The sequence below is a fragment of the Cupressus sempervirens genome, chromosome 3, assembly GCF_028749045.1.
Source record: "Cupressus sempervirens isolate cs-2001-9-10 chromosome 3, ASM2874904v1, whole genome shotgun sequence".
Lineage (NCBI taxonomy): Eukaryota > Viridiplantae > Streptophyta > Pinopsida > Cupressales > Cupressaceae > Cupressus > Cupressus sempervirens.
In genome coordinates this window covers 106,921,933-106,994,021 of record NC_143120.1, presented here as the reverse complement: position 1 = coordinate 106,994,021, position 72,089 = coordinate 106,921,933, and the positions used below count along the sequence as shown (strand labels likewise).

The 72,089-nt window shown below is 33.2% G+C and overlaps 2 protein-coding genes and 2 long non-coding RNA genes across 5 annotated transcripts; 2 read left to right on the top strand and 2 right to left on the bottom strand.

Annotated features, from left to right (window-relative positions):
* The first annotated feature begins 14,555 nt into the window (after window positions 1-14,555).
* On the top strand, window positions 14,556-17,483 carry LOC149565007 (arabinosyltransferase RRA3-like). Its single transcript, XM_089818537.1, has 2 exons — window positions 14,556-15,114; window positions 16,084-17,483. Exons 1-2 carry the CDS (start codon window positions 14,926-14,928, stop codon window positions 17,197-17,199), a joined length of 1,305 nt encoding a protein of 434 aa, XP_089674663.1. The 5' UTR covers window positions 14,556-14,925; the 3' UTR covers window positions 17,200-17,483.
* A 5,515-nt stretch (window positions 17,484-22,998) lies between these two features.
* On the bottom strand, window positions 22,999-36,682 carry LOC149565006 (uncharacterized). Its single transcript, XR_016361470.1, has 2 exons — window positions 36,513-36,682; window positions 22,999-23,512 (listed from the first exon to the last, which is right to left on the bottom strand). It is a non-coding gene; the product is annotated as an uncharacterized LOC149565006 (long non-coding RNA).
* A 123-nt stretch (window positions 36,683-36,805) lies between these two features.
* Window positions 36,806-38,280, top strand: LOC149565005 (inorganic pyrophosphatase 1-like). Of its 2 annotated transcripts, none has more exons than XM_089818536.1 (2): window positions 36,806-37,163; window positions 37,307-38,280. In XM_089818536.1, the coding sequence occupies exon 2, from the start codon at window positions 37,834-37,836 to the stop codon at window positions 38,038-38,040; it is 207 nt and encodes a 68-aa protein (XP_089674662.1). In that variant the 5' UTR covers window positions 36,806-37,163; window positions 37,307-37,833; the 3' UTR covers window positions 38,041-38,280. The 2 variants fall into 2 exon arrangements, with proteins under 2 accessions (XP_089674662.1, XP_089674661.1); XM_089818535.1 differs by having other exon boundaries at window positions 37,256-38,280.
* Window positions 38,281-38,299: 19 nt separating this feature from the next.
* LOC149565004 (uncharacterized) lies at window positions 38,300-39,520 on the bottom strand. Its single transcript, XR_016361988.1, has 2 exons — window positions 39,313-39,520; window positions 38,300-39,219 (listed from the first exon to the last, which is right to left on the bottom strand). It is a non-coding gene; the product is annotated as an uncharacterized LOC149565004 (long non-coding RNA).
* Window positions 39,521-72,089: the final 32,569 nt, after the last annotated feature.

Below are 72,089 nucleotides of genomic sequence, written 5' to 3'. Positions count from 1 at the left end.
AAGGTTATGGTTATGGTTATTGTTAGAGTTATGGTTAAGGTTCATATTAGAGTTATGTTTATGATTAAGTTTAGGGTTAGAGTTATGGTCATGGTTAAGTTTAGGGTTAGAGTTAGGGTTAGGGTTGGGGTTAGGAATAGTGCTAGGGTTAGGGTTTGAGTCAGGATTAAAGTTAGGATTAGGGTTAGGATTAGAGTCCAATTATGGTAGATTTAGATCTAGGGTTAAAGTTAGGGGTAGAGTTATGTTTATGGTTAAAGTTAGGGTTAGAGTTATGCTCATGGTTAAGGTTAGGGTTTGGGTTAGGGTTAGGGTTAGGGTTATTGTAGGGCTAGGGTTAGGGCTTCAATTAGGGTTAATATTAGAGTTAGGATTAGGGTTAGGGTTTGAGTCAGGATTAAAGTTAGGGTTAGGGTTAGGGTTAGGTTTAGAGTCCAATTATGGTAGAGTTAGATTTAGGGTTAGAGTTAGGGGTAGAGTTATATTTATGGCTAAGGTTAGGGTTAGAGGTATGCTCATGGTTAAGGTTAGGGTTAGAGTTATGGCTATGATATGGGTTAGGGTTATAAAAGGGCTAGGGTTAGGGTTTGAGTCAGGGTTAAGGTTAGAGTTACAGTTAGGATTAGGGTTTGTGTTAGCATTAAAGTTAGGGTTAAGGAGATTTAGGGTTAGAGTTAGGGGTAGAGTTATGTTTATGGTTAAGGTTAGTGTTAAGGTAAGGGTTAGGGTTGGAGTTAGAGTTAAGGTCGGGCTTAAGTTTAGAATTAGGGTTAGGGTTAGTGTTAGTGTTAAGGTTAGGGTTAGGGTTAGGGTTAGCATTAGGATTAAAATTAGGGTGAGAGATAGGGTTTGAATTAGAGTCAGGGTTAGATTTAGGGTTATTGTTAGGGTTAGGGTTATAATTAGAGCTAGAGTTAGGGTTAGGGTTAGAGTTAGGGTTAGGGTTAGAGTTATAATTAGGGTTAGAGTTAGGTTTAGGATTAGGGTTAGGTTTAGAATTAGAGTTAAAGTTAGGCTTAGGATTAGGGTTAGAATTAGTGTTACAAATATAGTTAGGATTAGAGTTAGAGTTAGGGTTAGGGTAAGGGTAAGAATTAGAGCGAGTATTAGAATTAGGGTTACAAATATAGTTAGGGTTCAGGTTAGAATAAGAGTTAGGGTTTGAGTTAAAGTTAGAGTTAGAGTTAAAGTTAGAGTTAGAATTAGATTTAGAATAAGGGTTAGAGTTAGAGTTAGGGTTATTTAGGGTTAGAATTAAGAATAGGGTTAGAATTAGAGTTAGAGTTAGGGTTAGGGTTAGGGTTAGTGTTAAGGTTACAGTTAGGGTTAGGGTTAGCATTAGGTTTAGGGTTATAATTAGAGTTAGAGTTAAAATTAGAGGTAATGTTAGTGTTAGTGTTAGTGTTAGTGTTAGTATAAGAGTTAGAGTTAGAGTTAAGGTTAGAATTGGGGATAGGGTTAGAATTGGGGTTAAGGTTAGGGTTAGAGTTAGAGTTAGGGCTCAAGTTAGAGTTAGAGTTCAAGTTAGAGATAGAGTTGGGGTTAGGATTAGATTTAGGCTTAGGGTTAATGTTAAGGTTAGGGTTACAATTAGAGTTAGAGTTAGAGTTAGAGTTAGAGCTAGAGTTAGAGTTAGAGTTAGAGTTAGAGTTAGGGTTAGAATTAGGGGTAATGTTAGAATTAGAGATAAAGTTAGAACTAGAGTTAGAGTTAGGGTTAGAGTTAGAGTTAGATTTAGGGTTAGAATTAGGGTTAGCATTAGAGTTAGAGTTAGGATTAGAATTAGGGTTAGGGTTATGAGGATTAGCAAACTTCTTGTTATTATTGAGATTCACCAATATTTTCTACTCAAAAATTATGATTCCAAAATAATCACCAATCTAAATAATATTTAAAATTAAAAAATTGAGAGATTTGTCAATCAAAATAGTTTGGTTTTTCAAAATAATGAAAGATTGGATGAGCCAATAATTTATATCTTTTCCTAGAGGGAGGTTTCTTAAAGTTTACCTTGAATTAGTGTTAGTGTTAGTGTTAGTGTTAGTGTTAGTGTTAGGGTTAGAGTTAGGGTTAGAATTGGAGCTAGAATTGAGGCTAGGATTAAGGTTAGAATTAGAGTTAGAGTTAGGGATCAAGTTAGAGTTATAGTTAAAGTTGGATATAGAGTTGGGGTTAGGGTTAGATTTAGGGTTAGGGTTGGAGTTAGGTTTAGATTTAGGGTTAGAGTTAGGATTAGATTTAGGGTTAGAGTTAGGGTTAGAGTTAGGGTTTGTGATAGGAGAAGAATTAGGGTTAGGGTTAAAGTTAGAGTTACATATAGTGTTAGGGTTATGATTAGCATTATATATAGTGTTAGGGTTAGGGTTAAAGTTAGGGGTGGGGCTAGGGTAAGGGCTAGGGTTAGTGTTAGGGTTAGGGTTACAAATAGAGTTAGAGTTATAGTTATAGTTAGGGGTAGAGTTAGAGTTAGAGTCAGGATTAGAATTAGGGTCAGGGTTAGGGTTAAGGATAGAGAGAGTTGGAATTAGAATTAGGGTTAGAGTTAGAATATGGGTTAAAATTAGGGTTAGGGTTAGTGTTAGAATTAGCTTTAGGGTTAGGATTAGAGTTATAGTAAGGCTTAAGGTTGGGGCTAGAGTAAGAGGTGGGGTTAGGGCTAGGGTTAGGGTTAGAATAAAAATTAGGATTAGGGTTATAATTAGAGTTAGAGTTCAAGTTCGAGTTAGAATTAGAGTTAGAATTAGGGTTTGTGTTATTATTGTGGTTAAGGTTATTTTTGGGTTACTAATCATATTATAGTTGAAGTTAGTATTATTATTACACTTTACCTTAGTGTTAGGGTAATTGTAAGGTTAAATTTTTATGTGGGTTAGTTCTATTATAGTGCCCATGATTAGTGTTATTGTGATACAAGTTATTAACCTTTTTAATAATGTAAACCTCTCTCTCTCTAACTTCACCCAGTAATATCTCCCCCTATCTAAATACACCCTCTAATTTCTCTCTCTAGTCTCTAGATACGCCCCCTAATACCTTTCTGTAATATCTAGATACACCCCCTTATCTCTCTCACCCTGCTCTCTAGATACACCTCTCTCTCTCTCTCTCTCTCTCTCTCTCTCTCTCTCTCTCTATATATATATATATATATATATATATATATATATTCTCACTTATACAAAATATAATATTATTTCTAGTTACCAATACATATAGGGTTAGGGTTAGGTTAAGGTGTATAATTTACTGAATACTTATTATAGTCACATATAGAGTAAGAGTTAGAGTTATGATCCAAGGTTTACAATTTCATTTATATGACACTCAATGTTATGCTTAGGGTTAATGAGTGGTTAAAAGTTACACTAAAATAAGGGACATGGTTAAGGAAAATATGAGATTTAGGTGTAGTGTTGGAGTATTTGGAGTACAACTATGTTCAAATTTGGGATATATGTTATAGTGGAGATATTTTAATTCATGAAAGGAAAATTATAAGTCCCAACACAACTATTTAGATGATGTAAAAAATGCGAAAGAATATAAAAGAATCAATTTTATGGAAATTATTTCTCCCTGATGATGTGAGAACATTATATATTGTTGAATTTTTAATAATGCTAATGCAATTTTTATTGCAATGATTAAGAATTGTAATCAATAAATATGCCTAACATTAAGGACATCTATTTAGACTTATGATTTTCTTTCTTATTTAACATATTTAGTAGCCACATCCATTGAAGAAATGTTTTGTGCAACAATAAATTTATTTTTCTTGTTCTCTTCTTCATGAAAGTTACATAGAACAATGAGGAACAAAACTACCAATACAACTAATTAGAACTAAAATTCTAAAACTGGAGACAAGAATGAACTATATACAAAAAAAAATTAAAAAAATCTCTGTAATGGTGTAAACACATGTCACATTCTTCAATGATTAGGATTCTTTTGCAACCTTTATTTGAACAATGATTGTGAAAGACTTCTTTCATCATTGAGGGAAACCCATCCATTTTTTGTAGATGTATCACGTAGGAATTTTTATGCATCTTTCATATGCATTCCTTCCATTTTCTCAACATAGTCGATTGGAAATATTGTGTTCACCACAACTTTAATTATAGTTGTGCACATATCTTTAATTATTTGTAGGCATTTGTCAAACTCAGTCTAAAAGAAATCATTTGAGGTCATTGAAGTAGTCAAACTAGTATCAAATAATGTTTGATTCTCTGTTCGAGGCATCCATAACTCAAATAGTAACCTGCAAACTTATAAACAAACATCAACATATAGAAATAATCAGAATAAAAAAGGATTAATAATTAACATAAATTCTTTCAAATGAATAGTGTTCAAAATAACATAAATCAAAATCAAAACTATTTCAAATGAAATAGTTAGATTGTAATGTTTGAAATATAGTGGCATTGCCTTCCACTTTTCAAACATTACAAACATAAATATTAATAAAAATATATATATATATACTATGAACAATATTTAAATAAAACACATACATAATCTAATTAAATAATGAAAAAATATAAACTAAATATATGATTCATTTATTTTAAATTAATCATTAACTTAAATAAAATACAATTTCTATTGATAAGGTGACCTTGCCATCCACATTAATGATAAAATTTAATTATGAAATATGAAAAATATAAATATTTGGAAACATGCAAATATAAAACTATTATGAAACATACAAATCTAAAACATGCAAACCAAAAGCATTTTGAAATATGCAAATCTAAAACTAATATGAAACATGCAAATGTAAAATGAAATTGAAACGTGCACATTAAAAATGTACAAATGAAATGTATTATCAAATATCTAAATCAAATAGATTTTGAATCAATTTAAATTCTAAATCTAAATCAAACATGCAAGGTTAAACTATATGAAATTTATTAAAATTGAAATCTAAATCAAAGGGGAATATTATAACTAATTTTGAAACTAAATCTACATTTAAATCTAAATCTAAATGCAAAACTAAAAAATAAAATAAAAATCTCACATGCAAAAAATTACTCCAAAACTTTAATCTACTCCTCTTCAAAAACTCTAATCTAATCCAATAATCTTCACCTCTTCCTCCTTGTAAAAACACAAAATGAAAATGAAATGTGGAGCATTTGTTTTATAACCTATGAGAGACTCCTCATATCCCCTAATAAATGTCTTTTAACATTCCGTGAATTTGTTTCAAATTTCCCCACTCCCCACAAAAAAAAACATGAATGTGCATGCAAAAATATATTTAACAAAAAGAAAATATTTTTTATTTAAAATTTTAATGAAATTATTTTAGTCCTACTTTTTTGGGTTCTATTGTTTTAGCTTTATTTTTTCGAGTCCTATTTTTTGGCCCCTTTTTTGGGCTCTATTATTTCGACATCCATTTGTCTTCATATTATTTTGGCCAGCTATTGTTTCGAGAATATTTTTCTATTTTATAATTTAATAATTGATAAAATACATACTAAATATATGATTCGTCTACTTTAAATAAATCATTAGCTTTAATAAAATACAAATTGTATTGATATGGTGGCATTATCATTCACATTAGTGATAAAATTATACTTTGAAACATGCCAATGCAAAACTATTATGAAACATTCAAATCTAAAACATGCAAACCAAAACTATTTTAAATATGCAAATCTAAAACTCGTATGAAACATGCAAATCTAAAACTAATTTAAAACATGCACTTTTAAAATATGCAAATGAAAAGTACTATAAAATATATAAATCAAATAGATTTCGAATGCAAATCTAAATCTAAATCCAACATACAAGACTAAACTATTAAATGCAAGCCTAAACAAATTTGAATAGAATTCTAAATCCAAATGAAATTTAAATTGAAATCTAAATCAAAGTAGAATATTATAACTAATTTTGAACCTATATCTACATCTAAATCTAAATGAAAATCTAAATAAAAATTAGAAATCTCACCTGCAAAAAAATTACTCCAAAACTTCAATCTACTCTTGTTCAAAAACTCCAATCTAGTCCTCCAATAATCTCCACCTCTTCCTTGCTGCAAAAACATAAAATGAAAATGAAATGAGGAGTCTTTGTTTTATAACTTGTGAGAGGCTCCTCATATCCCCCAATGGATGTCTCTTCACACTCCACGAATTTGTTTCAAATTCCCTCACTCCCCACAAAAAATAAGCATGAATGTGCATGCAAAATTATATTTAACAAAAAAAAAATCATATTGAAATTATTTTGGCCCTATTTTTTAGGGGCATATTTTTGGGCCCTATTTTTTCAGGCCTATTCTTTTAGCCTCCATTTGGCTTCCTATTATTTTGGTCAGCTATTATTTCGGGAATATTATTTGTACTTTATGATTTAAAAGTTTGTAACGGCTCCCAGTTCATTTTTATTGACAAAGAATTTTTTTGGCATATTCTCATGTTGGACATTTGTGTTGCCATTGTATAGAATGCTTCTCGGCGTAATGATGTCCACTTTATCATCTGCTAATTGTGCACTTGCCAATAAAATCTCTATGAAGCTCACCAATCAAAATAGTGTCTATGTTGACAAATAAGCTTCATGATACTTGACAATTTTCTAAGTCCTTCAACCAAAATTGCATCTTCATACTTTGGTCACTTATAACAATGTATACATAACTTACCTTTAGATATTCCTTGTGAAAGGATGTGACATTGTTAGGAGTCAAATATAGTTCATTTAGTACAATAGTCCATGTCAAAGGATAGATCCATATAAGGAGATCTTGAACCCTTGTTATAAGGTTCTAACCCTGTTAAAGGGTGATGAGAACAAGTAAACCCACTCTTTAAATGCTTCAATAAATGTAAAATACAATACTTTTTGGATAACATATCCAATAAATATGTAGTGATTGATTTGCAACTTACCTACCAAAATAGTTCCTTTGAGGTTTACTAAACCGACCAATAGCATATGTGTTATGCTCTAACTATCCAACATAAAAGCTTGCATCATATGTATCTAAATATACCATTCATACAATGCATCTGCACCTAGCCAAGGAAAACATATTTCCTTATACTCTTTACAATAATTGATTGGATCAACCTATTAGAGTTTCCCAATTTAATGTATAATTAATTGCATAGGACTGCACTAAGGAATGCATGCCTTCATAAGCATCATTAAAATCATAACATTGAGTTCCCACATGTTACTATGATAATATTATATTTCCAATGATAAATCACATGTTTTCTTAACACACTTGACTACTAGTAAAATATACCACATATTAAAAACCAATGACCTTTCCAAAATAACCCTAATGCTTCTCACTTGCAAACATATGCATACAACCAAGTCTTTTACCACCTTCCATGCTTGCTAGCTTTAATTCTTGTTCACCAAAAATATAAAACCAAAATACTCACAACTATCTCTGTCATTGTTTCATCTACATTGTCCTACTACTAGTCTTTACAAAACAATCTATAACTTAACCAAATTATCGCATAAATCATAGACAATATAGATATATGTAAGCCTATATGTCTAATTTTTTCAACTCTTGTCCTTGTTGATCTAATAAATAACATGTGATATACAAAATATGATCATGCCATAAAAATAAGAACATATGTTGCTATCAATGACCAAAAAATCATTAATACAACATCTTTGCAACTCATCCAAGTGCCAACAATAGCCCCAATACCTAAAGAGTATAATATGTCATATTATTGGAAAAGGTTCTCCTACTTATGGAAAGATCTATACTTACTTTAAAGAGAATACCTTACCTCTTGAGTTATCTTGAAAGCAAAAAAATCCAGCTTTCTCTACCAAGCCTCCCATTATACCCTAATTTCTAACACCATGTATCAACAAGGTCTTAATGGTACTCTTTCATAATATCTCAAACATAATAAAGCTCCAACTAACTTGAGAGACATACATGAAGGTATTTGTAGAATGCACTCAAGTGGTCCTTCCTTGGCCAAGAAGCTCATGCGATTGGACTACTATTAGCATAAGATGGAGACATATTCCTTGCAACTTTCTAGAAAGTGTAATAAGTGGAGAATCCATGGGAATCCTATTCATGCACCAACATAGGATCTTTATCCTTTGACTACTTCATGGATCTTCTCACATTGGGGACTCGACCTAATTGGCACTATTCATCATCAATCTTCCAATGGCCACAAATACATCACTACAACCAAGCACTCCACTAAATGGATTGAGGTTGTTCCATTGATCACCACCATTGGAAAAAGAGTATCTATGTTCATCTTAAACTATAGTATTTGCATATATGGAATCCTTATATCTTTCATCACAAATCATGGTAAATAATTTTGAAATCAAGACATAGATGAATTATGTGAGAAATTTCACTTAAACCATCACTATTCCACCATATACTACCCCTAGGGAAACAATCAAGTAGACACATCTAATAAAACTATAGTCAAGATTGTTAAAAAGACCATCAATAATGCTTATTAGAATTGGTATGCACAACTCAACCCTACCTTATGCGAATAATATAGAACCTCCATTAGAACAACTATTGGAGTCGTGCCCTATTCCTTAGTATATGGTTCCAAATCTATCCTACCCCTTGAGACCAACTTACCCTATCTCAAAGTATCTTTACAAGGTCTCACTCTAGATGAAGTGTATAGAGTATCAATGCTATAAGAACTGAAATTCTAGATGAGAGAAGACAAAAATCTTTTGATTATTTGAAATCTTATCAATAGAGCATGTCCCAAAACTACAACAATAAAGTCAAACCACAAGTTTTTCAAGTGGGAGACCTAGTCCTTAGAGAAAGTCCAAGGAATCAACAAGATCATGAGAAGAAAGGAAAATTTGAATTGGATTGGTTAAGTCCTTTTGTGATCACTACTACATAGGTTATGGGGTTATCTACTATTAAGGGGGAAATGAAAATCAAGTATATAAACCCTAAGTTCATCACATAACCACACTTACACAACTTAAAGAGAGAGTCAAGGAAAATGATCCTTCCAATCCCAATTCTAAAAGACTAGGTTTAGAAAGATTAGTACTAGCCAAGTGAGAAAGGAGCACCAATGTAACCTAGATCTAAGTGAGCTAGACAAGGGGAAAAGATACAAGAATCCTTGGAAACCCTTAGTTATAATTAGAGCTAAGAAAAGATATATAAATATGATAAGTAGATATGTTAAAATGGCAAAGTAGATAGAAGACACACCTTCTAGATATGATTTTATGCTTTTTTGTGCTTCTCAAAACTAATAACTTAAGTCAAATCTAGGCGTAAACCACTAAAATCTGCAAAACCCATTAATCATTTGACGATCTGACAAGAGTGAATTTCGTCTACAAGGGTGACCTCTCAACTTTGTTTGCAAGGGTGAACTCTATGACCTTGCAAGAATGTATTCAATGATGATTATGATTTCATTGTTTCAAAGAAAGCCAAAAAGGGTATCTGAATTTGTAACATGTTTGCCAATCCAAGATCCAGAACTAGAAATTAAAAAAAGGGTATTTGTTGTTGATGAGGGGTTTGCCTTGGTCAAACCTTAGTTTGGGAATTAATCTTGAATTGGAATAGTTGAATTACCAAAACATAAAGTAAATATACAAATTCACCTTACAATAGTAGGATCTCTTGAATCAAATTCATTAAGCTCTCTTTACCAATGGATTTGAATCAAGAATGTGGATGAATGAATGTAAAAGATGCAACAAAGGACCTTGAATGGATTGAAGAAGATCTTGAAGATAAACTCCTTCAATTGCTTGAATGCTTGAATCCTTGATCTTCAATGAGAGAACTACTTTAAGTATGCTTGAAGACTTCAATGCTTGAGTATGTATGACCTTATATACAAAATGAAGGAAATGGATGGGTTTATAAAGGGCTCAAAATTGACTAACTCCCACAAGCCGACCCACCTAGAAGTTAACACCCCAAAATAATTTAGACACGAGACCCAAGAAATGGACCCAAAATAGGGCAACAAGGGGGCACTGTATCCCTGATTGGATAAGTATGAATTGCATCCTTGTCAACTAGAGCCCAGAACCTTTGTGATTCCCTTTAGGTACCAAAATAGGTCTCGAAACTTAGAAATCAGGTGCAAAATTTAGGATATAGCCGTTTTGGTGTGAATTAGAGACTTTGAGTGATTGGATGAAAAAAAGGATTACTTAGGTGGTTAGATCCTACCTTGATCTTTACAACATAAAATGGGATCTTTAAAGAGAATTAATTAGGTCTTACCCCAATTCCACTTATGAGAAGGGAGAAGAAAAAGGGAAGAAAGAGGAAGAGATGCAATGAGATGATGATCTTGCATTAAATAGGTCATACACCATCATTAAAGTAAAGTGCTTCAAATTTAAGACAGTACATCTACATTAAATGGCAAGTTTTTGGATGAACCCATTAGTAATATTCATCTTTAAAAAAATTATGCTTAAATCCTAATGCAAGGAAAAAAATACAAAAAAGAAAAGAAAAGTAAAGACAAAAAATGTAATAAAATCAAGTAGTGAAAAATTGGCAACATGCATTGTTTGTGACAAGTTAGTTCTTATATCTATTATAATTATTTTCCGTATCCCATTTTATTTTGTATATACCTATAATCATAGTTACCGGGAGACTCGTCTCCCCCCTAAAAGTTGCGTCTCGGAGATCGAGACGCGTCTCGAAGACTTTTCGTGTCTCCAGAGACCTCAAAAAAGGTTGGAGACTTCACAACGAAGTCTCTTGAAGTCTCCCCGTCTCCTAATCCAAAAAGTGAAGTCTCCCCGAAGTCTCCTAGTAAAATATAAATGTAAAATATAATATTAAATAATTTTATATATTTTAGCCCTCATTTTAATGTTTTTAATACAAAAATTAAGAACACCGAAAATTTAAATGATTAAATCATTTAAAATATTTTTGGAGAGTGATGATTTTTTGGAGAGCATGATAGCTGAAGACCTTGAGATGGATGATCACAACCTTGTCGAGTAGATGATAGTACCATCGACATACTAATACTAGATATATTTCTGTTTTTTGTTTATTGTACAAAGTGTTCATTTTTGTTTGCATATCAGCAATTCAGCATCAAACTATACTTTTTTGAATTTAGAATTTGAATATGCAATGATAATCTCAGCGATTATCAATCTGATATGATGGTGATCATATGCAATATTCGAAAAACAATTGTCTATGAGATACAATATTGTGATCATGTGAGTTTTGAAATCTTTGACTCTATGAGTCTATTTTAATTTTTAATGTGACATTACTATTATTATTTACTTTAGTCTTACAATATTACTATTTTCAAATTTTGTATTTACTTTTAGTATTAGACTCTTTAAACTATTAAAAAAAATTGTCGTCTCCAAGTACCCCTGTCTCCTATTTGAAAAATTGCCATACTGGTACTAGTACTAGTACCGGAGACCTCGAAGTCTCCCCGTCTCCCAGTGACCTTGCCTATAATAAAATGCCTATCACCTATCCTCTCATTGTATATATCCATTATAAAATTTCCAACCTATCCATCCCACACACACACAGACACATATATACCCTTTATAAATACCATCATAGCTTGTGTTGCACCTATTCATCATTCATCTTTCTTCATCCATAATAAATCAATATGTTACCTAACTATGGACATGTCCTCGACCTAGTTCTAGAAGTGGATCCTTGACAATTACGTCTTAGAGAATAATTGAGTTATGTTTTCAAATATTCAAATGACAAACACAATCAAACCAATTTTCAAGTGAAATATAGTCATTTGATCACGATATGTGACAAATCAACCAATAAAAAAAAGGAGAAAAATTGATTGTCTAAATCTTAACAACCAAAACACAATAACTGAACAAACAATACCAAGACCTTTTTGGCAAGAAATGTATATCCATGGCAAGAAAATTTGATTGATTATTACATGTTCTACATTCATATCTTGCCTTCATTGCTACTATGCTCCCTATTCTATTTCAGGATGTCTTTGACACGAGTTTATCAATCCCATATGTAATGATAGCCAAAATGGGGCATGCTATTTTCTTTTGATTTCTATTTGTGAGGTGTGATCTTGTGAAGTTCGAGGAATAGCGAAGTAGGGTGTCTATGCACAAGTGGCTTTATACATCTAATAAGCATCAAATTGTAAAAATAAAAATTGCCACATAAATGCTTGGATTATGTGTGCCACACATACCTTGACTCCAAATATGTGTTCTTAGATGGAGGGCAGAAGATTCCCTGTCCATTGATCATGCAAGCAATACTCAAGTGATCTCATTTTAATTATACCTAGATGCTCGTCAAGTTTGATACATTAAAATCCATGTACATTAAAATCCATGTCTCTCCTTTCCTCATCAAACTCCTTGTCATTATACAAGGAGCATGCCTCCTATTCTTCCTCTTACATTCCAACTAATCCCTCATTTCTCTCAACCTTCCTAACCAAGTTAATCTTAGCCCTTAATTCTCGCTCTTTCAATCTCCCCCGCAGGATCTCACCACATGGGCTTGAGGCCTCCAAAACTCTATAAAAGGAGCATCGAATCATTTATTCAAGCTAATTGGTATTTTGGAGAAAATTAGCATCCTTTTGCGAATCAACACCTTTGTAAGCACTTGAGAGCATTTTAGCATTATCATTAGAATCATCTAATATTGTTGTAAAGCATTTTAGTATCATTTTCATCCATTAATTTTTGCATGGTTCCATTCCATCTTGCATTTTGAGCATTTTAGGAGGTCATTCTAATTTGCATTTATATATCCACTATCTCCACACTTTGAAGACATCTTGGAAGAGGCATATTTTCAAGTTTGAGAGCTCAAAACATGAATTTTAAAGTTAGGAGAGTCATGGAGAAAGGTTGCGTAAGTAAATGTAAAACCTCTTTGATTATATTTACTCTTTCATTCTTCATTATTTGTGCATTTTTAATATAGAATTTGGGCTCATTATTAGGTCAGAATTTCATTTCTTTAGTAAGATATTTAATCTGCATAGAAAGTCAAATTGTGATAATGCTACCAGGATTCAACTATGCAATTTTTAAGTGAAACTCGTTGATCCATGTTTCATTAGTAGTGGTTCACAAGAAACCATACCTAATGAGAATAAACGTAACACTTAGCACTCATTACATCTAGGTGATGCTCACATAGGTGAAACATTAAGCCTTATCAAGAGGTCACCCATCTCAGTATTACAACTCAAGCACGCTTACCCATGGAGTTTCCTCCAAGGTGAAACCCACTCACCTTGCTACTCTATTTGCAAAACCTTCAACAAGTGTTGTGCCTTATAAACCATTCATTATAGAGCTCCTTTAGTTCATCAATTAACAAGTAGGAGGTATGTACCATAGCAAGTCCAATTGTCAAATTGTTATTATGATTCAACTCTGTATTTTATGACGCAAGCTCATTGAACAATGTTTCATGAGCAATGGTTCACAAAAACCCATCTCTCATGAGAATGAACGGAACACTGAACACTCATTACATCTAGGTGATGCTCATAGAGATGAAGCATTGGAATCTAGGTGACCTCCCAGGGAAGCCTAAAGTCTAATACTACACCACTACGAGCATCACCAAGATGAAATGAGTGCTAAGTGTTCCATTTACAATCATGAGATATGGGTTCTCATGAACCACTACTAATTAAACATGGGTTAAAAATACAAAGTTGAATCATAATAGCAATACCACAGTATGTAAAATTGATTTTGGTTTTGGCTTCTCTCCACCCAATACTTCACCTCTATAAGCATCACCTAGGTACAATTAGTGCTAAGTGTTCTATTCATTCTCATGAGAGATGTCTTCTTATGAAATATCGATTAATGAATTTGACTTGAAAACTACTAATTGAATCTTGATATCAATACCACAATATGCAATATTATTTTTGGCTCTCTCCCTCTGTGCCTCCCTCCGTCCCTCTTTGTTACACTCAAGACCATCTAAATGCCTACAACATTAATTTACCATTAAACCAATTACTCTTTCACACATTTTTTTAATAATTTTTTTAATTGACATAAATAACTACCCTACTTCACCAATAAACTTGACAAATTGATAAAATAGTTTAAAATATGTATCACCCTTAGAGAAGTATATTATCTCCTTTCAGCGCATCAACCAATCCCTCCCTCGAGTCAACACGCCACTAATTGTATTCTACTCACCAAACCTTGTAATAATAATCTCTATTTTTTTTTTCATGGTTGACTTTATTTGGGCCAGTTTCCTTAATATTTGTTAGTCTCTATATTGTATTTGATTTACATATTAGTTTTTCGGATCCCATTTGAACATGCTTAAGCGGCACTCTAGCTGAATACATTTTCCTTGTAACGTAAAATAAAATAAAATAACCTACGGAAAAAACCACGCCAACATCATGTCGTTCACTTTGAACAAGTCCAGTGAAGCCATCATGTCGCTTATTAGGAGTTATTCAGGTGCCTTATTTCTCTTTGTTTACAACCAAAGCATCAAATTTTCTCCAGTTTAGCTTTTCACAATCTAATGTAGATTTGATCCACTCCCTTCCTCCCCACGCCTTTCTTCTTAAAGAATGCCACCAATCCATTTACTGACCCATTTTCAATTCAAAACCCTGCTCAGTGTTCGCCATATACCTGCAATCAGTTCACACCTGCTCAGCAAGTTCCGTATCTAAATCTCTTACCCATCATCTGCAGATCTGACGATTGCAATGGCTTTTTTCACCGAGAACCTCGAAGCCTTCATTTTAATGACACCCATTTGAGGACTAACAGTTGTTTGGCGCTCTTAATAGGATTCGAGGTTTTTTGGGTATCCAATTAGATCAAATAAAAGAAAAAATGAGTGGAAAAAGAGATGGCCCCCTGTTCAGAGGGACTGGACCAGCTTTTCGGGGATCTAGATTAGCAGTTGCAGTTGGAGCAGGAATCTTCTTGGGGCTTTTCTGGGCTTTTCTTTACCCCCATGGCTTTCTGCGGTCTTCAGCGCCAGATTATGTTTCAAATGCCATCTCCCATGTGTCGTCGCAGGTATCCTTCATTGATCATGAAAGCTACGATTTTATTTTTCCCTTTCACATGGTGTTTTTTTAATGTTATAAGAAAAAAATCGGTTTTTCCTTATATATAAACAGTACAAGAATCTATTGTTTATATATTCTCAGTTCGAAATTAATCTGATTGAATTGCCTGAGTACCTCTTTCATTTAAATTAATTGTATTGTCCATAGATGTGAATGAATTAACTTTCTCTAAATAGATAGTCTCTACCTTATTTTACTTCAAAACTTTAAATATTCGAGAATCGCCTTTGTTTTCTGAAAAAAAACGATTTTTTGTTGGATAAATGTAGAGAGAACCAAGATTCTGCAATTCTCAGATGCACTGTTTTTGGCTTTTTCAAATTTAAAAGAAATCTGCTTGAATTCAAGCCCCCTTTTTTCAAAGTATCCTATAAATCTGGGAAAACGCAAATATTTACAATCTCCAAACACGTAGTTTTACCAGAGTATTTCGTATATTTATTCCAACTGTTTTCGTTGAAAAACATGATTTAGTCATTTGTGGAATATAGGTCAAGAAAATCGTGTTTCTAACTTTCTGCTATCCCCATTTGCATAGCTTTATCTAGAAACAAATCCCAAATGCATAGCTTTAAGCTACATAAATAGTTTGTTTAAAAACAAATCTGAAAGGCCACGTGTTTTGAGTCGACAAAATCCGTTCTCTTGACGTGGTTGTAATAGAAATAAAGAAAATAAAGTGTGAATGCCCAATTTTAACCTCTTATCAAATCTTTGTTTTGTAAGATCGATATATTACAAAATCATTTTTGGGATTTTTTTCCCCTAATTTTTTTAATATGAAGTGAAACCGTTTGGCATATTAACTTGTGTGAATGATGCAAAATCATTTCTTAGACTGGTGAGGTGGTTATGACAAAACAATCAAAATTTGTTTTCATGATGAAAAAATTATTAATTCTTGGCTGGTTTTTAGGTGCATTCTTCACTTGAATCTGCAGAACAATTGAAGCATCTAAATACAGAGTTGCATACACTTAGGGAAATGAATGCCAAGCTAAGAAAACAAGTAAGAGAGCTGAGCTTGAAGGTTCAGCAAGCAGAACAAGTCAAAGACAATGCCCAAAAACAGTTTTTAACTTTGGGGCTCCAAGTGAAGGCAGGCCCCATGGGAACTGTAAAAAGCTTAAGAACAAATCCTGCAGTGCTCCCAGATGAATCGGTGAATCCTAAACTTGCTAAGCTACTTCAGAAAATTGCAGTAAATCAGGAGCTCATTGTAGCTCTTGCCAATTCAAATGTAAAGGACATGTTGCGAGTATGGTTTGAGGGCATTAAGCGAGCTGGCATTACAAATTATCTTGTAGTTGCATTGGATGACCCCATTGTAGAGTATTGCCAATCAAATGATGTACCAGTGTATCGAAGAGATGCAAATGAAAGGATATTAAAGAACTTGCAGCAAACAGGAGACAACCATGCCGTTTCAGCACTGAAATTTGCAATGTTAAGGGAGTTTTTGCAGCTAGGATATAGTGTTTTGTTATCTGATGTAGATATTGTCTATCTGCAGAATCCATTTGATTTTCTTCACAGGGACTGTGATGTGGAATCCATGACTGATGGGCACACAAATATGACAGCTTATGGGTACAATGATGTCTTTGATGATCCTCCGATGGGCTGGGCTCGATATGCTCACACAATGAGGATCTGGGTTTATAATTCTGGTTTTTTCTACATTAGGCCTACCATTCCTTCAATTGAGCTTCTGGATCGAGTTGCTGATCGACTTTCAAAGGAGAAAGCTTGGGATCAGGCAGTATTCAATGAGGAGCTTTTTTTCCCATCCCATCCAGGTTATGAAGGGCTTCATGCATCAAGACGTACAATGGATTATTATCAATTTATGAATAGCAAAGTTCTGTTTACAAGGTTCAGGAAGGATCCAAACATGGCCAGCTTTAAACCAGTTGTTGTCCACATCAATTATCATCCAGATAAGCTTCCTAGAATGCAGGCTGTTGTTGAGTACTATGTGCATGGAAAGAAAAATGCTCTTGATCCTTTTCCTGATGGTTCTGATTGGTGATCACTGAGGGAGGCATAGTTGTTGGAGAGACTGAGGAGTTTATAATGCTTGTCATTGTCAGTTTCATTCTGTTTTGGCAATCTTGAGAGTCTACTTCAAAGTGTGAAGTCCATAGTATTTGAGGCTGCAAGGGAACAATTATTTGCTACATAAGCTTTCTGGCAACTTGATGCGTCACAGATGTTCATTTTCTGGCGCTCTAGGATTGCTCACACAGTTTGACTTTTCTGATAGTATTTAACCTTTCTGCCAAGAAATGAAAAAGATTTGTTCTTTTGTCTCAATTTTTTTCAACTGCAGATGATTACTCATTCTTGACTCTTCTACTCTTCTGTAACAAGTCCAAGATTATTTTAGACTTTGGAGAGTCAAGAATTCATGCATAATTCTACATTACAATTTCACAAAAAACAATCTTGTGACATGCAGCTTCCATTCTCAAGTTTTTAGACTGATACCGTTGGCAGCTTTTCTGTTTCCTCCTCTTTTGTTCATAAATAATCGTGATTGCAGTCTGGTGCATAATTTTCTGTTTTATGATATTCTTGGTAGACTTCCGTTCCAGGCTTCCTTCTGATTGCATTTTTATAGTGTTAAGAGGAGATATTTTATACATGAAAATGATATAAAATATCCTTTTTGTTCTAATGAAGATGAGAGAGCTCTTGCTGGAAGGAAAGAAAATGTCTGTCTTCAAACACTTATCATGGACCCTGACATAAAACTCTTTTACCATGCACAAAAGAGTGATTCATACTTTGAGTGCTTGTACGTAAAAATTTATAGTGATCTTTTAACTGTTTCAATTCTCTATGATCTTATGCAGCACACAATAACTTTAACATCTTTTCACATGTTTGAGCATAGACAATATTTTAATTCTTAGGATTTTTTGTTAGGCTTTATGCTTTTCTTCTCAATTTTTAAAAATGTACCAAGCTGTGAGATATTATTTCTTCTAAATTGTATATTATCTTAAAACTTGCCTAGATCAATTTCACACAACAAACATAAAGATAGAATCTTGAAGGAAATCATTATTCTCAGAAAAAAATAATTCAGACCCCAAATCTTAATTACATACCAACTTCCATCACATAGATATTCAGAATTTATTCATGCACATACCTGGAATCGATGTCAAGCTTTGGTTGCCATATTACCAGTTTTTCATAGCAGACTATTGTTACAAACTTCAGGTCTGGTTGCTTTTCCTATTCCAGGCTGTAACTATGATTTTCCTGACTCAAACTTGGCTGTTGCTGTTTACTGCCAATGATGACTTCTTCCTTCTCAAGATGAAAGGCAGAGGTGTGAGCTGTGCATAGGTAGTTCTGTCCTGGGTTTGCGTTCAGTACGGAAGATTTCAGGGGTTTCGTTCCAATGGAATTGCAAGGAGGAACTTAAGGTGTGGCTCCATAATGAATAATTAAAACAATACTGACTGGGATTTTAGCTTTTTGGCCTCTTATATACAATACCACCAGATCCCTTCTTTTATTAAATATATAACCTGCGAGAGATGAAAATAGGCTAGTATTTTTATTTAATTACTATCAGGCAACACCTATGAAAGAGGGGACATTATAATTTGTGTCCATATCACACTAGTATATATGTTGACTGTTTAGGATTGAGTAGCTATTTTATTCTGCACTATTTTATCATCTATCTGTAAGGAAACTGCCATGCATTCTTCTCTTACGAAGAACCTTCAAAGGCTATGTTTAGTGTTTTTGTGCATGAATTGTTCATGGATGGGAGCAAGTAATTCCCATTTGATCTTTTGTGGTTGTGTAAAGATGCTTTGAGTGTCTGGTCCATGTCTTATATCTAAAATGATAATGCACCTTTGATGATTTAGACTGGAGATGCTTGTAGGCTTTTTTATGGGCCTTTTTATATTTGTAGTTTTTTTGAGAAGATGCTTTAAATTATCTATTTGGTCTTGGAACTTTATTGTAGCTTGTAGCTTTGGTGCACGTAAATATATATTTATGACTAACATATTAATATTATGAATAAAAAAGGATCCAGTATGAACCCCTGGGTGGAAGCAATCCTAATTTTTATCACATTCCCAAGATTACAGGCACATTTTGAATTTAGCTTACGTTCATGCAGTATTGTCTGTACATGAGCAGATTCTGTATCAACTAGCATACATATCAATATTATCATGGTTGGGTTTGAGCCTTACCACCATATCAAGGCATCTGGTAAGTTCTCAATTACATTCACTTCCATGGCATAGTTCTATGTATGGATGGCTTTATGATTAAATACTTTTGCCCGCATATTGAATATCTCAACTATATTCAAATTTTGGTGTTCTCAAATAGGAATGATCATTTAAGGTTTTGAAAATCATATTGTTGAAAAATACACGAAGAACAGTGTCATCCTTGACTGTATTAAAACTTTAAATATTGAGTACGGTCTGTTCCATTTGCTGTTTATGATTTTGTTTGGTATGTGACTTCATTTTTATTTTGTACTGTGGATCAGAAAATCCATTACATGCAAATTTAGGGGTAACTGATTTGGTGGGAATATAAATATAAAATCTCATGAATAAGATAAAAGACAAATTACACAAGAACATTGAGATACCATTGGATGTTCATAAATTATAAAAAATTAAAATAATAAAAACAATGAAAATGTGAACATCAGAATACTGGATGTAGTTTGAGGCAAAGTCCCTTGAGCTATACGCTTAATATGAAAACCATCTAACCTATCATGGTGACTGGTTCCAAGACATCATAAAGACTGGTTAACTCATGGGGTTCAACAACAATATAACATTGGTAACCTTATGGTTAAACAAAACTAGTTTTACAACAATTAGTGCAGAGCCCATATACTCTATAATTTTATATATTTATTCTATAGAAAAACAATCTGCAAACTCTTTTTCAATAAAAAAGACAGGTAGGTCGACAAGGAGGACCAATTAATCATAAATCATATGGAGGAACACTTACCCTTTCAAATCAAGCAACTTTTTTTTGAGCATGTCAATGGTGACGGCCATTGCATCTTAGAATATAAAATTCAGTCCTGATAAAAAATAAATGCCTTGAATTCAATATTTTAGGAGGCGTTCAGCTTCACTAAGAGAAATAGAATATGACTAATTTTGTATTCTTAAAAAATGGACATGGCTACACTTTTAAGAAGCTTCTAAGCTTGAGTGTTCATGACATACATGTTCAACTTGAGCTAACTCTGTGGTATTGCACGTGTCTATCCAAAATGAATCATTCAAAGTTGAATTGATTATGTAAAACTCCAAATGATAAAAGGTAGCGTTTCAATTAGTGAAGAATAAGCTTTTTAATTTAGGGATATGCACTGTTGTATAATATACCATGAATAATTACTAATCAATAACTCAGCATGGATGATGCATAACTCTAAAGTGACCATGAATTCTTTAATTACACTATTCTTATGAAGATAAACTTTAGTCTCCAACCAGATGTCTTTTACCATACATATCAAATGTTAAGGAAGTTTTGTTACATGTTATTCAACACCATGCTTGTAGGAAGAGGAAGATTCTTAGTGCTTCTTTGGTCATCAAGAAGGAAAATGGTTATTAGCTTAGGGTTGGAACCTTGTCAAAATTTAACATTTATTGCAGATGGAATAGGAAATAGATTTGAGCTCATCAAGGAAATGATTTTTATTGGCATTTCTTAGAGGGAATGTCTTCTGATTCAAAAACTCTAAAAGTTAAGGTACAAGATAATTGGAAGTTATTGTAGATATTCTCATGGTACCAAATAAATACTTCATGGGCAAATTTTTAACCTAAAAAGAAAATGATATAATTTACCAAGGAGGTGGTGGTTGTAGAAAATATTTGTGCTCATGAGTAATTGGTCTTCCTAGCACAATTTTAGTATGGGTCCAAATCACCTCTACTTCCCAATGAACATTAGCAAGAATCTTCTTTTAAAACAATTTGGAAAAGAAAATAGGTGATTGCACTTATGCCTCTTACTCGAGATAGGTATACTCTCATTCAATTCTTATTAATGCAAGGATGCATGTCAACATTGATTAAGACAAATAAATACTTGACCCTATTCTCTTAGACATGTGAAGAATTGAATATGAGAACCCTGTAAGAATATGGGAATATTCCTTTTATGTAATGTTATGATTAAGGCTAGAAACTTGAATATATATGGTTGAGAGAATCCTATAGCATTTTCATGATCATAGGCAATTTGGCTAAGTTGTGTCCTATTCATTGCAAAGAAGCTATCCATAATTCTTCAAGACCTTTCCTATTCCCTTAGACATGAATTTAATGGGAGAACCTATAATATTATGAAAAATATCCCCTTTAATCTCATGCTATGATCAAGACTAGAAAATCAAATATATGATTGAAAGAATCCTATTACCTTTCAAAAAATAAAGCTATATTGATAAGTCATGTTGTATTCATCAGACCAAAAAACGTATCCATAATTCCCCAAGACCTTTTAAGAAATTTAACAACAAAAAATTGTCTCGTCATCTAGAGATGAACAATTGTCCTATCTCAATTCACCTAATAAAAAAATTGCCCCATCACAAAAGTAAAACCTCAAAAGATGAGGGAATATTGAAAAGATTGTATTTGCATACAATTAGTCTTAACATATATAGAAAGTAAACTCAAAATCACACTCTTTGTTCATCACAACTTATCCAATGACAACAAAGTGGAAGCCATTGAAATTGAATGAAAAAAATGGATCTTTAGAATTAATTGAGAACTAGATTGTGACTAAATGAATAAATGATTCAAACTCTTATGTAATTTCCTTGCATCAAACCCTAATCAAATCCTTTTCTCATTTATAATTGTTGCTTGAAATATAGTGCCTAGAAGAACTTCCCTAGCTAAAGTCTTGATTCTCTAACACAAACACTATGCCAGAAGAAAAGGCCAACACCAAAAAATTTCATTTTTTAATGCAAATGCTTCTATAGATTCATATTAAGGAAAAAAACAATGAAGAGTAAATAAAGGGTTTACAATAAAAGGTGACTAGTTGGCATTTAGACTCCAAATAATACCAAAAATCAAAACAATTCAAAATGAACCAACATGAAAACTAGACATATACAATCACATCAAGGGTTGACAAAGAATGGTTCTCACTCTCACATCGAGATCATACCTTATGGGATCTTTAACCACCCATTCATCTTGATTGACAATGCAATCCTACATTGCTAGGGGGTGACATAAAAGTGGGGGAATCATAAGTGATAACATATTGCTAATCTCCAGGTTCCAAACAACGAATGAGATCATCACGAGGTTGCCCTTCTAGCTAAGAGCTAAAAGCTTTGCCATGAGAAGTAGAGCATCCCAATGCAAAATCAACAATGATAACTATTTTTGTCTATCCCTACAAATAGCAAAAGGATGCATAGTGTCGATAGCTCCATCAAGAGGAACTCAACTCATGGTGCACAAGGTCCTCCCTTAGTGGTTGAATAGATTATGTAAGTGCTAAAACTTAAGAGCCAATTTGTTAACCCATGGTAAGATTTGGAAATGAGCAAAAGAAATCATTTTCACATTTGCAAGTATTAAGAAACTATAACTGATATCTTCATTAAAATGAATAATTTTGTATCTCTATTTGAAAATTAAAAAAATGATAGTAGATTTGAAGAAATTCCAGAGCCTCACAATGTAAGTGGGCCATGATGCAATATTCCTAAAATTAGTCAATAAGGCACATAAAGTTTTGAATCCAATGTGAGGTTGACAAGGCATGAGGATAAGAGAAACAAATGGTTAGTCTTATTATATATATACGACATCTAGCTTAGATTTTGCCTAGATGAACTAACCTTTAGCTTTAAGGTTTAACTTAATAGTAAAAATACCATAAGGAGGAAGCAATTTTATGCTTAAGCTTGTCCTACTGAATTCACTAAAGCTTAGAAATCCATATGCAAGAGGAAGATTGGAGGATCTAGTCCAAATTGAGCTTACTACAATTCATCGAGATTGTATCATTATTCCATTGTTAATCTTTCCAGCAAGCATGTGGGGATTGACTAATTACATGCATAAATAGTTACCAGTATTCGTAGATCAGATTTTAAAAAATCAGTTATCCGGGTTCCATATTGACTTGAATTGCTGCCCATTTGATCATGTGAATGCTTGTTTGCCGATAATAACTCTAATACTAGCTGCAAACAGACAGGGTTCTTTGGGAGCATTTTTTCTCAGAAATATGAAGTCCAAGCCTTTTGATAACAACCCCAGCTAGCAGTTATTTACCTGATTAATACCAATCAAAATTTATCTCATTACTGATGCAACCAAAGTTTAGTCAAGTGCTGGACAAACAGAGAAAAAATAGCCCACACAGTCTATAAAGTTATAAACCTTTCCATGGATTCTTAAAATCTTTGTAGGGGAGAAATTACCATGCTCTTATCAAATATACTATTGCCTACAAAGGCCTCAGTCCTCTAGGCAGATGCAGATTAAGATAAACCGTCTAGTACCAACTTTTCTGGCCTAGAAACATATGAAAATTGCAATTTTGTGAAAGTTGCTTCCTATATCAAATCTATGTGATCTGTAATATTGGAGATGATCTTTTCAATTTTTACATCTGTGCCATTTTAATTTTTTTGATTGAGAATCACTTGCATGAAATGCAATCTCAATCAGGAGGATTGCATCTCACAAGTTGAATTCAATAAGCCATTCCTGCAGTCACCAGTAGGACTTGAGATAATAATTGCATAGAAACATCGACTGTCTCTTCATCTCTCCATTTTATGCAATGATTATCTCAAGTCCTTTAAAGTAGAGGAATGTAAACAGACCTATGAAGCCAGCAGGTAGCCAGACACCAAACATAAGGAAAAACCCTTGAAGGTTATAGGCTGCCTAACTGTGGCTTATGTTCACTTACTCTTTTAGCTCTGTCCTAAGCTTTTTTTGATGTTTATCTACCGTTAGTGTGCTGTGTCTGCATTGGCTTAATAAGGGTCAGCACCCTAGTGTATAATATAAAAAATATAAGGAAGAACATGTAAATGCATAGTTTAGTAATTGTATAAATCAGTAAAATCCATGAAATATGGAAAGCTTACATAAACAAATTATGGAAAAACAAATGTTAAAAAAGTAACTGTAAATGTCAATAAATCTAGTAAAATAGTGTCTAAACAAAATAAAAACTAAAATATGTATTGTACAAAAAGCTAAAATATTTATCATTAATTTATTTACCTCATAATAGTCATTCAAGTCAATGTATCTGATCACTTAATGTATCTAGTTAGTTACTTTAATCTATTTCAGCTATCATTTAACAATTGTTTGCCTTAGAAACATCCTCTTTGTCTTTGTATTTCCTAGCCTTAGTCTCCTTTGTAATTAGAAGATGAGTTATTCGAAGATAAAAATCTGCAGTACTCTAATAGTTTCGTCAAAACCATATGTTAATATACTAATAATTTTATCAAAAAATAATTATAAGTAAAGCAAGCATATCTCATCCTGCTGTATGAAAACAGTAACTTGTAAAAACAAAGTGTCTATAAGTTCCCTGTAGATGTAAAAATCGAAACTAGATTAAAAATATTAAGTAAAAAGAATGGAGAGATCAATATGCACTACACAATACATATACTTGAAATTAAAATAATGAAGCAGGAGCACCCAACAGTTAACTTGCAATCCACATCAACCATGCAAATGGGAAATTATAATAACATTTCTATTTCTTGTAATTTTGAGTTTGTTCTGTTTTAGGTTTTGCATTTCATCAAACAGTTCAAAGTCAGAATTGAATGATTCTCTAGCTATACGTTCAATATTGGAACAAATAATTCCAATTTCCCATGATTCCTGGAAGCATTAACTACGATTTCTGGGGATTCAAAGAGTCTCTTTAGTCTCCCACGAACATCTTCCATGCATATCTGAGGAGATGAGAGAAAAAAGGCATTTGACTTGGTAGGAAAAGGGAACTTTTAGAAAAGTTAAATATGTCCTATAAATCCACTCCGTCAGAGGAAAAAATAGAGTAGTGTAGAGGGAAGAGAAGACTGCATGGTAATATATTGGAAGACTGCGTACAGATCCAGAAGGGAAATTTAAATGTTTCAGGTGTGGCTGCCATGAGCTAGGAAACAAGAAGACTAACACCTGGGATAGGGAAAGCTTATCCCATATCTGCATTATTTTTCATCCAAGTAAAAAGCTTGAAATGCTGTATTCTTTTTTTATTGCAATGAGCAGAAAAGACTACGTAAATTGCTGCTCATGTTCTCTGTTTGTGCGTGCATGAAGAGTAGAGCACCTATGTGTTAATTAAAATTTTCTACAGTTTAATTTGTCTGTGCTTGTGAAGAGGCGTAAAAGTGTGATTCGCTGTAAGTTATTGCATTACTGTTGGGTGACCCCTATCTTGTTGGGTGTTTGAATTGTGGGCGGTGTCTGTTTACATTATGGCTTTTTGGGTTAGATTCCTGTTCAGTTTATCATCCATCCTGAACTGCACTTGATGACATTGGAGCCGGTTCCTACTTAGTGGACCAGTATTAAAAAGCTCTTGTAGAGAGATGTGTTGCAAACTCTTAAGGAGAAACTCTCCAAGTGTAAAGAGACATTTTGAAGATCTTTTTATGTCTTTGGAAACCGTGAACAGAGATGTAGTTGAGCAACAATGCAATTTAGGTGGAACACTATTAAAAGGGATGCAAAGGCAGGAGCACCTAGGCGTCACTTGGCACAGATGATAACAGAGATCCGAACAAGACTGACTGTGATGGAGACAAGAAGGGCACTTCAAGTTTAGGATGAATGCATTAATGAAGGAGAGGGAGCCTGAAGAACCCAAGGACCTGAAAGAAGTAGTGAATCTTAGACCAGAATTCTCAGATCCATGGCAAAGATTGGGAGAAAACTTAAGCTGGACACACCATGCTGTCGGAGAATCTTGAATGCTAAGACTCGTGGATGGGATTATAGTTATGGAGAAATATTTTGATTATGAGTCAGCAAAGAATTCCAAGAAAGTGAAGTCTTCTAGTACAAGGTTACTGAATCATGCATTTGTATGACAGGATTATGTACAAACTGAGATAAAGAAGAGAAAACCAAAAACAAGTCTTGGGATACAACAACGATCAAATTTAAGACTAAATTATTACCTTTAGACTATCACATGTGATTATTCAGAGAGTTACAAAATTTAAAACAAAAGGATGCAAATGTAAAAGAGCACATTGAAGAGTTATATAAAATCACCATAAGGGCTAGACACATGGAAGATGACTGAGAAAAGGTAGCAAGGTGTCTGAAAAGACTATTATAATTTTCAAGTTAAAGTTTGCTAAATTTTACGAAGGAGATGTTGCTATGGAGACAACATGTGAATTCTAGAGATCGAGGAAGAGGACAAAAATTTGGCGATAAAGGGCAAAATTTTGGTGAAAGAGGGAAACAAACCCATGATGAAGAAGCACATCGTTTGTACATAGAGAAGTTCAATATAAGAGGAAGGGAAGGTCATGCAACTTATAGAAGATGATCCTATTGAAGATGAAAAGGACTTGTTACAAGTGTAGTTTGTGTGTTGATCATAGGTCATTTGAGTGCACAAAAGAAGCTTGGAACAATGGCTGAAAGATTGAAGGAACTATCCATATAACTGAAAGGGATGAAGAAAGTGATGGGTCACCTATAAATACTTAGGATGAGAACACGGAGAAATTTCTTTTGGTGAAATGAATGCTCTTGAAATAAAAAAATAGATAAATTAACCACTAAAATGGAAGAGAACTTTTTCGGGGTAATTTATAAACCTAGAGCTAATATGAAAAACTTATTGTCTACAGAAATGGTAGAGAAGTTGATGCAAGAGCATCTTGGGTCAATGGGCAATCTTGCGTCAACCAAAAATATTGCTTTGTTTTTTGTACCAGTTTGTTGTTCGTGGAGTAGATGTTGCTAGTTGTGGTTTCAAGTTGTGCACAGTAGGCATCTTAATGTGGACCCATTTTTATCCTTACCCTAAGTGCGCAGAATCTAATGTCCTTTGTGTGTGGATTTTGTGCCTCTTTCTCCGCTTGGTTCATCCAGCGTAGCATGGAGTTTCTTTCAGCGTAGCTGTAAAAACCCTTAGCCGGCTATATCCTTAACAAACATCAATTTACTTCGCTAATCAAGAGTTTGACATTTCATCAAACATTTGACATACAAACTATTAACACTCTATAAAAAATGTTGTAAATCTTAGTCACCATATCAAAAGATGCATAACCACTCACGAATTTTAGTTCACTTTAGCCCTTCACACTTTTCCATAATAAATACCAAACAACAGTATGCAGTTCTGAAAAAATGATCAGCTTGCGATTGAAACTATTTCACACCAGCTATTGTAATTCTGAAAAGTGATAGAAACTTTATTGAATGAAAGATTTATACAATTTGATAAAGGAAATTCACAAGTAAGCGTGTTTGGTAACCTGGGGCTTGGATGCATAAACCCAATTTGATCGCAGCCTCCACTAAAATCCAACACAGGCCTTCCAATAGCTCACACAGCCCTTCCCAAATGCAAACAAAGGCATCCCAAATACAAATGCAAACCCTTCTTAACTGATCACAAGGTGTCTACAATGGCCGCTAGCTTCTTCAATGAAATCACAGATATTTTTATAGCCACCACGCTGCTTGTAATGACTCGTGCAGCTCTTCAAACTTGTCTGCAAACCAATTGTCGATCAGTGGTAATGTCCAGGTCCTTGTACACAATGTAATTCAGTCTTCAATTATCCTCTTCTGCAATGCAGACAATCTTCAACAAACCAATCTCCGAGCACAGTAGAAACAGTAGGAGATTCTTGCAACTCGTTATACTACAGCAATGAATTGCACCCAAATCCGACTTGGACAATTCTCACAAAATATTTACCAAACCCTCAACTAGATGAGATAATAAAGGCAAGATTATTCTCCTTAGCCACAGATTTACAGTAGAAAATGTTGGCCAATTGTATACTTCAGCACAATTGCCAAGAACTTCTCAAAATCAAACCCTTATACCTCAGCAAGGGATTTGAAAATCAGAACCTTACAAAAGCCACAAAGGCAACAAAAGAAAATAAATATTCAAGCATGCTTTTCACAACGAAATGAGCTTGTATTTATAACCTCCAGATTCCCTTTTGTTGCCAAAATGTAACTTCACTCAAGAAGCTTCAGCACACAACATTAATTAGAAGCTTCCATTAGATTCTCTCACTTGACTTGGCTTAACTAATTAATAAATGACACTTTTCAATGATAACTCAACTCTCAAGTGAAATTATAAAGTTAAATTATAACTTTATAATAAGCCATTTAATAATTAATAATAATTTGGCCACTAAAGAATATAATAACTGCCAAAATACTCATCATTTAAATATGTCATCTGAAATATGAGTCATACCTATTATTTCTCCATGTGACCAAATGCACTTTTCAAAAATAAAAAGGGTCCATCTCGGTCAACACCAACTTACCACAAATAAAAAGTACACAAAATTAAGCCCAAACGAAGTCCGATCTGAGACAAACGAAGACCAACTTGTAGCTTACTGAGATGTGGAGAAGATAAAACCCTCCCAAGCCAAGCCACTACCACAGAAGACCCTATATCCACAATAATTAGCCTACGAGAATCACAATAATAGGCTAATCCCTAAAACTCTGATGCCGACAAAATTTGGGATGTTACAGTTTCCTATGATGATGTGGCATCTTGTGCAGTTGAGGAACACCTCTTGAATCATGTGAGGACCTATCCTTTAGAGTGTAGATTTTGTTTTGGTCATTTGCCAGTTCTTTGGTTTCTCCTCCAAGGCAAGACCTATTTTGTAACTAATTGCCTAACAAGGCAACTTGTGGTCTTGCTAGCTATATAAAGACTTGGATTAGATCTAGGAAAGTAAGTTGGTATATAGAGGAAGGAGAAGAAAGTCTCAAGCTAGGGAGCTTTGAACTCTGATGTTGTAATTCTTTGTACTTGCCGCAACCAGGAAGGCCTTACAGCATGGCATATATATTTTATCATGCGCATTGTCTAATCAAAGTATCTATTCATAAATAAAGTTGATTCTTTGCTGCTAGATCTGTGTTTTCTTCAATGTGTACTCTTGGTGAGGTGTTAGGAAACTGGAATTGGTTCCTTCCTTCCTCCTACCTACCTTGCGTTAGAATTTCTGGTTAAAATAGCTAATGCACCCAACTCCTTATAAAAAATTTGTGCTTGCTCAAAGGATATCAAGTTTTGGTATATGAACAATGTGTGATAAAATTTCAAATTGGCACATATAGAGATGATGTTTGTGATGTTATATCAATGGATGTGTTTCATGTGTTGTTTGGTAGGCCATGATAGTTTGATTGGAAAGCCATAAATAATTGTGGGCAAACACAAATACAATTGTAAAGGATTGGTAGAGATTAATGTTGAGTCCATTCCAAGATGACACAAGTGGTGGACAACTATCCAAGGGTGACATTAGTAAATGGAAGAACATTCTTGATAAAGACAAGTATGCCATGCCTTCATTTCCACATTTGTGCAAGCAGAGACAAGCTAAAAGGGGAATGAACTACCTGTTGAAAATTTGAGTTTGTTGAAAATTTATGCATTTTGTGGACATGGTGTAGATTCTTAAATTTGATGCATTGTCAATTACTTGATTACCCAACCATTTACCTTATGCTTGACTGAATAAATGGAAATCCTTATTTATCCAATTTTCATCCCCTTATCAGCTAAGTAATATTTACTTATTTAATTGATAAAATCACTATTGATCCACTCTTCATCACTATTCACCTAAACCCTATTTCTAGCCTCAATTGTTTTATCAACCTTCTATAGTCCAACTTAGATAAATAAATTTAAATATTTACTTACCTAAGCTCCCCATCCCCATTCCAAAATTAAATAGATATATCTATTTATTTGATTCCCCTTTTTCCCTTTAGTAAGTGAAAATTAATTAGCTCACTAACTCCGCACTTGAACAGTCAAGATTCTAACTAAACCTCCTCAAATCCTCCAGAGTCCCAATATATATAAAGAAATGTTTGTTAATAGACAAGACATGGTCCCTTTGTACATTTGACATGACCTTGGTATCATGTCTCATCGCTGAAAGGACTTGCCCATCCCTTACGTACCCCATTCATATTATCCCTCTACTTACTCCAAGGGGAAACTCCACCACTGTTTTCATCTCTATCCATCTACTCTCCTCCTCCACTCATAATGTGAGGATACTTTGTCCCTTTCGAGAACATTGCTGATTTTTGCCCTGAAACAATAATTCCATTGTAAAATGATAATTGAATTTTATTTATAACTTTAACTTTATTTGTAATGATAAAATTTTATTATAATGTTCAACTATTAATTCTATCGATAATTCTGATAATAGAACTTAATCTTTATTTTTTTCTATAATTCTCCTTGAGGCTATGGTGGTTTCTTTGATTAATAATTTGTGACAATCTAGAAAACAAATCATTCCTTGAAATCCTTTTGAAGTGCTTTCAAATCTGCCGAATCAGAGGTTTTTGTAACTCACAAGTGGCAAGATTAAGGGTTTTTGTTCGTCTAGGCTTACCACAGTTTCAGTCTTCATCCAAACTTGATAAGGAGATCTTAGTCTCCTTTATGAACTTGGGAGGGGTATTATCCCATTTGCAAGCCACTTCCTCAAATTCAAGACTGATAGTTTGATTGAATGATGGATCCATTGCTGATTGCTTGATCTTTCCTGATGATTGATTGATTTCTCGATTCCTTGATTCCTAGATGATTGACAATTAAATCATGATTTATTGTCAATGAACTGGTTTTCACTTTATATTCATTTCTTGGAGTCACCACCCTTATCACTGCCTACTGAGAGTAATAATTTATTTCCAAATTGATTCATTGTCTCTTATTCACCACGAAATGATCTCCCTCTTATACATTATTATTGGAGGAGTCACAACTTTTTATTTTTTGAAGAAATAGCAACCCTTCTCCTTCAAATGCTGTCCTTTGGAAAGAATAATTTAAGTTTGATTAATTATTTTGCTTCCTTTCTGAATTTTGCTAGTGCTGCATTTTACTATTTAACCGCATGAGCGCAACTATAACTTAAATCACCCAGATAATATGTTGTAGATGGGCTGAGATCTGGCATTTTGTGCAGGGCCATGGCATTCTTGTCCTCTCGTCCTCCCAAGGGTCTCAACTGGTTTGAACACTTGATCCAACTTTAGTCATCCATTCTTATACCCAAAAATCTATAAACAAACTGCCATCCTAAATCATTTTAATAACATTCTCATATGCCAAGTTATGCTACAGATAAAGGCCCTTGCATACCACCAAATCCATCATTCTCGAATCTCAAGTGAAACCATCATAGACTTGGTGGAACAAGAGTTGGTCTGGGTGAGATCTTTTTATGGTCTATTATAATTTACTAACCTTTATGTCTATTTTGAATGTTGCATTGTATTGTGAGTGATTGCGTTGATGTAGTTCATTTGCATGCTCCAAGTTTATGTACAGGTTGTATCCAATGATTTGCCTATGGAATGCCACTGGTTAAATAGCATTAGTCACCACATCAGCTTAATGATAGGAGAAAGTTTTCCATACAAATCAGCTTATAGCTACTGACCTCAAGGGAATGATGAGATAACAAGACAAGTAGAAGAGTTGTTACAATAAAGTGCAATGTGTAAAAGATTGAGCCCATGTGCAGTCCCCACTGTGTTATCACCCAGGAAAGAGAGGAGATGGAGAACACACATAGATTTGAGGGCAATAAATATAATCAAAATAAGGTATAGGTTCCCATTATCAAGGACTGACAACCTAATGGATTATGTACGAGAGCCAAATGCTTCATAAAAATAGATAGGGAGAGCAGGTACCCCCAAATAGGGAAAAGAGAAGGTGACAAGTGCAAAACTGCATTTGAATTTGATAATGGGTTGTATGAATGGCGGGGTTGCTCCATTTAGCTTGTCTAATGCCCCAATTAGATTTATGAGGCTCATGAACGAGGTGCTGAAGCCATTCATGGTATGTTTGGGAGCAGGTATTAGGATGATATTTTAGTTTTTTCTGAGTCTATGGAAGAGAACTTGAGGCATTTGAGACTTGTTTTCAGTAGGTCAAAAGAAGAGAAGTTGTTTGTAAACCCGAAAAAGAGTAGCTTTATCAAAGATGAAGTCATTTATTTGGTCTTTGTGATTTCATCAGATGGGTTAAAAATGGACCTAGAGAAAACAAAAGCAATAGTGGAATGGCCTTCCCCAAATACTATGTTTGCAGTGAAGATATTTATTAAAAACTGCTGTCACCACAGAGACAATAAAAGGGAATAAAAGGAAGCTCTAGCGGACAGCTGTAGTAGAAGAGAGATTTTAGTGTTTGAAGAGGAAAGTGATAGAATGGCCTGTGGTTGCTTTACTTAATTTTGAAAATGTATTCAAAGTTCATTATGATGCAAGTAGGACAGCCATATATCCTATACTTAGCCAAGAGCATAAGCCCATTGTTTATTTCACTAAAAAGTTAAATGGATAAAAATCTCTGTTCCACGGGGACGCGTCCCCTATGGTTTTGGGGTCGTACCCATACCGGGGATGAAATAGGGATGCAGGGACGGATTTTGGCTGTCCCCTGAGTTCTCCCCCTTTTGGCAAATTCAAAAACATCCTTGAAATGGCCAATTTTTTTGGTAGGAAACTTGGGGACGCCCAGCAGTACCGGGGACGGTTTTGCCGTCCCCTATCCGTCCCCGGAACTGCTGGCCATCCCCTTTTTTCCAAATTATCTGGTAAAGGCAAAACGCTCCCAAAAAAAATTTTTTTTTCTAAGCTTTACTGTCTACATGACCCCTAGTTGTCTTAAAGACATAATAAAAATATGCAACCCATATTTGGTCCATTAAAACACTAACTCTTCTAATCATTTTTACATTTGACATACTTGTTAAGAGGAAGAAAAAAAATAAGAGCAGTAGCAACAGTGGGAAAGATTGCGTCTAGTATTTACGAACTATTTTAGTTGGACTTCTCTTTATTTCATTCTGATTTCAGCATGATACTTGGAGCCTTTAGGCATTTTGATTTTTGCTCTATATAGATGTGATATTGTTATAATGGAAGTACTTAGTATTTGCCATTTGATAATATTCCATGTATTGATCTTCTAAAATGTCTATGGTGAATGGTTTATCAATGTTATGATATGCATATTTGTTATGTCTCTATATATAAAAAAATCCCCTACATTGTTAATAGTCGTATGCTAAGATCACGTTCCCTAAATTTTGACTTCAACCCATACCCGTACCGGAAACACGTTCCCGTCCCCTAAAATGTCCCCGTCCTGGTAACTCCATGGAGCATAGATAAAAATGAATGCATTTTGTCAACGATCAAGAACTCTATGCAATAGTACATGCCCCAAAGAAGCAGGGACATTATTTGTTATCCAAAGAATTTGTTTTGTTCATTGATCATCATGTGTTGTCGTATATAAACAGCCAATGTAAAATGAATCAGAAAGCACACTAAATGGGTAGAATTTCTTCAAGTTACACTTTTGTCTTAAAACATATGAGTGGGAAGATAACAAAGTGGCACATGCCCAAAGTAGAAGAGCTCTTGTATTAAATGAGCTCCAAGAGAAAGTTATTGGTTTTGAATCAATGAGAGAACTGTATAAAGAGGAATCAGATTTTAAGAAAGCATGGGTAGCTTGTAAGAGCCCAACAAGTATTGATAGAACTCCATGGCTTGACTATATCATCCAAGATGGTATGTTGTTGAAGGAGAAGAGATTGTATATACCTCAAGGTTCTCTGAGAAGGAAGTTTTTGAAAGAGATGCATAAAAATGGTTGAGCTGGTCATTTTGGGCATGGAAAGACTTCTACACAGCTGAATGAAACATATGATTGACCATGAACAAGCACATATTTGAAGAAGTTTGTGGAAAGACTCAGTATGGAAAGGGTAATACTCATAAGTCATAACAGTAGAATCTATCAACCTCAACCAATTGCAAATGAACCCTGGGATTCTGAACATGGATTTTTGCTTGATTTACCAAGAACTCAATTAGGTAATGACTCTATTTTTGTTGTTCTATATAGATTATAAGAAATGAATCGCTTTATAGAAGTAATAAGATTCGTGATGCCACAAATATTGCAAATATATATTTTTCAGGGAGTTATATGACTACATTTGTCATTAGCGCTGTGTTAGAGGTAGCATGTTTGTGGGACACAGTTGAACACTGGAAAAAATTAGACACCAGACTATTATAGTTCAACCTCTCGTGTTCAAATAGATGGGCAAACACAGCTCCTGAACCGAAGTCTTGGAAAATTGCTGGGATGTATAGTTAGTGACAAACCTAAACAATGCGATTTAGCCTTAGCACAAGCTGAATTTGCTTATAATGACTTTTTAATAGAAGTACAGGTACAAGCTCATTTCAAATTGTGTACAGCAGAAACCGTGGAGAAATTTGTGAGTTAAAAGCACAACTATAATGGCTGGAAGTGTTGAAGGTAAAAGTATGGCCAAGCTATATGTGTTTATACATATGGAGGCAAAGGGAAGGTTAGATGAAAATGGGCACAAATCTAAACAGAATGCTGATAAAAAGTATAAGGAGTATTTTTTGACGCTGCAAACTTGGTGTTAGCACATTAACAGAAGGAGAGATACCCAAAAGGCGTGCACAAAAAACTTAAAGAAAGAACATTGGGCTCTTACAAGCTACCCATGGGTATAGTTCTTAGCTAATGTTTCACCTATCTTAATGCTTCAGATCTATACCCATTTGTTGAGTGTGAAACAAGTATAGAGAACTTGACTAAAAAGACTCTCCATCATTGACTAAATATTCAAACTGCCTGCAAAAGCAAACAAAGAAATGGAAGCCATTTTGAACATCAAAGCTTGGATGAGAGCAAGAAATAAAGAGTATCTGATCAAAAGGAAGGGACACTTTAGAGGATGCAACTTGGATATCTGAATCTGACGTTATGAAAAATGGAAAATGGAGAGGGAGCTTATGCTTTGTTTGCTCAGGAAGCATATTGCAGGAGCATCCAACAGTCGAGTGCACTCTACATCATCCAAAAAAATTTAAAACAACCACGAAATTTTTATTTCTATTCATTTTGTGTTTGTTGTTCCATTTTAGGTTTAGCAAGAAAAAACAATTCATAGAAGGTTTTGTTGCAATTTTAGGGGATTCAAAGAGTCTGTTTAATTTTCCACACGCATCTGCTAGGCATATACAAGAAAGTGAGACCAAAACCATTTTAACCATTTAATTTGGGAGAAAAGGAAACGTTTGAAAAGATAAATTGCCTACATTCTTCTACCGTCAGGGAAAAAAAGGAATAGTGTAGAATGAGGACTGCATAGTAATAAAGTGCAAAAGTGGAGAAAGGTGGAAGAATATGTGCATGTTCAAAAGGGAAATTTAAATGCTTCAGGTGTTGCTGCCACAATATGGGAACCCAGAAGATTTCCTCTCGGGATAGGTTAACTCTATCCCATACGCAGCATTACTCTTCATACGACTAGAAAGCTTGAAATGTTGTATATTTTGTTATTTTAACGAGAAGAAAAGACTACATTAATTGCTGCTCCAACCGTCATGTCCTGAGACTCTGTGCGCATGAAGAGTGGAGAACCTATTTGCTACTTCAAATGTTCTGCAGTTAAATTTGTTGGGTTACCTTTGCCCTGCCGGGGTTTTGAATCGTGGGGTACGAGTTTTTTTTATCACGGTTGGCTGAGTTGGATACTTGTTCAATTGAGCATCCATCTAAGACTGCACTAAAATATGATCTTGTATAAATTTGAGATAAAGAGAACTAATTTGTCAACATTATGGTGAACATGATATTTGCAATTTTATCTCTGATGTGGATTCCGTGAACCAATAAAATAGTTGGCATATGTTCCGCAATCCACGTATTTGCAAGAATGTTTCTGGGAGCAAATATGTGTATGCTCTATATAGCGTATCGGATTATATTCATGCTTTCTCTTTCTGATGATTTCTGAATGCATTCTGAAATGTCCATAAAAAATACACAACCGATTCCGGAAGCATTCTTACAAAGCCAATGAAAGCTTCCATTTAATGACTGTAATTAAATTGAAGGGCTGAATTCAAAATTACGAGAGGTTTAGGGGAAAACATATACCTGGTAAAGCCATGACCATAACATCAGCGTCATTCCGATGGGTGCCATAGACATTTCAATAAAAATAATAGTTAGGATTGATGGCACTTTAATTGTCTCAAGAGTTGGCCTTCAAATTATTATTATTAGTCCCTGCCTTTTAAAGGCAGGGAACTAATGTTTTCGTTTTACCCTCCCTATTAATTTATGTGACTAAACTATGATATTTCCCAAAGTTTCATAAAGGTTGATATGAAGTTTGATTTAAAGTTTAATTGTTAAATACTTTTTTCATTTTATGATTGGTTAGTGACAATTTCCTGGGGGTTTACTCTGAATTTTGTGAGCCAAAAATCAAAGAAATTGTAAGGCGGCGTGTGCGGAAGTTTCTAGGTTCGAGCATCTCGAAAAAGGCATGTGGCCTAAAGCACTTACCGCCTCAATGCCATTACCAATCTCCATAGTGGACTGAGTTGCTTTAAGTGCGCCATTGTTTTGAATCCCTGGAGAATGATCAGGCACCGTTTAGAATCGCAATTCAAGGAGGAGCTGAACTCGATGAAAACAGAGGAAAACCTTCCGTTCACGGATGAGGAATCGCTGTCTCATTTGGAGCCGAAATTCTTTTTATGCGCTCAACGTGTAAGATCGTCAGCCTAGCCAACCGCATTGGTAAGAAACCCTAATTGCAGACATTTGATTTGTACAACATATGATGGTTCATTTTGTTTTTTGGGGGTTTTGATTGTGTGCGGTTTTTGAAGTAATGTTTGGGAAGAAAAGCGGCAAAATCATAATGATGAGGTATTTTACAGCTGCATAGCTATCGCTGTGTTCAAAAGGAAGACGATCGTGTTCAGGCTGCCATGGCTTTGAACTTTAAAGGTAAATCAAAAAAATATAAATATTTTTAATCTAGAACGCCAAAATTCGAAGCCTCCGCCTCAAGTTGTCGGTGCTAGAAGATTGAGGTCAAAATCCTGAGTTTTCTTGGCCTTGGCATCGACAACAATAGACGAGGAAGAATCGCAATCGCTATGAATAGTCCTCGGCTCTGTCTCACTGCTCCGTGTCATTGTATCCTTCCTCAAGATCACTCACCGGACAAATCTTCTAATTCTTCTCTGGCTGAGACGCGATGCAACTTTCCAGGAATCTTCGCCTCAGAATAGCACTCAAAAGGGTTATTATTCGCCACGCCTTCATTAAAGCTCTGTTGCGGCCGTAGACCGAGGTGAAAAGGCTTTACATCCTGGCCAAAATCAGGGCCGGAAATATTCAAATCAAAGGCTCTATTTTCCACAATAGGAACAGCTCTGCCAACGTAAATTGGCTTCCAACCATGACCCACAGTAACTCCGCCAAAACTGGCGCTATTGCTGCTAGCTCTAGCGTCATAGTCCAAATACTTGCCGTTGTAGAAGATAAAATGAAGGGCGAGCTACATGAACAGGGGAAGAGCATAAGTGACATTGAAGCAAGTTTGAAGACCATTCCTCTATATCCAGAGACCATCAGGGTCATCAAATTTGCCTTCTCTGTGGGGTGAGTTTTTAGATTGGATGGTTTAATGGAAGAGTCGTAACAAACTTTTCCCCTTTTCGCTGAGCTTGTTTTTTTAGGGGTTTTTTAAAAAGTTGCTTAGGACTTTCTTCTAGGTCAAGGACCTCTGCTAAGTTGTAACATAGACAATCATACATTTCATAGAAACCTGAGGATGGTGTCAACACAAAAACATCAATATAAATAAATCCTACCGAAAAAGGCACAGAAATTGGTAATTTGCAGACATTAAGAGTGACATCATATATTTAAAAGTGGTTCCATGTAATTTTCTAAATTCTTGATGGAGATTCATGCTCTTGACTGTTTCCTTTAAAAAGTCATATTCAGACAACCTACGGCGTAACAAAAATATTTTTTTACAACTGACAAGTTTCTAAGAATATTTAATCAGCAACTTTGACCATATTAAAACTTGTACAATCAACATGGTTTAACGAAATTTTGAATCTAGAAGAAGAGAGGTTGAACGATCTTTCCCTACCTTCTCCCAAAATCTCCTCCCTATTTCCCTTAGAGAGAGCACAAAATGGTTTTGTTTTCATTACAATTTGACAATCATTACATCCCCTACATGTAGATTCCTCACTTTGAACAACATTTTGAAATCACTCAGATAGTGGCCTATAAATTCTTATTTTATTTTACCCCATTAAGTAGTATGACAACTGTCAATCCTCATAACTATCAATGTTCTTTTTTCGCTGGACTTGTTCTAACAAAGGCCATGATAGATGCCCAACTATGCAGTAAAATCTAAACCTTTGAAAAGCCTGGATGGCATTCATTGGAACATCATATTTTCCCAATGCTAACCTTAAGGTCTCCCACCATTTTAGCTTCATTCTCTTTTCCTCCTCCCTCTTTTCATTCTTTCTACTGTGTTTTTTCACAGCCTCATCTTTCAAATCATTAATTTCTTTCTTTAACTCATCCAACATTTTCTCTAGTTTACCAATTTGTTTAATCACAACAAACTGTGGGTTCGTCTTTCGCCAGAAAGTGAGGCCAAGAGGGCTAGAAGACAGGCAAGTTTCATGCCAAAACACATCCATCGAATGAATCCATCAAATGAATCCCAAAAGGCAGGGACTGCTGCTCGCACAGAGCTCTTGTTTCAGATGCATTCAACAGTTCCGAATGATTTTTCAATTGAAAAGCATACCTGCATTGGTACTTTAATTGTCTCAACAGTTGGCCTTCAAATTATTTCAGATGCATTCAACAGTTCGAATGATTTTTCAATTGAAAAGCATACCTGCATTTTAAACGGACTAGCCGGAGCTGAATACGTTAGATTCGTAAAGCATATACTGCAAATCAATTTTTGAAGTCGATCACTCCAATGTAGGTATTATTTATTAATCAATATCTTGTTAATAGAGAAAGATATACATTGATGTGGTTATTGTCCTCAATCTCTAACGTTCATTGAGGAAAAAGGAAGAATATAGACAAATTTTAGGGCCGGCTCAAAGACTCGAAACTTAATTTCCTTTTTGGTTTTGAATTGATCATTTTAGGGTGTCCCACTATAGTGAATGTATATAAAGGAAGAGTAAATTTTTAGTTTTTTATTTATATGAACATTAATTAAATAATTAAAAGTCTAATATAATTATATTTCCTCTTTTTAGATTGAAATGATAGAAGGAACAACAAAGGTAAGGATCATTCTTTTTAACAATTTTTTTTTAAAATTATACTTATTATATAATTCATAGTGATTGAACGAGTCGAAGATCGAGCGGGTATATAACTATCCACTATTTTAGGTTTACAAAGAAAAAGTTATTAGGATTACAAAGGTGGTTGGCACTTGAATATGATGTATTGATGACAAGTTTGTCATTATGTCAACATATATATGTTTGATTTTATGATAGACAAAGATTTTGTACATTGTAAAGGTTGGATTAGTCAGTGAAGTTGGGATTTAGCAAGTTAACTTATGCAAACTTAGAATCATGTTCAAGAATGTGTTCAAATACTACATTTGCGTTCGAGTATTTATTGAGTTAGTATTTCATTAGTTATAGATCATTTGGTGAAGATTGTAGCAGACTAGTGTGCAGAAAACAAGTTGTGGATATTTTGGCTATATCTTATGAGGAAGATGGAATGAAGGCAAGTGATCTTGAATCATATTTGTTCATGTTAGCACATCTTGATTGAAGGTCTCTAAAGTGTAATGTGTGATATGTACACTGGCAACCGACTTTGTATTTGGAAATATTTTGGAAATTGTAAAATTTAATGTATCATGTGGGAACCGTAGTGTAACATCTTAAAGAGGTCCTACGTAACTAATTGTACATTAGGAAAACTCAAAAGGAAGATCTAATTATCATTTGAGTTAGTTATTTAGGAAGATGTTTTGATTTTACAAAAGATACCATCATTATGTTTTTTATGTATGCGATCAATTGATATGAACTTAAAGGCAAAATCATCATAATAGAGCAGAGCAAAGCAGAGATAGAGTTGATTGATGGTGTTGAACTTCAAAGGAATTCTATTAGCAATTGGGTTGCAATCTTCGTTAGTTCACTCTTTGGATTTGTTATCCTAAAAATATTTTGTATACAGTTGCTTCAAAGCAATTTGAATAGTGGGTTCAATTGTCTTCCTCCATGCTCCTAATAGGGCTAGAACCTTTTCACAAGGGTTCAAAGTCTCTTTACCAGGACTAATGTATTGATTGTATTGCATTTGAATCCTAAGAGGGTCACATCCTTTCATGAGGAATATTTATATTAGTACATCATCTTGTGGGTTCCATGCCCACCAGGGTTTTTACTCTAGTCAAGGGTTTCCCTAGTTGACAAATCTTTGTCTCATCGTGCATATTTTATCTCTTAGCATTGCCCATTATTTTGGTTATTGAAGTTGGATTTAATAAGTAAGATTTAAGTTTGATTTTCTCACAAGTGATTCATCACCCCACCAACCCCTGCCCTCCCCTCTCACTTGTGTGGGTGGAGTTCACTTTTTAACAATTCATATCAAAACATCAAGTCCCCATTGATAAGGAAGCTTAGAAACTTGAGGAGATTCATGACATTCAGGAAGGAAAGTTTGAAGTCTGATGGTGACAACTATGACATTGGAAGGATAAGATGCGAACTCACTTGATCTACATGGGAATTGATTACTAGATTATTAAAATGACTCAAAAGGATGCCAAGGAAGAAAAGGATTTACCTACCTATACTAATGAGGAGAATGATCTTTTTATGCACAAATTGTATGCTAGAGAAGCACTAGTCTCTACACTTCCAAAAATATAATTTATTGAGGTAAAAGTTCTACAACTTGTTTTTGACATTTGGACAAGGTTAGAAGCACTTTACGAGGGAGATAAATATACAAATAAGTCGAGGCTACAAAATTGGAAAACTATGCTTGAAAATGCAAGAATGCAAGAAGATGAATCAATTAGGTCATATGTTCAAAGGATCATTGAGATTTTTGGAAGCATAGAAGGTTTTGGTGGAACTATATCAGAAGATGATGCATGTTACAAATGTCCAAGATCATTAACTCCTACTTATGATAATAAGGTGATTGCAATAGAAGAAGTCATTCCAATTATGCCAGGTTTTAATAGAGAAAATTTGTTTGGAAAGTTGCAAGCATTTGAAGCTAGATTGACGCCTAATCTACTTAAATATGAGACTATTTTAACAACTAGTGTGTATAAAGATAAAAGAGTACTAACCAAAAGTGAGAGCACTAGTGGTGATTATGCTAGATAATAAGCATAAATGCAGGAAGAAGAAAAAAAGATTGATGGGGTTGTCTCTCTATTAATAAAGAGAAAACCTAAAGGTAAGAAATATATTTCTTGTTGGCATTGCAATGAATTTGGACATTTTTCATATCAATGGCGTAAGAGAGAAATAAAAGTGAAACCTAGAAAGCCTTACAAGTCAAAAATTATAAAAGTTTGCTTTTATGCTAGTGATGATGAATTTGATTTCAAGTAGATAAACTTCTTAGGCAGTGATGATGAAGATGAGATAGGATTTGTTGATATTAAGGAAGGAAATCATATTAAGAAGAAAAATCAATTGTATCAAATGTAGAGAAGAAAAAGTCTGATTGGATTATAGTAGTGGACTCATATCACATGACTGGTGACAGAGAAATGTTTGTTGAATTTAGTAGCCATGATGGTGGTGTAGTCAGAGTTGGTAATAATGATCCATGTCTTATTAAGGGAAAAGGGTCTATTACACTCAATGGTAAAACTAACACTAAGATATGTCTATTTTGTTGATGGATTGAAACATAATTTGTTGAGTGTTGGACAACTTGTTTATAAGGGATATCACCTACAATTCATTGAGAAGACATGTACAATCAACGATAGTGATGCAGAGGTAAAACACAACAGAAGCAAACACAATAGCAATAGGAACCAGCGCCAGCAAGAGATAGATTATAAAATTCTTCTATTTAATTTATCAAATGAACAGTACATACATTAGATCTTCCTACAGATTTCTTCTCTTCATAACTTTGTATCCAGAAACTTTGCTCTCCAACTTGACCTAAACCTAAACCTAAAACTCTATTTATACTTGCTAAGATAATCTACGAAACCTTCTAGATTATTACAAAATAGGAAAAACAACTTATAGAAAATTTTAGATCAATATAGAATAGGGAAGAATGACCCCACAATGGTCTGAACAAATCCTAAGAAAATATCTTATCATAATGACAAAATCGAGATAATTTCCTCAAGTTGGCTCGTGCATAAATTATGTCCAAAATTCTTTATGTGGGTGCTCCTACACCATACTCCCAAGGACAATCCAAGTACCTTGGATTTTCCTTCCTCTTTCTTGTCTTCCAATTTTGTGGTATTTGTTGTTTGTACTCTAGCCAAGTACCCAAGTCAACTTTCATATTTTCATAAACCTCTTCCACATAAGAACTTAGATAGAACTCCTGCAAACCTGCAATAAATGGATTAGAAAAAGAAAATGAGACCTCATCATATATGAATTCATCAATTTGGTTCACTTTAGGAACCTTTGCATCCATTTTATCAATGTCCTTATGCTGCAATATCTCCATGCTTGGAGACAAATTCATCACTATTTGATCATTATCTATCCTCATAGCTTCATCACAAGTCTTCTTCCTTGCTGCAACTATTATCCTGTTGATAGGCCATACCACTTTCTTTCTTAACTTCAAATGCCATTTCTTGGTTCCATCAAGAACCAACACATCCACCTCTTTTTCATCTTTATGAACCTTTTCATCACAAGGCTCATCAACAATTACCACTTCAACCTCTTTCCTATCTTCAAGAACCTTTTTATCATCAGGTTCATCAACAACTATTTGCTGCAAACTTTTTATATCAGCATCAATTTGTTCATTTTCTCCTTCCAATGGACAAATCTTCTCTTCAAAGGCAACCAAATTCTCTATTCTATCTTCACAAGCTTCTATAATCTCAAAGGATTGTTTCTCTAGATCACTATTTTCTTTTTCCATATTTTTCTTCAACTCCTATTTTAGTCTTGCTAAATTTTCTTCCCCTTTTTAAGCTCCCTCATTAGGAATCTCATTTTCTCTTCTATCTCTTGATTCATTCTAGCTTCCTCTTCTCTTTTCTTTTTTTTCTCTTCCTCTCTTTTCTTTTTCTGAAAATTACAATATGAAATCCATGCATCTAAAAGTATCTTCTGATCATGAGATAAGTCTTCTCTTGTGACCATTGTCTCCTATCTAGGTTCTCTCCACTCAACCTAGTCTTGTGGCCACTCTACAGGTTCTCTTCCCAACACTTGTCACAACAAACACAAACTCACAATTCACCTTTGCCCAAACCTATTGCTGAGCTCTGATACCAAAATTGATGTAGAGGTAAAACACAACAGAAGCAAACACAATAGCAATAGGAACCAACACCAGCAAGAGATAGATTATAAAATTCTTCTATTTAATTTATCAAATGAATAGTACATACATTAGCTCTTCCTATAGATTTCTTCTCTTCATAACTTTGTATCCAGAAACTTTGCTCTCCAACTTGACCTAAAACTCTATTTATACTTACTAAGATAATCTACAAAACCTTCTAGATTATTACAAAATAGGAAAAAGAACTTATAGAAAATTATAGATTAGTATAGAATAGGGAAGAATGACCCCACAATGGTTTGAACAAATCCCAAGAAAATATCTTATCGTAATGACAAAATCGAGACAATTTCCTCAAGTTGGCTCATGCATAAATTATGTCCAAAATTCTTTATGTGGGTGCTCATGCACTAGATAGAAATAGTAAACTAATTTGAAGAGGTACAAGAACTAGAGGTAATTCCTTTCGATTGAGTCATATTGAAATACATTGTTTGGTTGCTAGAATTGACGATAGTTGGTTATGGAACAAAAAAATTCTATCATATAAACTTTGATAACATTGTGAAGATAAATAACAATAATGCAGTAAAGAATTTACCAAAGATTATGAAATATTCTAACATGATATGCAATGTATGTGTGATCGCTAAACAAACAAAGAGTTCATTTCCAAGTAAAATATTCACTACATTAAAAAAATTGGAGATTATTTATACAAATTTGTATGGACCTACAAAGATAAGAGAATTTTGTAATGAAAGGTACTTCATTCTTTTCATTGATGATTTTACAAGAATGATGTCGGTAGAATTTCTAAGAGATTTTTTTTGTTGACAAAGTTAAGATATTCAAGGATAAAATTTAAGATATGATAAAGGAGAGTTTACATCAAATCAATTTAACAATTTTTGTGAAGACAATGAAATCAAAAGATAGCTTTCAACTCCTACAACACCGCAACATAATGGGGCAGTAGAAAGAAGGAACAAGTTGGTAAGTGAAGCAGCTAGAGAAATGATGCTAGAAGGGAATGTAGCACATATCTACAAGAGAGAGAAGAAATCACTACAACAATATACACTATGAAATAAAGTTCAAATTAGACAAGGAACTGGTAAGGCACTTTATGAACTTTGGTTTGGGCATACACCTAATGTGAAATATTTTAGAATATTTGGAAGAAAATGCTACATCAAGAAAGAAGATGACATAGAGAAATTTGATCCTAGAAGTGATTAAGGAACATTTCTTGATTATTCTTTAAAGAGAGAAGCATAGTGTTATAATTAGAGACTGAGAACAATAGTTGAAATAATCAAAATACAAAACAAGAACAATTCCTTGAGATGGATAATGATATACAAGTATGGATTGAGGAACCTGGACAAGAACCTAGAGAAGAACAAAGGACATTCAAGTATGTTGCATGGAATCACCTCGAGGAATAGATAATTGGTAGTGCAAACATATGAGTATTAGCAAGAAATAAGGTAAGAGAGGAAATATGTTTGATATCATAGGTTGAACCAAAGACTATAGATTACACATGCAATGCAAAGATGAATATTGCATAAAAGATATGAGAGAAGAACTTGATCAGATATAGAAGAGCATGACTTGGGAATTGGTCCCAAGGCCTAAAAATAAGAATGTTACTGGCTCAAAATAGGTTTTTAGGAACAAGATGAATGAGCAAGGTAAATTAGTAAGAAGCAAGAAGGAATTATTTTTGAAGAAATTTTTTCCCTTGTTGCAAGATTGGAAGTAGTAAGAATGTTCTTAGCATATGCATCTAGCAAAAACTTCAAAGTGCATCAGATAGATGTAAAACATTTTTGAGTGACGATCTTAAGGAAGAAGTCTACATTAAATAACCTGATGGGTTTCCACTCACAAAAGACAAAGATAGAGTTTGCATATTGAAGAAGGCATTGTATGTATTGAAATAAGCACCTAGAGAATGATATGTGAGGTTAGAAAAACATTTACTGAGTTTGAGATTCATGAAAGGTAATGAAGATAATAACATGTACTTGAGGACAAATTCAGATGGATTACTGATCATTGTTGTATTTGTTGATGATATTTTTTTTGGAGGCAATGATGAGGCCACTAAGAAATTCCCTAATGAGTTTGAAATGTCTATGATTGGTGAAATAAAATATTTCTTTGGATTTCAAATAATTGAGAGTAAGGATGTAATTTTCATATCATAGAACAAGTATCTCAAGGATCTTTTAACAAGATTTGGGTTGGAGAATTGTAACACAATTGGGACACCTATGGTTATAAGATGTAAATTATCAATCAAGGATGGGTCACTTAATGCTATGTAAACAAGGTAGAGATTAATAATAGGAGGATTACAATATCTAACTTAGATAAGGGCATACATAGAAAATATAGTTGAAATTGTTACAAGATTTCAACTAGGCCCTAAAGAGATACATTTGGCAATAGTGAAAATGCATTTTAAGGGAACATCAGATTTTGTGTTATGGTATGATAGATCAAATGATTTTACTTTATGAGCATACACTGATGCTAATTGGGAAGGTAATGTTGATGATAGAAAGAGCACAAGTGATGGTGCATTTTTTCTAGGAGGAAGATTGGTTTCTTGGCTAAGCAAGAAACAAGATTGCATTTCACAATCTACAACATAAGTAGAATATGTGGCAACAACAAACAATTGTAATTAGATTGTATGGATGAAGCAAACATTGAAGGGTATAGGTATTGAGTTTTTAGAACTTATTATTATACATTGTGACAACATAAGTACAATAAACATGTAATGCCCACCGGTAGTTTGCTTCTTTGTTCTGATTGCCAAACTCTTTTAGGCCTATTTCATGCATTGGTTAGTGTTAGAGATATTTGATTTACAGTTATATGATATTTTTTTATCACTTGGATTACATATGTTAGAATTCTTTAGAATAACTGAGGGGGTGGGGGTGAATCAGTTATTCAAGGTCCAAATGCCCTATTAATACCTTTTTACTACTTTTAATGAATCCATACCCTTTTCATCTATTCAAACTTAAATAAAACATATAAGCAAATTACTGTAAATCAACATGCAAAGATAAAACATTCAAGATCAACACATGACACAATGATTTACGTGGAAACCCAATTTGGGAAAAACCACCAGTAACATGCTACTTGATTCTCACTCTTCTGAAGTGATGCCCTGTTAAAAGCCTGCCCTGTTAAAGGCTTACAACACATTGTTAAATGTGACCCTCTTAAAGGATTTCACCAAACTGTTAGGAATGGGCCTGGTTAAAGGTCTTTAGAACATTCACTTGGAATGTCACCTTGTTAAAGGATTTATCTAATGGCTGTTAAACCAACCTAAGTCCATAGGTTTTAGACTTACAGTTACAATTGCTAGAAAGTAACAATAATGGTCTTTTGATCTGATATAACTTACAACATACTTTGCAGATTTCAGATCTCACTTTCAGTTCAATCCTTATGCTTGGCTTCAATCACTTCAGCTCTGACTACTTGACTACCTCTCAAGCTTTGTCTCCTTGAGTCTTCCTACTCATCTTGCCAATGCAATCATCCTTGTGGTCATCTTGTCTAAACAGAGTTCCTGTGCTATCTTCTCCTTAGCACAATCTTCAGCACTTCATGCTTTATGCTTAACCACCGTCTCTCTTTCCTTCTATCCCCTCTTGCTCTCTCTTTTCTCATTAACTTATGTCTTCTTGTATAGAATTTTGATTTGCCTTTGCTACTCAATTCTCCCTCTCCAATTTTAGGATTTTAAAATGGATTAGGTAGGATACAATGTATCTGCCCCATATCTTGTTCTCTTTTAGAAACTTCGCCAGTTGTATCTTAAAAACGTTCTACATGGTGTTCTGTGCCACCAGCTCATCATTCTTATCTTCCTTTTAATTCATAGATTTCTAGATAACAACCTTGTCGGCTTAGATCTGGTGAATCTTCGATTTCCAAAATAATGCAACAACTCGGCATCATTGAGTTACTGGTGCTCGACACCTCTGTGTTACTCGGCACCTATACCAGCTTGGCACTTGGTTCTGCTCGGCACTTGAACTTGCTCAACACTTGAACTTGCTCGACACTTGAACTTGCTCGGCACTTGAACTTACTCGGCACTTGAACTTTCTCGGCACTTGATTCTACTCGGCACCACTCAGCATCTGAAGTTTACTCAGCATTAACTAGAACTTGCTCGGCTCCTTCTCTCTAATGAACTTACTTTGAGCTTTACAAAAGACTTAGCTAAAACTTTAAATCTTTGATATGTTTCAGTGTGCCTATTCTTTGTATTATGTCATCAAATACACTCTTCTCATCAATGGCTTAACTGATCCTTGTACTTCATTACAACATCATAACTTCAACCTTTCTCTAGGTATTTTAGTTACATCTTATTAATTGCCTCCACCTTGACAATTAACTAATTGATAGTATTTGGATCACTAAAGCAATTGTCATTCCTGCAAGTAGCAAGTTTGACATCAATGACAAAACAATGATTGAAGACATTCTTTACTAGTTCCATATTTTATTCCAACAATCTCCCTCAACTTTTCTTATAATTATTTCAATCATTTCCAACAATCTCTACCTTTGGCATTGATGGCAAACCAAACTGATCAAGTAATCAATTCAGTTACCACCAGGATTGTATACGTTGCCTTGTTGTATTTCACTACTGATCTCATATATCTCCCTCTTTCTTTGCATTGATCAGTTTCCTACATATTTCTCCCTCTTTGACATAAATCCCAAAGATGTAACATCTTTATCATACAAAATATACGCTTTTGCTTCTTGTTGTCTTTCTCCCTCTGTCACCATGCTTGTGACTGATTTGGAGCTTCAGTTCCTGCTGTCATCCTTTGCATCAACCTATTAATATTTCAAGGATTTATTCCTGTTGATGCAAGGCAGCTTCCTTATTGCCTTAAACTACTTGACTTAGGGGTATAACCCCCAGCTTGCCTCTAAGATATTCATAGGCATCCTTGGGCAATGGTTTGGTGAAGATATCTGCAGTTTGTTCCTTTGTGTGAATGTATTCCAACTTCACTTGTTTGTCTTCTACCAATTCTCTAACATAATGATACTTGATTGCAATATGCTTGGTTTTTGCATGCATCACTGGATTTTTGGATATGTTTATAACACTTGTATTATCACAATACAATATCACTGGTTTTGTTACTTCTTCTTTCATTCCATTCAATAGATGTGTGAGCCATACAATGTTTGTACAATTGATTGCAGCTACCACATATTCTGACTCTGCAGTGGACTGGGATATACATGTTTGTTTCTTGCTAGTCCAAGTAACCAACCTTTTGCCTAGAAATAATGCACCTCCACTTGTGCTTTTTTTGTCATCAATGTTTCCTCCCCAGTCTGCATCTGTATATGCATTGAGTTCAAACTTTCCATTCTTTTTGTAGTATAGACCAAAATCATCAGTCCCTTTGAGATATCTCATTATTCTTTTTACTGCTATGAGATGGTTTTCTTTAGGATTAGCAGAGAACCTAGCCACTATTCCAACTGCTAATGCTATGTCTGGTCTACTATGTACAACATATTGTAGTTTTCCAATCATGGATCTGTACATTGTTTGATTGACTTCAGTTGACTCATCATTTTTGGATAGCTTGTTTCCTATGGCCATTGGTGTGCTGACTGGTTTGGATTCCTCCAATCCAAACATTTTAAGAATTTCTTTGATGTACTTTGATTGTGTAACAAATATTCCATGTTTGAGTTGGTGTACTTGCAATCCAACAAAAAATTAGATTTCTCCAAACATAGACATTTCAAATTCATGTTTCATTTTGTCAGCAAAGTCTTTGCAAAGTACTTCCTTACCACCAAATACTATGTCATCCACAAAAATTTCAGATACAATAATGTCTTTACCTTCTTCAGCTTTGATGTACATGTTGCTGTTATCATCAGTTCTTTCAAATCCAATTTGCACTAGATACTTGTGAAGTCTCTCATACCATGCTCTAGGTGCTTGTTTCAAACCATAGAGTGCTTTATGTAACTTACACACCATATCCCTATTGTTTTCATCAACAAATCCTTCTGGTTGTTCAATGTAGACCTCTTCTTCTAGTATACCATTTAAGAAGGCGGATTTCACATCCATCTGATAGACTTTGAAATCTTTGTAGGCAGCATATGCAAGTAAAGTTCTTACTCCTTCCATTCTAGCAACAGGAGCGAATGTTTCTCCATAGTCTATTCCTTCTTCTTGAGCATAACCCTTGCATACTAATTTGGCTTTATTTCTGGTAATCTCACCATTCTCATCTAGTTTATTTCTGAATACCCACTTGGTACCAATCACATTCTTGTTAGTTGGTCTGGGAACCAAACTCCAGGTTTTGTTTTTCCTTATTTGATCAATTTCTTCTTCCATAGCTTTATACTAGTCATCATCCTGTAATGCACCATATACTGTCTTGGGTTCAGATTTGTTGATCAGACATGTTTCATGTCTTAGTCTACTCCTTTTCATTGGTCTAGCATCTTTGTCACCAATTATCTTTTCAATAGGGTGATGTCTTTTTACATATTTGGATAATCTTGGCTCTGTCCTTGTTTCTATATTTGATCTTTTGAATTCAGGATCACTATGCACTTCATTGTCAGATTGTTCTTCATTATGTGTACTATCTTCAGAATCAGATTGTGCATTTTCTTCATTTTGTAACTCGGCTTCTGCATGCAACTCGGCATTCACTGGTTGTGAATCGGCTGAAACTGACACTTGTTGTTGATTTTTAATTTGATTGTCATCATCCTCATCAGCAGTCATTCCTTCATAAGAATATACAAAGTTTCTATATTCTTCCATTTTCTTTGGTTCTTCAGCTTGGACTTCTATGTGCTCATCAAAATTTACATTTGCACTTTCCACAATTTTGTTAGTGTTAGCATTCAAACACTTATATGCCTTACTTCTTGTGGAGTATTCAAGAAATATGCCTTCATCACTTTTTGCATCAAATTTTCCATTTCTAATATCTTTAAGGATAAAAAATTTGCAACCAAATATTTTGAAATGTTTTACATTGGGTGAGTAACCATACCATAATTCAAAAGGTGTTGTATTTGTACCTTTCTTGACTTGTACTCGGTTCAATGTATGAAAAACTACACTTACAACTTCTCTCCAGTATTTTAGAGCAACATTCTTTTCCATCATTAATGTTCTGGCACAGTCAATTACAGATCTGTTTCTTCTCTCAGCAATTCCATTCTGTGGGGGAAGTTCTAGGAGCTAACATTTGTCTTTTGATTCCATTGTCATTACAGAATATCTCGAATTCATTTGATGTAAATTCACTAACTCTATCTGATCTTAGGCATTTCAAGCTTTTTCCTGTTTCCTTTTCAACTCTAGCCACATACCACTTAAACATTTGAAAAGCATCAGATTTTTGTTTTAAGAACATAACAGTCATCATCTTGGAATAGTCATCAACAAATAACATTATGTATTTATCTCCTCTATAGCTTTGTATTTCCATTGGTCCACATAAGTCAGTGTGAACTAACTCAAGTATCTCTTTAGATGTATAGTTTTTGCTTTTGAAACTTGACTTTGTCATCTTTCCTAGCTGACGTTGTTTGCACATGATATTATCCGGCTTCTTCAATTTTGGTAGCCCTCTGACTTTCTTCATTTTACTAATTTTGACCAGAGTGTCAAAGTTGACATGACATAATCTTCTATTCCATAACCATTCATCATCAAATTTTGCAAATAGACAAGAAGCATCATCCATATCAAGGTAAAACAAATTACTCTTTGTTTGATCTCCTTTTCCTGTTAGTTTACCATCAGTATCATAGATTTTTGCAATTTTGTTTTCAAATTCCACTTTGCAACCTATATTGCCTAATTGTGAGACACTCAGTAAATTGTAGTTTAATCCTTCAACATAGTATGCATTGTCACATGAAATTTGTTCTGTGAGCTTAATGGAACCTTTTCCTTTGATTTGACATGGAACATCATTACCAAATCTAACACTATTCCCATCATACTGAGTAAAGTTAACAAACTGACTTTTGTCTCCTATCATGTGATGTGAGCATCCACTGTCTATGATCCATCTGTCATTCTTGTTTATACATGTCACCAGTGCTGTGGCTTCTTCTTCATCAGATTGGTCCTTCATGGCTACATAAACAACTTCATCATCATTGTCATCAGAATTTTCGTCAACAATATAACACTTCTTACCTTTTTCTCTGTAATCTCGCTTATCATCATCTCTTCTGTTCTTGTATTTGTTTCCTTACTTGGAATCTTTTTTCTGTGGACACCTTGCAACAATATGACCTACTTCATTGCAATTGAAACAAACGATAGGCAACTTACCTTTGAATTTTCCTTTGCCCTTGTGAAATCTTCTAGCGAGAAATGCTTCCAATTGTTCCACATCTTCCTCATCAGTGCTACTGTCACTAGATACATACTTCATTTTTCTTCCTTTCTTTGATTTCACCTGTTCGACATCTTTTAGTGATAACTTGGCTTTAAAATTAGATTCAACATTTTTAGGTTTGTAGTTGTCAATGTTAGATAACTCAAATGCAGCGAGTCTACCTATTATACCTTCAAAGCTTAGATTATTTCCTGGTATGCATCTTAGTTCTTGTATTGTTGATACTCTAATAACATAGATAGGAAGAAAGGTTCTTAAGAACTTACTATTAACAATATCCTCATCCAGTTGACCATTCAAGCATCTTATTGCACTTACCACTTCCTTTATTCTTGCACCATACTGAGCAGCATTCTCATTTTCCTCCATTTTCATGTCATCAAATTTTCCTCTGAGACTTTCTCTTTTTTCTCTTTGTACATTCTGATCTCCTCCATAGATGTCTGATAGGGCTTTCCACATTTTGAATGCAATGTCACATCCTTTGATATCATCAAATTCAGCATAGCTGAGTGTAGATGCAATTTCCAGCATTGTCTGATTGTGTTCTTGTTTGTTTTTCATGTCTTCGGCAGTAGGAGCACCTGTTGGATCTACATGTTCAGTGACAATTGAATTTTGGGCATAATCTCCTATTGATCCAAGATGTAGCTTCATCAAACTTTTCCATGCAACAAAGTTGTTTTTGTTGAGCTTGAGAACTTCTCTCTTTGGCATTTTGATCTTTTCTGCTAGTAGTCCCTTTAAACTGAATAAGCAGTCAGGCTCTGATACCAATTGTTAGAATTCTTTAGAATAACTGAGAGAGGGGGGGGGGTGAATTAGTTATTCAAGGTCCAAATGCCCTATTAATACCTTTTTACTACTTTTAATGAATCCATATCCTTTTCATCTGTTCAAACTTAAATAAAACATATAAGCAAATTACTGTAAATCAACATGCAAAGATAAAACATTCAAGATCAACACGACACAATGATTTACGTGGAAACCCAATTTGGGAAAAACCACTAGTAACATGCTACTTGATTCTCACTCTTCTGAAGTGATGCCCTGTTAAAAGCCTGCCCTATTAAAGGCTTACAACACACTGTTAAATGTGACCCTGTTAAAGGATTTCACCAAACTGTTAGGAATGGGCCTGGTTAAAGGTCTTTAGAACATTCACTTGGAATGTCACCCTATTAAAGGATTTATTTAATGGCTATTAAACCAACCTAAGTCCATAGGTTTTAGACTTACAGTTACAATTGCTAGAAAGTAACAATAATGGTCTTTTGATCTGATATAACTTACAACATACTTTGCAGATTTCAGATCACACTTTCAGTTCAATCCTTATGCTTGGCTTCAATCACTTCAGCTCTGACTGCTTGACTACCTCTCAAGCTTTGTCTCCTTGAGTCTTCCTACTCATCTTGCCAATGCAATCATCCTTGTGGTTGTCTTGTCTAAATAGATTTCCTGTGCTATCTTCTCCTTAGCACAATCTTCAGCACTTCATGCTTTATGCTTAACCACCGTCTCTCTTTCCTTCTATCCCCTCTTGCTCTCTCTTTTCTCATTAACTTATGTCTTCTTATATAGAAGTCTGATTTGCCTTTGCCGCTCAATTCTCCCTCTCCAATTTTAAGATTTTAAAATGGATTAGGTAGGATACAATGTATCTACCCCATATCTTGTTCTCTTCTAGAAACTTCGCCAGTTGTATCTTAAAAATGTTCTATATGGTTTTCTGTGCCACCAACTCATCATTCTTATCTTCCTTTTAATTCATAGATTTCTAGATAACAACCTTGTCGGCTTAGATCTGGCGAATCTTTGATTTCCAAAATAATGCAGCAACTCGACATTATTGAGTTATTGGTTCTCGGCACCTCTGTGTTACTCGAAACCTATACTAGCTCGGCACTTGGTTCTGCTCGGCACTTGAACTTGCTTGGCACTTGAACTAGCTCGGCACTTGAACTTCCTCGGCACTTGAACTTGCTCGGCACTTGATTCTACTCAACACCACTCGGCATCTGAAGTTTACTCGGTATTAACTAGAACTTGCTCGGCTCCTTCTCTCTAATGAACTTAGTTTGAGCTTTACAAAAGACTTAGCTAAAACCTTAAATCTTTGATATGTTTCAGTGTGCCCATTCTTTGTATTATGTCATCAAATACACTCTTTTCATCAATGGCTTAACTGATCCTTGTACTTCATTACAACATCATAACTTCAACCTTTCTCTAGGTATTTTAGTTACATCTTATTAATTGCCTCCACCTTGACAATCAACTAATTGATAGTATTTGGATCACTAAAGCAATTGTCATTCCTGCAAGTAGCAAGTTTGAAATCAATGACAAAACAATGATTGAAGACATTCTTTACTAGTTCCATATTTTATTCCAACAATCTCCCTCAACTTTTCTAATAATTATTTCAATCATTTCCAACAACATATATATCAGTCATGATTACTTAGTGGACTATATTTCACATGTTTTTTAATGATTGTGTTTGCTTGTGCACTAATAATGTTTTAACAATTTGTAGTTAATATATGTGACTTCTTCATAGCAATGTTAGATGATGCTTTAAGGATGATTATTTCATATTCATAACAATGCATTGTTATATCTGAGCATTCAATGTTTGGCTTGTGATTATTGTGATACTTACCCCATACTTGCATGTGTATGGTGCATGTGTCTGTTTTATCTTTTTGTTCGATGTGTTTGATGTGGTTAAGGGAGGGAGTTGTAGTCACCTACTATTCAGGATCTACTCTATGTACCACTCCCTGTCATTGTATGTTTAGTTTAGATATATATTTGCACATGTACATGCTCATCTTTTACACAGGATGTAGGTACTAGGCATCAACTTCCTTAAATTGCCAGGATGAGCATGCCCTATTACAATACTCAAATAGTGAGAATGGGAAGATAATGATTAGGTCCAATCCTAGCCATAGCTTAAATACTTGTCCTAAAAGGAGGACTCATAATTGACTATTTACCCTTTTTAAAACCCGTGAGTCTATTGTGCATGTGTGGATTGATTCTTGCTTTGGTTGATTTTCCTTATGCATTTCTTTAGGCTTGACTTGGTGATTTTCCTAATAGACTAGTTATTTATGATTCTTGGACCAATTGTTGATAGTGATTATCAAATGTTATTTTTTTTTCTTTTAAATGAAAAATGTTAAAATAGGATGATCTTACATTTTTGGAATTATATGAATTTTCAGTTAAACTAAACGATTTAATTTAAAATCATATTTTAGAAAACTACATTAAAAGGTCTTAAAAATTAAATATTAAATATTAAACTTGAATTATGGTGTTGTGTTATTATTTAATTAATAAACATTTAAAATTAGTAGCATTTAAATAATGCACTTAAGTTATCTTTATTAATTAAATAATAAATAAATTTCTTTTGATGAAATTTCTTTAAAAAAAAAAGTGGAGAAATAAATAAAAGAGTATTTTAATTAAAAAGTGGATTAATTGTGCATGAAGGGAATAATTAAATAAAATAATTATAATTTTATAGTTGGTGGAGACAGAAACCCTAAAAGGTAATTAGAGTTCTATATTAGAGTCTTTTCAAGTCATTTTTACACACACAGGGTTTTGGAGAGCAACTCTGGGATTTGGAAAAGAAGGGTAGTTTGATGGCTTCAAGGATTTTGTTGTAGAAAGAATTTCACCTTGCTGTCGGGTTGTTAGCATCAGCGTGAGGTAGGGTTTGAAAACTCAAAATTGAATATTTCATTGGAAAAAATCTATTTGGTTCATGTCTTCTTGGGTGTCTGTGAGTCAAATTGTTGTTTCTAATTAAATAGATATTTGGAACTTAAAATTTTTGATATTAAACAATGTAGATTATAGATGGAGAAATCATTTTAAGTCTAGCTAGGATTTGACAGAAATTTTATGCTAATTAAACCCATAAGATATCTTTTGATTAAAACATATATTTTGCTTACTTAACAAAACAAAACAAAACAAAATTCAAAATATATATCAATTGCTGAAAATTATTCTTTTATGACTGAAAAATATATATACTTATAATTTTTTTAAATAAAATGAGTGATCATCATTAGAGGCCTAGCATAAATTCTTTCACTCATAACTATTTAAAAAAACACACACAATTTATTTTAATTTAGTCTTTTTATACATATAATAAAAATCCTCTTTGAAAACAATGTTTATATCCTCATTGGAATTGATATTTAGAAAGGTGTTCCTTTATTAGCTGATAGGCTATATGTGTGAACTTTGTTCCTGTAAAATTACTTTTTTGGCTGAAAAATTGCGAGCTTTTGATCGGTAAATTGTCAGCCCTTGTCGTCAATAATTTTTCGACCGATTTTCATTTCACTCCACTTTTAACTCTTGTTTTCTCTATTTATTTAATTTACCTAGCTATCATCTACACTATTAATTATTCTTTTCTTATTTATTTAACTTAATTAGTTATCATTGATTGTTTATTTTTTAAAAATAAATATTATTTTATTTTAATTAGAATTTATTTATAGTTTTATTTATTTATTAATTTTTAATATATCTCCAATTTTAACTTCCTCTTCTTCTTCTTTTATTAGAAACTTAATTAGTTGTTATCTCCACTTGTAACTTTTAGTTTTTAAATTAATTTGATTTATTTTTTAAATGAAATTAATTTATTTTTAAAATTAGTTTAGCTAATAAGATATTTGTTGGAGGAGTTGCTATTTTTTTAATATTATTTTTTATATTTCTCATATTAATTTTTAATAATAATTTTTTTGATGGAGATTTTTTTAAATGATTATTTTATTTATATATTTAAACCGATAGACTTTAAATTAGTTTAGTTTATTTTTTCTATTCACTTTGTACTTGCTATTTTTTAGATGATAATTTATTAGTATATGATAAATTAAATAAATAAATAATATTTAACTATTTTATTAAAATAATTAAAATTTATTTTACTTAATTAAACTGTAATTTTAATTTAATTAATGCACATTAAATAGTTTTTAAAAAATTAGCAAACACCTATTAGCTATCGTTACAAGTACAAAAGCTTGGAACAACTAGTATTTAAACTCTGTTTTTATCCTCATTCACATGTGAAAGGGAAAATTTGTCTATTATTTTCATGTACAATTTTTTCAATTCACTTTTCTGAAGTAGTGGGCATGACGTGCACAATATCCTAAAAACTAAATTAGAAATGGTTGATTGTAACTTTCATTTTTCTCCACCATAACTACGTGGGCCTCATATTCCTTATCAAACATATAGCTTTTTATCTTGACTCCTTTCTCTCTAAATAACCATTGGTTTTTTTCCTTTAGGTATGTTCTTTCTCCTAATTAATAGAAACTTGGATGAAGTTAGAATAATACAATTTAGTTTTATTGAAAATATATTTTATTATACATTTAGAGTTGTTTTAATTTTATTTCATAGTAATGATCTTTTCAATTTATTTAGTTTAATTTAGTCATTATATATATATGTATGTATGTATGTATGTATGTATATACATATACATATAAATATATATACATATGTATATATACATATATTTATATATATATATGTATATGTATATGTATATATATACATATACATATACATATATAAATATATATACATATATATACATGTATATATATACATATATAGATATATATGTATATATACATACATATATAGATATACATGTATATATATACATACATATACATACATATACATATATAGATATATATGTATATATATACATAGATATACATATATACATGTATATATATGTATATATGTATATGTATATATACATATACATATACTTATATATGTATATTTATACATATACATATATATGTATATGTATACATATACATATACACATATACATATATGTATATGTATACATATACATATACACATATACATATATGCATATACATATACATATATGCATATACATATATGTATATGCATATACATATACATATATGTATATGTATACATATATGTATATATATATATATACATATATATATGTATACATATACATCTATATACATATATATATGTATACATATATATATATATATATGTATATGTATATGCATATATGTATATATATATATATATATATTTCTATATATACATATATATATGTATATATGTATACATATGTATACATACATATATATATATATGTGTATATATATATATGTATACATAAATACATATATATATGTATATATAGAAATATATATATGTATATGTATACATATATACATATACATATATATATATGTATATATGGATACATATATACATATATATATATATATATATATATATGTATATGTATACATATATACATATATATATATATATATATATGTATACATATATACATATATATATATATATATGTATATGTATATATGTATACATATACATATATATATTTCTATATATACATATATATATGTATTTATATATACATATATATATATGTATGTATACATACATATATGTATATATGTATATATACATACATACATACATACATATATGTATACATATACATGTATATGTATATGTACATATATATACATATAGATATATGTATATACATGTATAGATGTATATATATATACATATATGTATGTATGTATGTATGTATGTATATGTATATATAGGATTAAAAATGAAATGAGATTTTAATAAAGGGGTTGTAATTAAACTAGGTTATATTTAGTGTTAATTGTACTTTGTGGTCAATTGAAAATTATATGTTTGATTTGTGATATTGCTATGAAGATTTAACTGTGTAGTTTTTGGGTCAAACTCATTGACCCATGTATCATGAGTAGTGATTCACACATAAAACCATCTCTCATGAGAATAAATGGAACACTTAGCACTCATTAGATCTAGGCGATGCTCACAGACGTGAAGCACCAGGACTTCCTAGGAGGTCACCCATCCTAATACTACTCCAGCTTGAGCACACTTAACTACTAGGATGGGTGACTTCCATATATGTATGTATGTATGTATGTATGTATATATAGGATTAAAAATGAAATGAGATTTTAATAAAGGGGGTTGTAATTAAACTAGGTTATATTTAGTGTCAATTGTATTATGTGGTCAATTGAAAATTATATGTTTGATTTGTGATATTGCTATGAAGATTTAACTGTGTAGTTTTTGGGTCAAACTCATTGACCCATGTATCATGAGTAGTGATTCACACATAAATCCATCTCTCATGAGAATAAATGGAACACTTAGCACTCATTAGATCTAGGTGATGCTCACAGATGTGAAGCACCGGGACTTCCTAGGAGGTCACCCATCACAGTACTACTCTAGCTTTAACACACTTAACTACTAGGATGGGTGACCTCCCAGGAAGTCCTGGTGCTTTACCTCTATGAGCATCACCTAGATCTAATGAGTGTTAAGTGTTCCATTTATTCTCATGAGAGATGGATTTATGTGTGAATCACTATTCATGATACATGGGTCAATAAGTTTGAACCAAAAACTACACAATTAAATCTTGATAGCAATATCATAATTTGACTTGTTGTGGAAAAATATCTCCTACTTATCAATTATATGTTAGTATATTTTAGTTTTTATTTTGCAAGTGCTTGATGTCATTTACATGTATAATTTTGTCTTAGAAAAGACTTTGTTTTTTAATTTTAATTATTTTTAAATTTTAATAATTTTTGTGATTATACATATATTGTTAGGGTTTATTATGTTGAAATTCATAATCTAAGTAATGTCACAATCATGTATGTGTATACTTGAGGGTTTTTAGTACTTGTTTCAAATTTTTTAGGGTTTCAATCGTAATGGTTTGGACATATACCAAAGGCTTCCTTTTGTGATTTCTACTTGATGTTTATTTGTTTTATGTATTATGATGAGGCTGTGTTTAAGATTGAAAGTTACATTTGTGAAGTTTCATATGTGGTGCTTTTATGTTTACTTGGGTTGGGAGAACCAACTTATTTTTTGGGTTGCTTGTTAAGGAATCGAGTTTGAGCTTTTTAGGTGTCGTGGTATGGGACACAACAATGATTGCATGCTTAGGAGAGGTTGTCTAGGTGCTTGTCTCTGGGAGTGGCTTGCAATAGAAGTCTAGGACCCAAAGTGGTCATTGCCAGGGTAACCTATTGTAAGTTATGTAATAAGTGATAATCTAGTAATTAATATTTTGGGGAAACACACTAATAAGATAAGTTAGAGATACTTGCCTTGCCCATGCCTTGGGTGCTTGTACAAACTAAGGATGGGAACGGGATGATACCTAGTGAGAGGTATGATCAGTTTGCCTTATCTTCTTAAGAGGGTATTATGGTTTTGCATATGTCATGTTGAGGGTCCGGGGTTTAGAGTAACCAGTCCAGGGTAGCTCAGGTAGTTTGACCATGTGATGACATTCCCTAGTATGTAGGTCGAGTATCCTTTATAGATTTTATTTTTTTACCTCTGGTGGTGTACTTATTGTTGGATGTATTTAATGTTGTTATTTACTTTCATTGATGGTGATTGGTGATTTATGGTTACTATACTCTTAACATGTGGCTTTACTCTCAACATGTGGTTTTTGTCTTGAGGTAGATATCTTTCATTGACTTTATCTCATGATTTTGGTGACTTGATCTGTTCTTACATTATGTATGATGCTTTTTTATGTGGTGTTGGTATTGGATTGAGTGTTCTTTCTTTTTGGATTACTTTATCTTCTTGAGTAGTATGTGTTACCCTTGAGGTAGATGTGGCTATTAGGATTCATTGCCTAGGAATATTTCATGGTTGGTTAAGCTATACGTGGATCGTTCATTATCTTCCTTGTACAGTGGGAGTGGAAGCTTTACCATTTGGGTCCCCCTAACATTGCAAGTTGTTGGATGTTTGATGATGTAGTTGTACCTTTATCATTCTTACTTCTATCTTGGAGACTTTTATTCAATTGATGTATATATGTTATCATGCATTATGATGTAATGTATCTATTCTCACATACCTACAACATGTGCAGTGGATGTTATTCATTGGATGTACTTTCATTATATTAGTTGTACTTCTGCATTTTCTTATGAGACTATGTATCTATTACTTCTTTGTGATCATGAAATATTGTACTTGAAACTTAAACTAATTAATAAAACTTCTCAATGTGACTCAATGTGAAGGAACCCTTGAGAAATTGAAACTATATTTGTAATTGCTTATGCATATTTAATGTGTATGTTCATATTGCTTCTGCATTAATGTTATATTGATGTTGTTTTTTTTTTTTTTTTAAATAGTTCACTAAATATTGTATCATATTAGGTTTATTTCTCTTGGGTTCCCGAGTGGGGCATTACAAAACATGTCAAAGAATCTAGTTTTACACTAAAAGAAAAAAGACATTGCTTTTTAAATATTGTTCTCTGAGAGAAAAGGTTGCAGAAAAGGAGACCGTACTAGAATATGTCAGTACAAAAGAGAAAAAAATACATATCTTTACTAAACCCTTGGCTAAGGATGCATTTGATGACCTTAGAGGTATGCTTGGGGTAATTTACCAACCCAATTTAGAGTAATTGATGCATAATTACATTAGTCCAGTAATAAGAGCACTATTCATAATCTGGACTAGATTCTTGATGCTACTCCTATGGGGGAGTGGTCATTTTGGGTAAAGTTAATTCAAGAACTCTTGTGAATTCTTTGGTATAACAATGTTTGAGAGCACTTGGTATTTATTTTCTAGATTGGCTATATCCAATGAAGGAACAATAATTAGAGCACTTCAAATTCTATAATTAGCATATTGATACATTTGACTTTGATGCAAAATGGGGAGAATAATACATGAAAAACCTAAGGGGGAGAGCAATAACTATGGGGCAGAGTATGTAAAAGAATGAGTATGATATATTAGAGCGTGTATATTTTGTATATGTTGAGGATATTCATGAAATTGTATTTAGATGAGTGACTAATAGAGAAGTTGTAAAGAAAATCTTTTTTGCATTGATGCTTTTTCATCACATGTTGTCATCAATTCCAAAGAGGGGGGATTGTTAGGATTATAAAGATGCTTGGAAATTGGATATGTTGTTTGTGTGTTGTATTGATGACAAGTTTGTAATTGATGCCAACATATGTTCATGATATACATAGATTTTTTACATTACAAAGGTTGTATTGGTCAATAAAATTGGATTCAATAGATTAAGCTATGGAAGCTAGAATCATGGTCAAGGATGTGTTTGGATATACATCTATGTTCATGTATCTTTTGATTTAGTATTTTACAAGTTACAGATCATTTGGTGAAGACTAGTAGCATGCTAATGTGCATGAAAAAGATTGGAGATATTTTGGCTATATCTTTTGAGCAAGATAAAATGAAGGGAGTGAGCTTGGATTGTTACTGAAGACATGTTCGTGATGATATATTCATGTTAGTGCATCTTGAAGATCATTATGTAAAGGTTATGAAAGTGTAACTTGCGATATGTTCACTCACAAGAACCTTTATATTGGAAATTATTTTGGAAGTTGTAAATTATAATGTATTGTATGGGAATTTTAGAGTAATATCTCAAAGAGGACCGATGTAACTAATTGTACATTAGGGATGCTCAAAAGGCCAATCTAATTATCATTTGAGTAGGATATTTAGGAAGATGTTTTGGTTGGGTAAAATATACCATCATTATGTTTGTAATGTATGTGATCAATTGATGTGAACTTACATGTAGAATCATCATAACAGAGTAGAGTAGAGAAAAGATAGAGATGATTAATGGTGTTTAAATTCAAAGGAACTGTATTGGCAATTAAGTTGTAGTCTTGGAAATTAGGTTGCAATCTTGTCTAGTTCACTCTTTGGATTTGTTAACCTAGAGATCTATTGTATACAGATGCTAAAGTAATTTGAATAGTGGGTTCAATTATTTTCCTTCATGGTACTTATAGGGCTACAACCTTTTGACAAGGGTTAAAAGTCTCCTAATAGGGATTGATTTAGTGATTTTAATTGTTCCTTAACAGGGTCACATCCTTTCACAAGGAATATTTATATTAGCACATCATCTTGTGAATTCCATCCCCATTGATATTGTCCCCCTGATCAAGGGTTTCCTTAGTTACCAAATCTTTATGTCATTGTGCATGATTTATCTCTTGGCATTGCTCATTGTTTTGGTTATTTAAGTTGGATTTAATATGTTTAATTTGAGTTTGATTTTCTCACAAATGATTAACCTCACAGATGTGTGGGTGGACTTAACTTTCTAACAAAAGTCTCCCAATTGGAACTATACTTGCTATATTTCCTGCTTCCTACGCAAAGAAAAAAGCATGCAGATAGAATCTCAACATAGAACCCCCTTTCTCGGGCTTCCAATCAAAATTAATCTCAACTAATACATCTAAGTCTTTCTCCATTAGGTAATATTCTTTCAAACCAATCAAGAATCCTCTCAAGAGAAATTAGTTTGGTCCATCATAACAGTAGAGGGGATTTACAAAAAAAAAAGTGTTTCCTAATAAGTTTTATGTGTGCTAACAAGTGATCATTTTTAGTATTATGAGGGATAAGTGTTGAAAATCTTAAATGTGTTCTTGTTGAGGTATCTTTAAGTAGGTATCAAAACTAATTTTCAATTGGGTGTGGAAGGATCAAGTCTAAGAGAGGGCTCAAAGGACCTCCTACTTATCAACTTTGCTTAGATATTTTTATACTATGATATTTTCTTATTTATCAAAATTTAAATAAAGTCTATAAGTGTGTGTTAACCATTTTTAATGATATTTATATTTATTTTGATTTTAAATAATATTTTCTAAGTTTCTAATTTTGGGATCCTATGAGGAGGCTTCAAAATCTATATTTAAGGAGTGGAAGGTTGTCAAGAGCCTAACCAAAATATGAACAACATAATATATATGTATTATTTTTAGTATTTATTTAAATACTTGAACCTATATCATTATGTATTAATTAATTAATCTATAAATTATAGATTATGGATAATAATAAATATAGATAGCCATATTTATCAATAATTAACTCCTTAATTATATTAGCACTAACTATATTAATTAAAAAAGAGAATGATCAATATCTATAATCAAACTAATATTAATAATATTGATCAAAATAAAATAACTATGAGTTGTGAGTCAAAGCTCACGATTCGCGACCCATAAAATGGGCATATAAATATTTGGAAGCTCAGTCCTATCCACCATGTGGCATACATAGAGAGCAACATAAATACAACAAAAAACATATCAACAGTCAAATTAGCATTGATAATTACTTCCAAGGAACAATAGATGATCGAAGTCTCATTGGAGATTACAAACTAAATTGAGATTTTGTACACTTTCTACTTTAATCATTTTTAATACATGGGAGAAACAAGACCAATCATTTTGGTGGTGAATTACATGGAGGAGACTATAAGAAGAAACACATTACACCATAGAGTAATAATAATCATGACAAAGGAATTCGGTCTCACTTCATGAGTGTTATGAGCATAGCATACAGGGTGGTCAAACCTGAAAATTGATATTCATTAAGGGCCTCTTTGGTTGTAGGAATTATTAAATGCGACATTCAGCTATGCTAGAATAAGCCACTTCTGGAATTCACACATTCTTAAAATAATTTTTGGAATATCATTTGGACCTATTTGGTTGAACTGGAAGAGGAGTCGAAAGATGCATATTCTGTGTTTGGTTGCAAGAATTGAAATTGGAATTGGACTAAGTTTTTTCTTTTCTTTTTTAATAATTTGAGCATATGTCAAATGACATTAATGAGTCTTTTTGGACTTGGGCTTGCTCAATACATTTGAGAAAAATCTATTTGAACTCCCAGACTATGCCTCTGTCATTGCTTGTCTCACCACATTTCAACAAAAAATAACTTCCCTTGCTCTTCCATCCAACTTAGTTCTTCGCACTTTGAATTTAATGCATATGAATTTATGTCAATGTCATTCAAGTGGAGATGAAGGTTGAGTGAGGTTAACAACTAGAACTAAAAACATTAAGGTTGAAACAAATAGAAATTGTTACTATTTTGTATGTTTGTATGTTGTAGGATCAGTGAATGAATTTGGGCTTAAGAATTTACAGATGGCTTCCTGCATTCTTTGTGTTCCTTAGTAAAAGGTATACTACATCCTTTAGCGGCTATGGAGTGAGGACCAAAACAATATTTTTTCCCTCCAATAATTTGGCTTATGCAACTAGGGCCAGACCCGACAAGATATAAACTTTGGTTTTAAAAAAATGGAATAGGAACGGAATAGGAATAGGCTATTCCTATTCCACCTTTTAAGTAGGAAGTCCTTTATGCTCATTTTGGAATAAAATTAGAATTAAAAAATTCTAATTATGTTTTTCATGTTCACAACCAAATGCTAAATTCCCAAATTCTAAGAGTCAAATTTTCCTATTCCCATCCAATTCGTGCTACCAAACGAGCCCTAAAGGTAAGTTTATGATATGTATTATTTAAGCTTTCCATCATTCACATTATTATGTATAGAGAACATTATTTTTAAGTTTCTTAGGATATATATTATTTATGTTTTCCTTCCTTTAAATTATTACTCCCTACCTTATCAATAAGGCTAGGACTTATTCCCTATTGCCATCTTCATTAATTTTTATGATTCAAATCACATTAGTTCTAAAGTTCAAAAATATGTTTTTTTTAAAATAAAATTTTAGTCATTAATTTCTCATTTTTTATTGGTTGGTCTAAGTTTTATTAGGGTTATAATTGATTTATTGACACATAAAATCACCAAAAATAAAATTCTAGAAACTTACTCCAAAGTTTTTCACAATGCTAGTTGTGGCTTGTCGATAGGATCATGCCCTATGATAGGTGCAAAGACGGGGCTTTGGAACTAAAATATCCATGGGAAAAGGCTAGGAAGCTGACATGAAATGGTTTTATGAAAGATCAAATTCATGTCAATTCAAGGCACCCCAACAGTCTTTACAATGAACACTACAAAGCATTTTTCAATTAGATTTATGAGTTCTATTCAAATTGATATGTTTATTTGAACTTTCATAAAACCAGATTTGATGTGCAATGTGTTTGTTTTGTGTCAATTTTTTTTTGGCCACTAGAATTGCCTCCTAAGGTACCCCTATGTTTTTGTTTCTAGTTATTATTATCTCTCCTTATGTTTTTGGAAACATTTTAGACTTGATTTGAAAGATTCGCAATTCTGTAGTCACATACCAAATACCAAAGACAAGACATACACAAGGGTTTATGCTAGCTCTTCAAACTATCAACAAAGGATTAAAAAAATAATCATTGCTTTAAACCCTAGGTGGTATACAGAGAAACCTATGGTTAGAATCATGCAAAAGCTTGCTATCATTGTGCTTATTTTCAAGAGATTTTTTAGAAGGTTACTCTACCCTTTATTTTTTTGGGTTAACAATAATGATTTATTTATTCATAAGATAGGAGAAAATTGCCCAAAAAATAGAGTGGAAACAAGGGCTCCACCATCCGATTAGAAATCAAGCAATCCATTGAAGAATCAGAAGAAAAATTAACCTCAACAACCCACCAATTTTGTGTGAGACCTAAGAACCATATATAGCTACCTTAGAAGCCTATTCTTCTTCTTTTTAACCACTTTCCATCCTTCTTCCATTCTTAAGGCTTCATGCTATCGCATACCTAAAAGCACATCAGGTTTAATCTCACCCTCCTCAACATCAAATCCCACCTCAACTTCCATTTTCTCATCTTGAGCACATGCCTCTTCATTATCTTCCATTCCTTAGACTTCTATTACTTAGTTAGTGTACACACTACCATAGGAGAAACCTACCCAACACTGCCATCATCATTACTAACAAGATTTTCATCATCCTTTTACTTCCATAGAGAGTGGTTTGACTTCAGAGGTATCTTGCAACCACCATCTTTGGCTACAACCTCAGAGAAACTATGATATGTATCAACCATAGAGTGTTGAGTTAGTACATATTTCCACTAGATAGATGTCTTTGTAGCCCTATCATATTCACATTCTTCAACAACATGCCCTATTTGAGAACACCTTCTGCATGTGAAGGTGATCCCTTCATAAACCATTGATTGTGTCCAATAACCTGTAGAAGATCTAATTGTGATCTCAACTGGAGAATTCTTCTTAGAAATCCATTTCCACCAACAAGCGAGCAAAATTAGAATGAAGGAGGTTTGATGACCTATCATCAATCATAAAAAATACACCTAAAGAATTTCTAATAGAATTAAATTTAAGATGACGAGGAAATTTTATAGTTGTCTAGGTGTCATGGTTTTAGCATCAAGGAAAACTTATCCACCCAATACTAAAAATGCTCACACATAATTATAATTATATCCTCAACACTTTCAAACATATTGACAAAAAAACCTTTATCCACTGGGTAAATTTGAACCCCCCATTTAAAATGGTCTCCCAATACTCCAAGATCAAAGAATATAGTGCTTGTTTCCCAAAAACCCCTAAAGAATCCAATAACCCCAAGCTAAGAGAACACTAAGAGATTGTGAGAAATATCTTCCTCTACCTCCACATGAGCATCTACAACAACAATCATTGAATAGGAACACAAGGCTATACCTTGACTTGACATATGGTTGCTCACGCTACCCATCTACTTCAACTTATCCTTACACATCCCCTTCCTCAAACCCATATCAACTTATCATGTCTATTCCCTACATATGAAGTGTTGTTGTCAAAACTCTCACCTTTGTTCCTGGCCTATCTACATTTCTCTTACTCCAACAATTGGTTCCTGATTTAACATTGTCTAAATAACTAGGTAGTTGAAAAAATACATCTAAGGGTAGCTAATTCCTATGATGGGTGCACATGAACACAACCTCGGCCAACTATAAGGCAACCATCCTTCTTCTCTCCAGGTTCTACAAAACCTAGGTAGGTGGTGTAGTGTCTGCCCCTAGTTTGCATTTCTATTATCATTGCTAAACTCTTTTAGGCTAGTTTTATGCTTATGATTAGTAGCATTGTTTTGAGATTTTCAGATATTATTTTACATTCAGTTGATTTTATAATGAGATTACTTGGAACTCTATATTTCATGTATGCATGATGATTATTACAGTGCTTTTAGTTATTGATGATGATTAGTTAAATGGTTTATTTATCCTATGTGTCTTCTTATGGATACTTACCCCATACTGCATGTGTATGGTGTGCGTGTTTGTTTTCTTTATGTATGGCGTTTCTAACGTTGTTAAGGAAGGGAGTCATAGTCACCTGCCAGTTAGGATCTACACGATGCACCACTTCCTGCCATTGCCTATTTAGCTTAGTATATATTGTGTTTGTACATGCATGAATTTTATGTAGGTTGCAGGTACTGGGTATTGACTTCCCTAAATTTCTAGGATGAGCGTACCCTATCGCATTATCTCAATGGTAAGAGAGGGGAGATAAATTCTCAAATCCAAATCCTAAACATTTAAGCCATTTGTCCTAATTGAAAATTAGGACAAGTATCTGAGTCGAGTACCCTCTGAAACCCTTTGAATGCGTCAAATGACATTAATTCATGATTATAACCCTTTAGTTTGATTTTGTATGTGTTTTTCTTTGATGGGTTTTCGTATGTTGTTTTATGAATCTTTGGTAAATTTTCTATTAATTAAGTCCAATTAAAAGATTAAATTAATGATTTAATTTAATGGAAAATTATTATGATATTTTAATATTTAATTATATTTAATTAATTGGGAAATTAATTAAATAAAAAGAATTAAATTCAAAGACAAAAATTATAAGAATAATTTAGAATGTGATAATATTTATTTAATTTAATAATAATATATTTAGAGTTCATTTTTAAATAAATGCTAAATATTATTATTTAAGTTAGTAAATATTTTATCAATTAAGTTTTGAAAGTAAATTTAAAAGTGAAAATATATTAAATTATTAGAAGTTTTAAGTTCGCATGATGTATGCATGAGATTTAAAATATAAGAAATCAATTAAAAGATATTTTAATTGCATGATGCGTGCATGAGTTTAAAATTTAATTGATTAATTAAAAGAGAAGTCAAGTGAAAATTAAATAAAGTAATTTAATAATTCAATTTAACATGCATGGAAAAGATTAAAGAAAGATTAAGAAAAGTTAATAGGAGTTGAAGTCTGGTGAGCATAGAGTTCTCCTAGGTGAACGGACAATTAGTGCCCCAATTTAAGGAGAGAACTCCTTATCACAACTTAGAGAGTTCATTTTTGAGAGAGATGAATTGAGACACAAATTTTGGGAAGCAAATTTGGAAGTGAACTTTGGAAAGGGAATTTTGGAAAAAATTGTTAGAGAGAAGTTCTTGGATAGAAGCGAATTCTCTTGCAAATCTTGTAGGCATTGCGATTTTAGCATCAGAACCAGGTAGGTTCTTGAGTTTTATGCACCCAGTTAAATTACATTATTTAGATAAACATGTCTTCTTTGTGACTGTGAATTTGATTGTTTGTATTTCATTGCAATGAATCCTTCAATCTTGTAATTTTTGGAAAATCCTAATATGCATGTCAATTCCTTCTGTGTGCAAGAATATCAAGGGAAAACTCAATTTGAAACCCTCGTTCTGTAGATGAAAGAAATTGGAATTTAATTTGGGAAGGGTTTGGATTAGAAAATGAAAATTCTAGATTGAAGATTCGAATGGTTGTCTGTATTTCTCCCTATCAGATTAACGTGGCAATTGTTATAATTTTTTTTTAAAAATAACAATATATATATAGCTTACGAGAAAATTAAAAGAAAAATGTTGTCCTTTTTCCAATAGATTTTAAGAACAGAAATGGAAAAAGGGTTTGAAATAAAAAGAAAATTTTTAATTTAGAAATTTGAATGTTACACTTATTTTTCCTATCAAACTAATATTGTAAATGCTATTAATATATATATATAATTAAATTTTATTTAAAATATTAAATAATAAAATTTTAAAATAAAATAAAATGTGCATTGATGCACATTTCAGAAACTTGTTTAAAGTTTTAAATAAATAAAAAAAAATTTTAAAAATTAGGGTGGGTGGGGGCCACCACTCCCCCACCCCCCTTCTCCCTTGCATTTTTTTAAATGCCAGTAGCCTTAATGGTCCACACAGCTGGCAGCAGGCTGCCACAACAAACCTACTATCATGGACAATAGAGCTGCCATCGTGGCAGCTCCAATTTAAGTCGCATGCCATGCTTGTTAATATTTTTAAAAAAAATATATTTAATATAATTTACATTTAGTTTATTAAAATGTTTAATTTAATTAAAATTTAGTTTAGTTTGAATATAATTTAATTAAGAGTTGAATATAAATTTAAATTATTATTATTTAATAATTTTAAAAGTATGATATTAATATTATTAAATTAATTGAGTAGATAACCTACCATTTTTTAGTCATCGATCAGTTATATTTGAATTTCTTTCCAATCACCTTGATGGGACTGAAGTGTTTGCTTTGATCTTGGTGATGTCATGTTGTGACATGTTTGACTTAACCATTATGAGTTGTTGATCAGTATTATTGGGATACTTTCCGGTTGCTTGTTGAGAACCGATGAATATTGTGATTTATCTTTGATGCTTTTCAGTTACTCGTAGAGAACTGATGTGATTATTATGATTATCTTTTTATACTTTCTAGTCGCTTATACAGGACTGAGGTGATTTTATGTGATTATGGATTTGTGCTTTTATGAGCCTAGGGTAGCTTATCTACTTGTAGTGTCTGGAAGTGGTTTGCAATGGGGGTCGAGGCCCTAAGTGGTTTCCAGGGAAACTCATTGTAAGTTGTTTAATAAGTGAAAATATTACACTAAATGGGGATTAAAATGAACCTAATAAGAGTTAATTGTATGTTCTTGCCCATGCCTTGAGTGCTAGTACAAACTAGGATGGGAGTAGAGAGAACGCTTGGTTGCGACCTTGCATTATGTAGTATGCCTTGTCAGTATGAGAGGATACTAGTGGCTGCAATGGGATCACTAGGGACCCAGGAGTCCTAAGGGACTACTCAGGTAACTCCGAGTGTGATTCATGTGATGAAACTTACCCACTTACATAGTAGGTTTCCTACGCGTCTTGTGTGCCTCTAGGTCTAGATGTCAATCTATTTTAGAACCTTTGAGTTAGTATACTTTAAGGATTCCCTAGACTTAGAGTATACTTTTGATATGTGATTTGATATCTTGTTTGGGACTTGAGACTATCTCCTTAGCACAGTGGGAGTGGACCATTTAGGTTTTACGCAGTTGGGTGGTAGTACTTTTCCACTCTTACCATTGAGATCCGTCTGTAGTTGCCATGGTTGTCCACTTCTAACGATGCTTGTTTATCATGTTTAGATGATGATATTTACTAATGCATTTCCTTATATTGATGATTAGCATGTGACAAGTGATGTTATCTACTTTGTAGGATCATCTTATGCTTATTTCCAGTATGTTAGATTTCTTTATGCTTATGTTGTAGTATGTTTAATAGTGACATCCTTATTAGTATTGTATCGACAATCTGATCGGTGG

Bases quoted from the DNA above. Each gene is read 5' to 3' on its own strand.
- LOC149565005 (XM_089818536.1), top strand. From the start codon at position 37,834: ATGACCCACAGTAACTCCGCCAAAACTGGCGCTATTGCTGCTAGCTCT.
- LOC149565007 (XM_089818537.1), top strand. From the start codon at position 14,926: ATGAGTGGAAAAAGAGATGGCCCCCTGTTCAGAGGGACTGGACCAGCT. The intron at 15,115-16,083 runs GTATCCTTCATT...GCTGGTTTTTAG, and splicing joins TCTCCCATGTGTCGTCGCAG to GTGCATTCTTCACTTGAATC.